The sequence below is a fragment of the Gastrolobium bilobum genome, unplaced genomic scaffold, assembly GCF_033153095.1.
Source record: "Gastrolobium bilobum isolate Gb01-03AN ecotype WA unplaced genomic scaffold, APGP_CSIRO_Gbil_v1 utg62802, whole genome shotgun sequence".
NCBI lineage: Eukaryota > Viridiplantae > Streptophyta > Magnoliopsida > Fabales > Fabaceae > Gastrolobium > Gastrolobium bilobum.
Genome location: NW_026895629.1, coordinates 66,698 through 138,786, shown reverse-complemented (window position 1 = coordinate 138,786; position 72,089 = coordinate 66,698). Strand labels below are relative to the sequence as shown.

Genomic DNA, 72,089 nt, shown 5'->3' with positions numbered 1-72,089 from the left:
ACAAAATTTACAATCAAGCTAATTCTATAAATATGTTACTTAGCCTACAAAAGAAAGGGAGATAAGTTAACCTGTTACATATTTACATTCCAGCAACACTATCAAAGATATTGAGACATAGATAAAAAGAAGAGAAGAAAATGGGGGAAAAAAATAACAATTGCCAATCCAGATAGGTTTAACTTCAGAGATATATCTTTTTTCATTTTTCTTAGACTTTTTTCGGTTGGGGGGTTGGGACTAAGAAGGGTATTACCTAATTATTCTATGTAGACATGCACTTGGGCGGAGAGACATGAAGACTATTGTAATCCTTCCAAGTTAAGCAGGCATGATTTTCACATTGGAATCTTCAAATGCTGAACAAATCATTTGATCCCCAAATTGGGCATTCTGGAAAATATTATTGCAACAGCATGGATGTCGAGGTTCTAGAAAAGGCGTCCCCGGCAGTTCAAAGATCCACAAAGGCAAGGAAATCCTTCTCCAGGCTCAAGCTCATATTGATAATTATATGTCAGTTCTTCACCCAAAGCAATCTGTTAACAAGAAACAAAGTGAAATCTAATCCGTGTAGTACAACAAGCAAGCTAGCCAAAACAACAGTGTCCATTATTTGCAAGCATGCAGGAATTAGTAAACTTGAATGATTGAAATCTGAATATTATTTTTGAATGAATAAAAAACTATATACTACATTACAATATTATTTTTGTTCAACTCCGGTTATTTCTATTGTGTTGACTCTCCCACTAGCCATCCTAGTGTTTATTCCTTCGTGTATACACACCTTCCAAGACTTACTCTAATGTTGATGCTTGTGCCTAACAATAGAGGAGAATACTTACATCTCGACTCGCATAAAGACCAATATGTGCATGCTCACAGTCCATGCTCTCTACAAGAACTTGGTAATTGACAAGATTGGGCGAGCAGCTGCAATAACAATAAATTGTAAGAGCAAACCATCAGGGATTCAAGAAGTAAAAATTAGAATGAAATAAAAAGCTGTCAGTGATAAAATCTTATGTTTCACAGAATATATCAAAATCATCATTGCTTGAAAGAAATAATAGTAAAATCCTTATCATGTTGCCAAGCAAAAAACGAACAAATTGCACCATATTATTTTTGTCTTAACAAACAACACAAGTATTCCTACATTGAATCCACGTTCACCTGTTATTGATGAACCTAGAAACATTTCCATATCTAGTAGCATCAATGACATATCGAGCCTGTCCTTCAATCATTCTACTCATATCATTAACATGAGAATCTATGTCATAGAAATAACTGCAATGTTCTTTGCCATATCTAGTATTGACATAAACCAAGTTAGTAGAAGAAAAAGAATAAACATCAAGTAAATAAAATAAACTACTTCATGAAGAAAGGTAAACCTTCTTGTAAATAATAGTTATTTTCTTATTTATTAATTTATTTGTTGTATTCGACCAAGTCCATTAGGTCAAGTCTTAGGTCTTTTATTCTCTATAAATAGAGAACTCTTTGTACAGATTATTTACAATTCTATAATATATCAGAATACCCTTTTTTAAGTTGGTATCAGAGCTTTCGATTCTAAGGGTTCTGCTTCCGCAAATCACCGTATTTAAAAACCAAACCCTATTTGCCTCTCACCGGCACAAAGCTGCCGCCGGGAAAAAAATTTCCGGGGACCTTTTGGACCGTGAGGACCCCTGTTTCACTCCGTTTTTCTTAGATCTAACATTCTACGGAGGTTTCTTTTTCATCAGACGACCGGAACAGCTCAAAAAAAAAATGCAGTATTGTTCACGCGGTACTGTTCACCAGGTACTGTTCACGCGGTACTGTTCACTGGGTACTGTTCACGCGGTACTGTTAAAAAAAAAGAATTTTGTTTTTGTTTTTGTTTTTGTTTTTGTCTCCTCTACCCGGATCTGTGTTTTTCTCTCTGATCTGACGTCGTTTGGGTGTTCGTTGTGTGTTCTTTGGTTCTGTTTTTCACTCTTTTTTATCAATATGGCCAATTTAGAAGATGGTTCTCCATATGTGAATATTCAGCAAAGGGAGTTGGATCAGCTTAAACCCGCTATTGATAATATGTGTAAGCCATCTGACCGTTCTTTGATCTTGTTTGGTAAGAGCACGCGTTCTACATCTCTTCTTGCTTCTTGCACTGTTTTTAAAACCTCATGGATTTTGGATTCTGGTGCAACTGATCATATGGCTTGTCGTACTGAGTTTTTTCGTTCTTATCATCCTACTGTTGGTAGTCATACTATATCCGTAGCTGATGGATCCCATAAATCAGTTATTGGTTCTGGTAACATTCAAATTCAACCTTCCTTGTTTCTTAAAAATGTTCTTTATGTTCCTCAGCTTTCTACTAATCTTATCTCCACTCAAAAACTTACAACTGATTTGAATTGTTCTATCACATTTTTTCCTTCTCATTGTGTTATTCAGGATCTTACCACGAAGAAGACAATTGGAGTTGCTAATGAGCAGGATGGGTTGTATCATCTCCTTCCAAAACATGCTATAAATGATAGCAAAAATCAGTTATTAATGACACGTCATCCTTCTATTGCAGAGTCTATGATTTGGCTCCATCACAAGCGTCTGGGGCATCCACCATTCAGTCTATTGAAGTCTGTGTTTCCTTCTCTGTTTCTTAATCAGTCGGTTGAGACCTTTCATTGTGATGTTTGTGAATTTGCAAAACACTATCGAGTGTCATTTCCTGCTAGCACTATTAAAAGCAGCAGACCTTTTTCTCTTATCCATTCTGATGTTTGGGGCCCTTCTAAAGTGCATAGTGTTTCAGGTGCAAGGTGATTTATTTCTTTTATTGACGATTGTACTCGGGTAACATGGATATTCTTAATGAAAGACAAGTCTGAAGTACCAGAGATATTTATTCGGTTTCATCACATGGTTGAGACTCAGTTTGGTAAGTGTATTAAAAGACTAAGATCCGATAATGGTACTGAGTACGTCAACCAACGCCTGTCACAATTCATTTCAGACAAAGGTATGATTCATGAGCTCACATGTGTTGATGCCCCTCAACAAAACGGGGTTGCTGAAAGAAAAAATCGTCACCTCCTTGAAGTTGCTAGAGCACTACTTTTCCAGACATCTGTTCCTAGTTCTTATTGGGGAGAAGCCGTGTTAGCTGCAACCTTTTTGATCAACCGTTTACCTTCACGGGTCCTTAACAATACCAGTCTTATTCATTCCATGACTTCCTTCTTTCCTTTTGTTCCCATATTGCAGAGCCTTCCACCAAGAGTGTTTGGATGTGTTGCCTTTGTCCATGTTAATAAAAAACATCGGAGTAAGTTGGATCCTAGAGCTCTTAAGTGTGTCTTCCTTGGTTATACCCCTTATAAAAAAGGATACAAGTGTTATCATCCACCAAGTCGAAATTTTTTTGTTTCTATGGATGTCACCTTTCAAGAATCTGAATCTTATTTCCCGGGTCTTCATCTTCAAGGAGAGAACAGTTCTTCAGAAGACTTATTCCCTTCCTTCTTTGAGTCTGGATCAGTCTTGTCTACTCATACACCTCTTCCTAGTGTGTCTACTCCTGGTGTATCAGAACCTTCAAATACATGAGTCTTGTCTACTCCTACACCTCTTCCTAGTGTGTCTGCTCCTGGTGTGCCAGAACCTTCAAATACACCTGAGATACGAAAGATTTTGACACCTGAATTGGTATATCAGAAAAGGAAACAACCCATACTGTCTCACCAGCAACCTCAATCGTCTGAACCACTGGTAAGTCCTGAATCTCATGTTTCTTCTGAATCTCCTGTTTCTGATTCTAATATTATTGCCTCTCATGATTTGTCTATTTCTTTTGATATCTCTAATGACTTACCCATTGCTTCTGCTTCTGATGACTTACCTATTGCCCTAAGAAAAGGGAAAAGATCTTGTACCAAGAAATCTTGTTCCTCCTGTCCCTCTTGTACTCAATATCCTATCTCCCATTTTGTTTCTTCTACTAATCTTTCTGTGCAGCACAAAAGCTTTGTTTCAGCACTAGATTCTATTTCAATCCCAAAATCAGTACATGAAGCATTGAAAGATGGGAATTGGGCTCAAGCCATGCAAGAGGAGATGAATGCGTTGGAGAAAAATAAAACATGGGAGGTTATTGATAGACCCAATGGAAAGAAAGCAGTACGGTGCAGATGGGTGTATGCCCTGAAGTATAATTCTGATGGCACTCTTGAGAGATATAAAGCTCGATTAGTCTCCAAAGGTTACACTCAGACCTATGGCATTGATTATGAAGAAACCTTTGCTCCAGTTTCAAAGATGAATACGGTGAGAGTCTTGTTATCCCTTGCTGCTCATTACAATTGAGATATAAATCAATTTGATGTGAAGAATGCTTTCCTTAATGGTGAGTTAGAAGAAGAAGTCTACATGGAATCCCTCCTGGTTTTGATTCTGTGAATGGAAAAAATAAAGTTTGTAGATTAAAAAAGGCCTTGTATGGATTGAAGCAGTCACCTCGTGCCTGGTTTGGAAGATTTACTAAGGTTATTGTTGAGAAATATAAAACCATTAATGTAACCCAAAAGCTTAAGTTATTGGGTGAGGATACATTAATGATTTTATATATCTCAACAGTTATGATGACCTTAGGATACAAACAAAGTCAAGGAGATCACATTCTTTTCTTTAAGCACTCCCAAGATGGGAAGCTCACTGTGCTCCTTGTATATGTTGATGATATTATTATCACAGGTGATGATTTAGTGGAGAGACATATTCTGCAAACAAGACTAGCATCTGAGTTTGAAATTAAAGACTTTGGAAAACTGAGATATTTCCTAGGGATAGAAGTAGCTCATTCAAAAAAAGGAATTTTTATCAGCCAGAGGAAATATGGTCTTGATCTTCTCAAAGAAGCAGGAAAGCTCGGGTGTAAACCCTCTAATACTCCTATTGAGCAGAATCACAAGATAGGCTATGAAGAGGAGAGTCCTCCAGTTGATAAAGGACAATATCAACGGCTAGTTGGAAAATTGATATATCTGGCTCATACTAGACCAGACTTAGCTTATGCTGTTAGTGTTGTCAGTCAATTTATGCATGATCCAAAGGAGAAACACATGCAGGCAGTGGAGAAAATTCTTCAGTATCTTAAAGTTACTCCTAGTAAAGGACTGTTATTCCGACGTGATGGAGATCTTTCTTTAAAAGTCTACATTGATGCTGATTATGCTGGATCTGTGACTGACCGTCGTTCTGCCACTGGTTATTGTATGTTTCTTTGTGGTAACTTGGTGACGTGGAGAAGTAAGAAACAAGATGTGGTTGCCAGATCAAGTGCAGAGGCTGAATTTCGAGCTATGGCTCAAGGTATCTGTGAGTTACTGTGGCTAAAAATTGTACTTGATGATCTCAAAATAAAATGTGAGAGACCTATGAAGTTGCTATGTGATAATAAGTCCGCTATTTGTATAGCTCATAATCCAGTTCAACATGATCAGACTAAACATCTCGAGGTCGACCGCCATTTCATTAAAGAGAAACTTGATAGCGGGTTGATTACCACTTCATACATTCCCACTGGACATCAATTAGCTGATGTATTGACAAAGGGACTTCCTTCAGACAGATTTCAAGAGCTTACTAGCAAGCTGGGAATGATAAATATCTATTCCTCAGCTTGAGGGAGAGTATTGTAAATAATAGTTATTTTCTTATTTATTAATTTATTTGTTGTATTGGACCAAGCCCATTAGGTCAAGTATTAGGTCTTTTATTTTCTATAAATAGAGAACCCTTTGTACAGATTATTTACAATTCTATAATATATCATAATACCCTTTTTCAAGTAACCTTTTGCGCCTGTTATGTGCCTCCTGCTCATCTAAAACCTCACCAATGTACTCGCACACAAATGTGCCTCGAACGATAGCCTCTCCAGCCCTTACCGCCCATCCCTGTGAATCAAAATAACAGAAGTCAATGTGAAAAGCATTAAAGAGTCAATTTGAATTTATCAAACGAATAGTAGCCACCTTTTCCTCTGTTTTAAAGACTTCCAGTTTAACCCGTACTCCATTCTGCAATGTTCTGTTTGGACAGGTTTTGTTGCAACTGCACATATGATTACACTCATAGACAAGGTAACCTTCCTGTAGTTTTGTAGAGCAATTATCAGCATGGGACAAAAATATTTATAAATTAGTAATGCAGAAATAGAGAAGAGAAATGTCTGCAATATATCCTATATAATTAACTCGAAAAATTTCAAGAGAAGATCCTAAATGTTGATATTGACAAGAGAGTTAAGTACACACGAACACAGAAATATTTCACAATGGGAAAAAAAAAAGACATAACACCTAGAAATATAGAAATCCAGTAAAAAGTAAGCAGGAAGAGATAATGTATTCAGGAATGCCAAGCAATGCCTAACATATTTAGAACAGCTCAGATTTTGGATATAATGGCAGCACACAATTAATGCAAATATTTTACCTCCAATATTATTCGGCCATTCTCATCATATGGGAACCTACCACGGATTGGTTTCCCAAAAATGTCTTTTGCATCATCATAGTCATTATCAAAAAGGTAGACATGATCACATGTTTCAGGATAGCAGGTAGGAGATGAGCAAGCACATCCCAGTTGCAAACTCTGTGAATCAAAAAATAGGTCAAAGATTATTGAAAACAAATTAAAAGATAGTCTGCTCTACAAAAATTCTTTCTAGATCCGATTTCACAAAGAAAAATGTATCACACAAAAGCGAACACATGTGAGTGCTTATGCATATAACTTTCTAGATGCTTTCACAGGTAATATATTCAACAGATACTTAATAGAACTTGACCCATTTTACCTACAAGCTATAGTATGACAAATAAGTGAAATGACATACATTTAGCATACAAGAAGTTTACGCCTATCAGATTAGGATTTGATTAAAGTAAAATCCAAGTCAAAGTTAACTACCTCATAATCAAGACCAAGTGATTGATCAAGCATTGGCTTCGTAACATAGGTAAATCTCTCCCACGGCCTAGAGAGATTTATATCTTGCTCATTGGACCCATGCCTACGGAGAGAATTTAGAATTTCTTGATCTACTACACAAATCACTGGAATTGATTCCTTCCCAAAGCTTATGTCATCACATAAGACTACGGACCCTAAATTTAAATGGTGTGAACTGATGATGTAGTGAAACTCATCCACCTCCAACTCATCACTTGGAGGATCCAATAAATTTACAAATTTTGGCCTAAGGAAACCATTAGAAAGAGATGCTAGGGGAGAAAGCAGCATTTGGTCCTTTGGTACCTTACAACCTTTGGGACAAATGAACCCCTCCTGGTGCCATTTCACTGGAATGTTGTGCTCACTACAAAGTTTTGCTGCCTTCAAATAAAGCCTTTCAGGCAAAATTCCATATTTCTCCTCCAGTGAGGCTTTAAGACTAACTCTGCAGCAAGCAGATCGAGCAATTGATAAAATATCAAAATTGTTAGGCCGAGGTTTAGTCTTTTGAATCTCAGAAAACAGAATCTTTGCAACTGCTGAGCATTGATATTCTGCCAATTTACCAATATTTGTTATCTCAGTTGCATGAGGTTGTATGGTTGTTTCCCCTATGTCTAGTGACTTTGCTGCCTGAATGCATCTCTTTAAATTAGCATCAGCCTTACTTCTGATCCTATATGATGTTGTTGCCAAACCTTTTGTAAATCTAGGACGGCTAAGTCTGCTAGATTTTAATCTATAAGCATAAGAATGAACTCCCCTCTTTGCAGAGCGACTGCTAACTAGATTGCGTCCCATATGAGCAGCTTGATGATGGCGCCCTAGGTCAGGTAGTAAATCAAATTTCAACCCACAAAACCTGCAAATGAATTTCCGCAAACCAACTGGATTCTCAGAATTATTCTCCAAAGAAGTTGAATTTCCCTGATCAATTTTTTCCAGAGAATCCTCGCAAGTAGACAAAGTTTGCTGCTCAGGAGCTTCTGATGGCTTAAATTCATCAGGATGAACTGATAGAACATGCATCCATAATTGCTCCATATTTCCAAAATGACTACCACAAGGAATACATTGGAGAAGCATGCACTGTTCAACAAACTGCACATGGTGTCTCTCCTGAACATGGTTTTCCAATAGTTTCTTGTTAGTAAAAGAATCCAGACAAATGGCACAAGCATAACCCCTGAACAGCCATTGTGCTTCCTTTTTATGATTGTCCATCCAATGATTACCAAGTGTTTGGTCATCAGGAAATTCTGCACAGCAGATCTTGCACTTAATGGCATTTTCATTATCAATGCAGTCATTAGCAATGGGAGGAAAGAGAGTTTGTCCTTCCATGAGTGAGGATACATCCATGTCATCATTGAATCCCCAAATCAATTTGATTCTCTCCTTTTCACTATGTACCAACTTTGCAAGGAATTCTCCAACACTAATATCTTTTGAGGCTTCAGTCAAAGCCCACTGGAATTGAACTTCCTTAGGAACTGGGTTTCTTAGCGACAAAATGCTTTTGAATAGCCGGTAAAAAAGCTCGCATGCTTGATGCAGATGCACCTTTTGCTCCCATGTGCAACAGTCCCTCAAAAGTTCTGTGAACACTTCTTTTGATATTATTCTACTCTTCCCATTTTTCGGACGTTTAAGCCAGCTTGGAAGATGCTTTTCACAGTACAAGAAATACCGACTTGGAGCTTGCAGACAAGGGTCCTTGTTATCATAGAGAGGAGAGCCTATACAATGAAGTGCCTCCATTGCATTATGATCATTGCCAAAAAGGATGGGCTTCTCATCTAAGTTACTTCTTCCATGGAAGGAATCACCATCAATGGCTGACACTGGATTTACTTGCAATGGATTTTCAACATTTACCAATACCATGTCTTTGCAGATCATTCCCTCTGAACCAGTGTAATTTTCTTCATGTTTCCTCTTTAGTGGATTATGGCTTAAATTTGAGGTCTCATCTGTTTCAGCATGGGGCCGGTGTTTCTTACAGAATGAAGAGCCAGGAAGGGCATGATGCTTACATCTAGTACCAAGAACAGTTGTACCTTTACACATTGGAGTATCAATTGAAACAGGTCTTCTGGCTTTTCCTGAGCTTCCCAAGAAACGAGAGGACAAATGCACACAACAGTATACATCACCATCATTTGCCCATCTCACACACTGTCTTCCCTTGGCTTCAATATAAGCTATACATTGTCTATTCTTAGTATCAGGTTCTACAAATTTTTGACTAGACATTTCATTCATAGGTGTTGATTCCATTCCATTGCTACACAAGATCTCAGAATCTGCAGCCTCAACTACAATTTCATTCCATTTATTGGTCAAGTTACCAGGTAAATCAGTTGCTACAGGTACCTCCCTAACATCTTCCAGTTTAGAAGTCTCAGCTGCTAATGTACTCAATGTGTCCGGATTCTTAAAGAAACCTAGGTCAGTCTCAAGGGTAATAGAGTGATCCGAATCCTTGGTTTCAACCAGTGAAGCATGTGTATCTGCACGACGAACTTCAAGTTTGGGCCTTTTACTACCAACCTGAAGGCTTACTTGGTACAAACTATGAGCGGTTTGCTGCTGTGTGTCCTTGTTGCTAGAATAGGAAGGAAATGTGGAAAACCATTTCATTACATCATGCTTCCAGGTTTTCCACTCAGAATATAATGTTGGTTGCACCAGTGCATCCCGGAGAGTGCTGACATCATTCCACAAAATAGAATCAAATAATTCCTGAACAAGAGGAAAGGAATAAATCAACCAAACATATTGGACAAAATTTTGTGACTATTGTTTAAAACAAGGCATATATATTCATTTCTGCAGGTTTTAGAAATTTGACATATGATTTCAGTCTGAGCATCAGTAAAGAAACACCACATTACCCATTTCCTCTATTATTAAAATGCATTAAAAAAATACGAAAAAAGATGCATTTATAAAAAAAGAAATTGCATAAGCATAGTATTTAAGGAAATTGCTAAGGGAAGACTGTGTGAGATGGGCAAATGAGTGGCTGGTGGGAGAAATGGTTGAAGCCTCTGAAGATGAGTTTGTTTTTTATGATGATACCTTGACTTCGGGAGCTTTGCTAACGTAAATGGGGCTGGGAAGCCAGTCACGTACACTATCTGCTATCCCTTTACAGCAGTTTTGGAGTCTACAACTACGACCCGCTATCTGAGATTGATAACCATGTTATCCTATTTTTCTTATGTTTACCATCCTTTTCGAGTAACGAAATGGCAGTTGCCAGTGATGATCACGAAAACATGAACTCACACAGTCCTCCTTTTTCCTAGATATATGAATTGGCCACATAAATTATACAGTACCTCCTTCAGCAACTCTACTGATTCAGCACTATTTACATTCTGGCATCGTTCAGCCCAAGAGTAAGACGAATGTTTTATCCAGTCAGCATTTATGTAGTCCTGAACTATGCTCTGCAAAGAAAAATGTGTTATACTGCTTAAGTCACGAAAAAAAGAAAGTTATCAAGAAATATTAATTGAAAACATGATAATTGCATTTATCTAATGAAAATTGGAAATACTGGGATTTATGAAATTTTAAAACTACAGTATATCCAAAATGATACATAGCACAGATTATGCAAATCATGTACATTAGGTGTAAGCATTCAACTTCACTGAAGTGCTGAAAATTCAACTCAATCAAATATAATGCTTGATTAAGCGCCAAATACAAGTTGTCGTGAACCAACTTTCCCAAAAGCTTGTGATCTTAGATGAAATAACATAAATAGTTTTACATTATATCTCTGAAATGCCTCATTACACGAGCTTTTTGGACTCAAAACATGGACAACGCATAAGTCCACCTATCTTATGCTGAAATTCTACATTTTATTACACGAATAAGGGTGAAAAAGATCGAATTCCACACCACTTCATAAAAACTCTAATATGTGAGTTCTAACTAGTGAAGCAACTTCCAATGCATTGCAATCCTATCCTTTTAATGCTTGCAGTTCAAGATGAATGTTTTCAATAGAAGGTTCCAAAACTACAATGTTATTAAGTAGCTTTTCAATTTTAAACCACTCCCTATTAAACTCCAACTAGCGAGGGTAGGGGTGAGGGCAATCCATGTATGCAGCCTTACCCTTACATATTTGCAAAGAGACAGTTTCCCGAATTCGAACCCATGAACTGTGAGTCACAAATAAATAGCTTTATCACTACTCCAACTCGCCCTCTTAGCTTTTCAATTTTAGTTGAATTGAAAATATATAGTAAAGGAAAAACATATGGCAAATCAATCACTATGTTAGTAGAAGCTTCACAGAGAATATTGTTTTGGAGATTTCTAGGGTGTATGAACCAATAGAGAAGCATAGCTACAAGTTCAAACATTTTAAAATGCAACAAAGTTGAAGACCAAAAATATATAAGTTTTCTACTCCATAGACTATCATCAGGAATTGGAATTTACATTTTGTAGCTTTAGAAGCATTCTTCCAAAATCAGAATAACCATCACATCGAGAAGCCTCCATAGCAAATTCCTTCCAAACCATCACATCCCGGCTAGTTTCTATCAAAGCCTACATGTATTATAAAAACCTCCAGTAAAAAATAAAATAAAAGATGTAGAGATTACAAGAATAAAGAGTGGAGAAGAGGAAATTGCATCACCATCACATACATTAGAATGAAGCTGATCCACAATGTTAAGCATGCCAACGGCTAGCTTTTGCATTATGAAACGTCGTGCAACAGTCAAGTCTTTTACCATTTTCAATCCTGCCTGATAAGTTTTATATGCAATAGGCTGGGGAAACTCATCAATTGATCGAACAAGCAGCATATCAGCCCAAGAATAATTCCTTGTGTGAGGAAAAAATATGACAAAATATTTTTTCCGGTCATGAGTTGGTTTTGCTTTCAAAGTTGATAATGGCCAGTCTGCCCTTGCACATTTGATGCCGGCTTGCCACTTCCCTCTCCACTAAAAAGGACAAAGTAAAAAGAATACAAAATTAGAACACACTGCATTTTTATTTTCCATTTTTTAACAAAGTAAAACCCCTCTAAGTTGCTCAATGAAATATGTAATAGGAGGTGTCAGCAACAAAGAAAAGATTTTCTAAGAAATTCATCGACAATTCCTTGTAATCAAGCAATATTAGAGAAATGAAATCAGAGTTTTTTAAATAAAAAAATAGAACAACATTAAACAAGCAAGATCAGACTCACGAGCAATCAATACTCTTATTGTAGGGAGAATAACAAAAAATCATTAGAAAAGCTCTTAAGAGAAAGTAAAAAACTAAATTCTGATGTTGCATACATACCTTGCACCACAAAGCCACAGATTCATCCCCCTCCAGCCAAGTGGGTTCAGAAAATGACAACTCCCCTTCCCTACTGTTATTTGCTGATTCACTTTCAATATTATCCACAATTGAGAGAGAGTTCTCACAGGTTAAGAAAGGTTCATTTATTTCATCATCTTCAACATCATGGAAACTACAGGATTCCTTTTGGTCTTCCACTTGACGATCACAACATGAAGCTCCACTGCATTGGCAATCTGAATTAGTCAAGAGTTCACAACCAATCTGTTGCACTCGGTCTTGCCTTTCTATCTGAGGTCCTTCCATCTTAAGTAGTGAGTCATTCAGTCGATCATCTTCCAATTTAACTTGTTCACCATTTTCAAGGCAATTAGGTTCTCCCTGGCATACAAAAGCTGTTCCTGAACTCTGCTGAGGGCAATCAGATTCCCCAGCATACTGAACACCAGAACAAGGAAGTACTTCCATGATACTATTTTAAAATTGGCAGTATGAAATGATATGCTTGCTATGACTGATGATTCCCATCTTACCACTGTTCCATCAAAGACCATTTCCATAAAAAGTAAGATGTAGAGTTAGACATAGAAATTAATAAAAGAAGCTGAAAATGAAACACAAGTAAAATAATTGAAACTAAATGACATGAGTATACCAAATTTAAAAAGAAATAGAAAAAGATAGGGACAAAGAACTAATATTCAGAGGCAATATATAGTCAAACTTACAAAAACACCATATATTTCCCTCAACTAGACGAAAACAAAAACTGAAACTCATTGAGATTAATAAAAAATTGTAAGTAAAAAGAAAGTAGTAGCCATTGCCAACATATGAACTTAAGAAAATTCGTTTTAGGATTTCAGTGATTTCCCAAAAAGTGCATGGAGCATGGACCTGATGAATCCAGAAATAAGAATGGCCATATTCAAATTTCCTTCCTAAATTACTTGCTTTGTGAATTGGCAGCATTGGAGCAAGGAACCTTTTGCCAATATAACCATTTCAAATAAAGGTCAAGTGCCGCCAAGAAAGCAAGTACACATATATTTAAATAAAAATTGAACTGAATATTCAGTTCTCTTTGGGATAAAGATGGTGGTGGTGGTGGTGGTGGTGGTGTTTAATATTCATTTCTCTAATGTTATACTTATATTAGTAGTACCAAAATTCACCTTCAAAACTAAGGAGTTTTATCAAGGTCATTGTGGTCCCTGATTCTAGTAAGAAGTAGCAAAATTGTTTGGATTTGGATAGAAAAAAAAGCAACCAGATTTATGCGTTCCTGAATAACCATCAATAACAGAAATTAACCTCTGCAGGTGATATTAATAATTATGGATCTAATATAATTCTATACTAATCTTAGTGACGGGGACTAAAGTAAAAGGATGTATTTTGAACCATGACATGATATACACTCTGCCATGTATAAAAATGTTAATGGAAATAGTGATCTAGCAGAACGATCCATATTTTCTTGTTTGATACTCCAATGAGAGTAAACCATTTGGTGATAAATGGCAATAATAATTGAGGCATCATTTGAAAAAAATTTAATTCTTATTTTTATAATTTCCGAAAAGAAAATAATCCACGTCTAACTTCATAATGGATTATTATTACCATGGAAAGTTTAATCAATAGATGCATTCCCAAATATACAACATGTTTACAGAGAGAGAGAAAAAAATTTAACGATTACAATGGAGGTCTAAGACCCCCTGCGATTCAACCCCAAGATGAAATAGTTCCCAAAGAGACTTAGTACCACTGGAATTATGGCTCTTGGGCAAGGCTTAAGAAAATTATTAACATTTAAAGTCTAAAATGCAATATCTCTCAACTTTTTCTGTAAAATTTCTGAGTCAACGAGAATCAGTAAAAATGTTGATTTTGAGTTAATTAACAATACACAAGTGCATTAATATCCAATCTGACAATTGTGACACTGTTGGTAATTTCATCCCCCACCCCAAAACCCTTAGTTCCCCCAGAAGATATGTTAATCCGCAACAGCAATAAGTTCTTCAAAAGCAGCATGAAAAAGCTTCAACCTTTAAGCTTTTACAAATACAAAACAGCACAGAACCGTACGGATTCAAATCAAAATCATAGCGTCTATTATTGTGACCCAGAAACCCCAAATGACATAATACCCAATTAAAATTCGAATTAAATCCCCACATTATTGTGCTCAACCACTAACAGGTCATAAACCCTAACCAAATCCACGATATGTAAGATTGAATAAGGATCAAAATTCAGGAACATGCACTGCATGTCTGAAATTTTATTTTTATTTTTTAAAAAAAGGAACTGCAGAATCATATAACTATAAATTCGGGCATCAATTATATATCCTCGACACATGAAAATTCCTAATAAAGGATAAGTTCTTCCTCCTGCCATTATTAGCACATCTTTTTTTCGGTTACCTACTAAAAAAAAAAAAAAGTTTATAATATGCATAAAGTACACAACATATCTTAGGGTGAGATAGGTCATACACCATAGAATTTGAACCATAATTGACTGCAAGAAAATGTGACATAGAATAGAATAGACATTGGCTAAGCCAAATTTCAGAGAATATAAAAGGGGGCAGTGATAAATAATGTACCTTAAAAAAAATGAGGTGGGAAAGTTTATGCAGAGAGATCAATCAGGGGGTCTATAGGGTTGTGATGGTGGGTGGAATTCTTTTTCTTTTTAATTTAATGTGAAAAAATGTTGTGTCTCCCTTCTCTATATAGCTATGAAATTGAAGCGCTGCCTCACTCAGTGTGGCTTATGGCTAGTGATGAAATGATATATAGAAAGTGCGTTCTGTGTTTTGGGCATTTAAAGGAAAAGAAAAGGAAGGTGTTCAGGTCAGGTCCCGTGCCCAAATTGAAGCACAAAACAAATGTTCTTCTTTTTTATTATTATTTATTTTTTCTATCCTAGAGGGTTTTGTTTAAGTAAAAGGGATGATTTGGATTAGATATGAAATTGCAAACTGTAAGGTAAGAGAAAGGGGGAAGGGATAGATAGATATATTGTAAGAAAATAAAAAAGAGGTATTCAAAAAAATAAAAAATAAAAAAGAAAAAGAAAAAGGAGAGACTTGTGGTGGGGTGGGGTATTAACGTGTGTATGCGTATGCAAGGGCATTTGTGAAAATAACCTATTAAAGAAATTGGGGGTAGGTGAGGTATCACCATTAAACACTGCACTTCTATAGCCTTATTTTAGTAACGTCACGTTTGTTCTATTAAAATAAAAAAAAAAATTAGCATTATTTTGTTTTGAAAAGTTTATGTAATTTTTTTTTGGGCTTGGTGTTTGTCATTTTAAATGAAATAAGTTATGTTATTTTAGGTAAGAGATAGACACAGAAAATAAAAATCATAGGAGAGAGAAAGTGAGTGATTTTTTTAATTTAAAATTTAAATAAAAAAATTTATTCTGTGTCTATCTCTCTCTTAAAATAACATAACTTTATATCATTTAAAATGACAGACACTTTTTTTTTTTTTTTATACATCGATCTTATTATTTTTTTTAAGGCAAATCGTTTCTAGGTATTTCAAAAATTTTAATTTTTTAAGGTGATTATAATATTAATCCCAAATTGAAATTTAGTTACAATTAAAAGTCTTCATTCTTCCCAAAAATATATTTGATAAGAATTGAATATAAGTTATCTTTCTAAAGAATCATCTCAATCCAAAACTTTAAGTTTCACGTAAGAAAGTAAGGGCAGTGAGTATCGAACTCGTGACTTTGTGGTCACCAAAGGTCTAATACCATGTAAAAAACCATTTTAACCCAAAACCTTTAGTGTTAGGTGAAAACTTTCTTAATGATTTATATTATACTTTAACAATCTTGCGCGGCTTAGTCTTTATAATTCTTTTAACTAATGTTTTAAATTTTTATTTAATTTAAAAATACACCTACAATATACGGGATAATTATGAATATTTGTATAACTTCAAGAACAGCAATTAATAAAATTGACTAATTTGGAAGTTTATATATAACTGAAAATGATGAAGTAGGTTTGGAATTTTGGATGGATAAGGCTTAGTGATGAATCCATCCATCCAAATGCGGAGAAGAGCCTTCTTCGGTCGTAACGAAACGGTAGCCATAAATCCCGCGGATCTCAGTGACCTTGGCAAACAAAACGGTGTCGTAGCTGCTCCGTGTTATATTTTTTTTTTATTATTATTATCTTTGGTACATCCCGTGTTATATTATTTATGGTATATGGTAAGCTGTTTTTAGCTTTTATAGTGATTTATTTTTAGAATTCAATAAAAATGCTCTATTAATGTAAAATAATCTTTTACATGTTATAAAATATAACTATGTGGATGTCCATAATCTTCAAAGGAATGATGTATACCATGAGTTATAATATGTAATTAGAAGGATTTAACAGTATCATTTATTCTATTGTAACTCATTATATTAAAAGGTCTATCAATAGAGACCATGGATAGATCTAGTAGGAAAGTGATCTTTTTTTCTCCTTGTCCTAATTCTCTATTTTTCTTTTTATGTTTTATTTTACAACATTACATTATTTATTACCTTCATTCTAATTAGTGAGAAAATAATATGATAATAAAAAGTAAAGTCCATTTTGGGTCTCTAACAAAAAATACGATCTCCACTTTAGTTCCTTACAAAAAAAAATTAGTCACGAGGTTCCTAAGAAATTCAAAGTGGACCTATTTTGTTAAAATTGTGGTCCTCATAAATTCAAAAAAGACCCACATTAGTCTTTTAAACTGACTAAAATGGGTCTACTTTGAATTTAATAAGGACGAGCGACTAATTTTTGTGTGTAAGGAACTAAAGTGAAGATCGTATTTTTTTGTTAGTGACCCAAAATGAGCTTTACTCAATAATAAATAATTATGTAATTATGTATCAACTTTAAGGAATGACATATCTAGTAACTAGGTGTAAATGGGCTGGACTTTGACATAAATATGTCAGGCCTATATAAATATATTTTATACTTGACCTAATCTGTTAGTCTTATGTATGCCGGAATTATAAGTCTGGTCTGGCATATACATAAAAAATTAAAAATATCGGCTCAGACCTGTTAGCTTATTTAAATCTATTAGGCATTCAACAATTAAAATAATATTACTTTATTATTTAAAATCATTAAAATAATAATTTTATTTAAAATATATAATATGATATAGGCCGACAAACTTATAGGCCCGACATATAAAAGAAAATTTATGTCTATTTTCTAAATAGGCTTTTTTAAAATTTTGAGTACGTTATATTTTATTATATGTAATATGTTGAGTCTAATCTGATATCAGTTGGGTCGTAGGCTCTTGTTAGATCACCTGACTCATTTATATTCCTACTGATACGAGTTATACCAATGAACGAATTGTTGGGATGGAAGAGAGTTCATCTATCCTTCAGAGATGAGATCAAACCAGCCAAAAACTAGAAAGAACTTAGAAGCAATCACCTGATTATCAGGTTGCAAAACCACAAGTCATAAAAACAAAAAGTTAAGAAATTCATTATCAAATTGCATGTTCGTGAAACAAAATAAAATCCAAACTTGAGAAACTAGGAAGATTACATATAGATATCCCTTTGTGGAAATGTCATAGGTGTAATCTGAAAACTAAAAGTGATTATAATCATTTTGGTTATAATTAGAATTTGAGATATTTACCTTAACTTTATAATTTTTAATACATAAATACAATTCTTTTACATCATCCAAGTAAAACATCCTATCTTAAAATCACTTTTCAGTTAGATATATCTAAACATAAAATCAATCTTTTATGTAATTGATTATAAAGAAAATTTACCATACATTAATCAATTAATGAAAATAATTTCAACAGTCAATAAAAAAGTACACAAACACACCCAAAATTTGTTTTGCTTTTTTCTTCTTTAAATTGGTTTTATTTTTTGTTTGGTCATTATTTAACATTGGGAATAAGCGCACGCAACCCAGTTGTCAAGGAAACCCGTGGTCCAATATGAAGTTATTGGGCCAAATTAATATATGGTCCATGGTCCTTTCTGTATATCAGTCTATGGGCCTACGGCCTACTCAGCTCAAAATCCAAAGTTCTTTTAATAGGATTTGTTTCGAAAATTTTCTGTCAAAAGATTTCTTTAGGGAGTAAAAAATTGATGGGAGTTGCTTGCTTGTTGTTTTCATATCATAGTCAAGTCAATAGCACAATGCTCATACTATTATACAAGGAATTTGGAATGAAGCGATACCTCATAATTAAGGGTGTAAATGGGTCAGGCTGACATATAATCTGGCCTATAATAAGCCTGATCTGGACTAGTCTATTAAGAAATTAGAACAGGTTTAGGCTTATAGAGAAGTCTATTTAAAAATAAGGCCATAGGCCAACTATGAAAAGTTTGGCTAAAAAATCTGTAGGCCAGCCTATTTATTTTTAAAATAAAATAATATATTTATCATATATATTATTTATTTATCCTAATTTAGTTATGACATATTGCACTTTTGAGATTTGTTTGAATGAGAATCTGGATATGGATTTATTGGTTTCATATGTTGGTCTTAATAGTAGAAGGGATTTGATTTCCTTTAAATTCATGTTATTAAGTCTTGATTCTTGTTACTGGTTTCATATGTTTGATTCTTGTTATTGATTTCGTATGTGTTTATTGGTTTTATATTGTTTTAATAAATATGTCAAGGCTTACAAGGCCTAATAGGTTATGTTAGATTTTTTATTTTTTAACAATACGTCAGACATAACTTATAAAATGAGCCTTTAATAGGCTAATAGGCCATATAGACTCAATATTTATTTTTACATAGGTTTAGGCCATGAAGTCCAAAGTCTGGCTTAACCTGATCCATTTACAACCCTACTCATAATGAATTTAATTCGGTCAAACAAGTGCCTCCAAAGCCAAGGGACATTGACATCATTGCCTAGCCCCCCATGTCCATAAGAAAAGATCAAAGCTAAAAGCACAACCTACCAAAAAAAAAAGAGTAAATACCTTTTTTGGTCCCTAACAAAAAAACATAGTCCCCACTTTAGTCCCTTACAAAAAAAAATTAGTCGGTTGGTCCCTATGAAATTTAAAGTGGACCCATTTCAGTCCTTTTGAAGGACTAATGTGGGTTTTTTTTTTGAATTTGTGAGGGACCATAATTTCAACTAAATGAGTCCATTTTCAATTTGCTAGAGACCTCGAGACTAATTTTTTTTGTAAGGGACTAAAGTGGAGACTGTGTTTTTTGTTAGGGACCAAAAATGGTATTCACTCATAAAAAAAGCTAAAAGCACAAATGTAAAGAATTAAGATCAAAACTTTATTGTTACTGCTTTGACGAATCAAGATTCATTGCACCACAATCAATAATTGAATAAAATACTTTAGGTTTAAGGAAATAATATAGAAAATAAGTACAGTTATAATTATATAGAGTCTTAAGCTCTTGTTGCGCCAAAGTTGTAGCCTTGTAGGGTAGGACACCGACACGCGTCCGACACGTAGTCAACTTTTTTCGACACGTTGACTATCCCGACACGCGATTTTGACTGTGTCCGACACGGTCAAAGGGTACAAATGTAAAATTTTTGACATTTTTATAAAATTAAAATAATTTTAAAATAAAAACAAAAAAAATTTGGTCGAATGTTTTAAGCCCTAAATCATACCACTCAGAATCACTTCCTCACTTCCATCGTTCTCCGTCCCTTACCTAGCCGTCTGTCAGTGCCAGTTTCCAGGTGTGCTCTTCGTTCTCAACCAACCCCTCAAATTTATTGTTCTCAACTGTGTAATTATCGTCTGCACTCTTCTCTCCCTGGTACTGAGGCATGTAAACTATCTCCTGGACATAGTTGTTGTCTCTCTTGCAACTAGTTTCTGCAGTATTCTGTCTCATGCTCTTCCTTTTGTTCTTTCTTATGATATATGGACAATATTATGATTATCATACTTTTTCTTTTTTTTTGCTGAGAGATTATGAAACGTATCAATTTCATAGCGTTCTCAACCAATGCTAAAAGGGTACAGCTCGGTGGGCAGTTTCCAGCCGTCCGTCCCTACCTCCGTCAGTGCCAGTTTTCAGCCGTCCGTCCCTCACCTATACTTGTTGCTATACACATAGGTATGATTTTATTGTTTGAAAAATTTGATGCATACAACCTGTTTGTATTAATGGCCGAGAGTCCTACAAACATCATATTAGGTGTGTGAGTCTAATCCTTTTTGTTCTTTGCATTGTGTATGCCAGCTTACCATGGTTTGGTCATCTGTATACACCACAATTTCATAGAATTAAGCTAGATGATCTAAAAAAGCATTAACTCCAGGTCTTTTAAAAGTCTGTCACCCTATATCTCGCTTTACACATCATATAAAAACAAAAGTCAATATTATAGTCAGACATCTACAATATGTAAGGTGCACTAGCAAGTAGCAAGGTAATAAGAGGCCCGGCACTTCTATTTTGTGTGACACGCAGTGTATAAAGGAAATTGTTGCTAAAAAAACCATAGCACTACCAATCGCATTGTGTTCATTTAAAAGATCTTTCATATTTTTTTCTACCAACAAAAAATACAGTATTAACAATTCAAGCCTTACTATCCAAATATAGTGGATCAAATAAGGTTGTTTATCACACTTTCATATCTTTCATATTTGTTTCCATAATTTTCACTTTCAATGTCTCTGTTCTTCAACTCACAAAAGCAACTTGTTTATCACACTTTCATATGGCTTATTGTTTAGATGGAAGGCATGTAAAAATAATAGCCAAAACTTGTATAAAATAAGGTATAAAAGTTTTAAAATTCATAAATCAAATAAAGTCCATGTTTATTTTTAATTTTTTTTCACTTTACTACTTGATATTAATAATGATTTCTTTTAGTATTATATATGAATGAAAATGTTTATTCTTTGTGGATTTAGCTCAAGTACTCCTGCATATAGATTACAAAATAGTACAAATTAGCTGAAGTACTCTTGTAAAAAAATGATGAATAAATATCATAACTTTTTATTTGTTTAACACATTTATAGGATTACAATATGGATCGTTCAAGTTCTGCCTCTGCCAGTGGCAGTGATAGCGCCACTACTGCTAGTGTCTCTGCTGCCAATGAATTACTGGATAAACCCCTTTGGAAATATGTTACCTAATTGGATGCTAGAGTGGAAGCAGGAGGGAATTTGTCTTGGAAGTGCAACTTTTGTAAAAAAGATTATAAAATTTCGTATACTAAAGTGAGAGCTCATTTGTTAAAAATACCAGGCAAAGGAATTGGGAAATGCTTAATGGTGCAAAATAGAGACATGATAGAGATGGAGAAATTGGAATAGGAAGCTGAACAGAGAAAGCAATCTAATGCACCTAGAAATGTACCTTTACCCCCTTCTAGCTCTTTAACTGGCCCAAAAAAAAGAAAACTATGGGTTCTCTTGAACTGGCATTCAATGTTGGGGAACGAGAAGAATTAAATTATCTGATTGCTAGAATGTTTTATTCAGCAGGATTGCCATTGGCAAAGAGCCCTCACTTCCAAGCTTCATATACTTATGCAGCAAATCATAATATTGGAGGTTATTTGCCACCAGGAAATAACGTGTTGCGAACCACTTTGTTGCAAAAGGAGAAAAAAAATATCGATAGATTGTGTGAACCTATTCGAGAAGCGTGGACTCATAAGGGGGTAAGTATTGTAAGTGATGGGTGGAGCGATTCACAAAGGAGGCCACTCATTAATTTCATGGCAGTATCTTATGGTAAAGCAATATTTTTAAAATCAGTGGATTGCTCGGGAGAGATTAAGGATAAAAATTTCATTTTCAAGTTGTTTGTTTGGACTTTTGTAATATGTTTGAGTGTGTTTGTTTGTTTGCTCGAGAATGACTAATGATGAAAATTTCATTTTCAGGTTGCTGAAGGAAGTTATTCAAGAAGTAGGAGAGGCGAATGTGGTTCAAGTAATCACAGATAATGCTGCAAATTGTAAGGGAGCAGGGAAACTGATTGAGCAGGAATTCCCATCAATTACCTGGACACCGTGTGTTGTTCACACATTGAATTTGGCTGTGAAAATATTTGTGCTGCAAAGAATGTGAAGAACAATCTAATAGCATAAGAGGAATACAATTGGATTTCTGATATTATAGATGATGTTGCTGCAATAAAGCATTTCATTATGAATCATTCTATGAGATTGGCCATCTTTAATGAGTTTGTGAGTTTGAAGTTGCTTTCTATTGCTGATACTCGTTTTTCTTCAATGATTGTGATGCTGAAGAGGTTCAAGTTAACAAAGAGCGGTCTCCAAAATATGGTGATAAGTGAAAAATGGAATATTTATAGAGATGATAAACTTGGGAGGGCCAGACTTGTGAAGGAAAAATTATTGGATGATTGTTTTTGGAATTCAGTTGATTACATACTTTCTTTCACTGCACCTATTTATGATATGATCAGAGCTTGTGACACTGATAGAGCTTGCCTTCACTTGATATATGATATGTGGGATTCAATGATTGTGAAAGTGAAGAAAGCTATATACCATAAAGAGGGGAAGAGGATGAAAGATAGCTCCTCTTTTTATGATGTGGTGCATCGCATTCTTGTGGATCGTTGGACAAAAAATTCAACTCCACTACACTGTTTGGCACATGCTTTGAATCCCAAGTAAGTTTTTAAATATGATTCAGTTTAAAATTAATACTCCTCTTGATATAATTTGACAATTTGTTGATTTTTTTTTTTTGCTTCTCTTTTAGATACTATAGTCAACAATGGCTTCAAGAAGATTCTAGTCAAGTTCCTCCACACATGGATTTAAAGCTTACTCAAGAGCGACAAAAATGTTTAAGGAGATTCTTTCCTGGCATGGAGGACCGAAGCCAGATTAGTTTGGAGTATGCATATTTTATTAGCAACAGTGGAACCTTTGGCGATTTTGATGCCATCAATACTCAATACACTATGGATCCAAAATCTTGGAGGCTACTTTATGGTACTTTTACACTGATGCTTCAAAAAATAGCATTGAGACTTGTGCAACAACCCTCATCTTCATCATGTGCTGAACGCAATTGGAGTACTTATTCTTTTCTGCATTCCATCAAGAGGAATAAAATCACTCCAAAACGTGCTGAAGACTTGGTTTATATGCATAGCAATCTTCGACTCTTATCAAGAAAGACTCCTAGTTATGCACAAGGAGAAAATCAAATGCGAGATGTTGCTGGAGATACATTCAATTCACTTGATGATGTTGGAGATCTTCAATTGCTAGTCTTTCCCTTGATGAGCCAGAGATAGAGGCCATGATTATTCAAGATGGAGATGAAAATAATTAAACTTATGAGTGGTCTACACTCTACACTCTTGGGATGTTCTATTATTTTTGCTTAATGTTTATGTTATAGAATTTGAATATTTGATTAGCTATATGACTTATTATGAGTTGCTATATGTATTAAATGTAAACTATATTATATATATTAAGAATCTTATTTAATATCAAAATGTGTCCCAACTGTCAAAATTTAGCATTTTTTAGAATTAACGTGTCGTAGTGTCGTGTCGTGTCCCGTGTCGGTTGTTGCGAAATCGACAAGTATACCGTTCGTTTCAAGTAATAAAATGATAAGTAAGATATCGTTCCCTTGAGGATTAATGCACCAATGACTAATTTTAACTATTCCCTTTTTAATTGGAAAGAAAAATTGGTTTGTTTGTGAAAGTGATTGGTTGTTGTAATTTAAAAACAGAATTTTAAAAACAATAAAATTCAAAAGCATGCAAGAATATCAAGAATAATATGAGTTATGAAAAATTGTAAAAGAATTGTAGCCAGGATGCACTTCACCTCCGATCCTCCTTTATATTCCTAAATTTTATTTTATAACTAACTAATTTATTAGCTCAGACAATTCATTATTTCCTTATTAAATAGTTGAACCCTAATGTCTTAGTGATTTCAACCTTTTAACCCAATTAGAATCATGTGTCCTAGTAATTCCTCTTGATTTAAGCATTAAGCAAATGAATTAAAAGTCTGCAATCTATGTAAGCCTATGTCTAGGTCATGCACAAATTATTATTCTACCCTTCTGCAGATTAAAACCTCAATATATCTATTGCGAGCTCTAACCCTCAAAACTCTATAATAGAGTGATCAGTTCTATCAAAGATATGGAAAAATTAACACGAGAAGAATAAAGCTACATAAACTACATTAATTATAAAAACAATTTAAGACATATAAAAGATTCACATTGGGTCCGCGATCCCAACTACAAAAAGAAATTAGCCAGACATATTCATGTATGACTTAAACAAATTAAAATAATAAAGATTGTTCATAAAAGTAGTAAAGAAGAAGAAGAAGATGGAAGATCAATGGTCTTCAGTCTTCAACTCAGTCGAAATTCTGATCTCCAGCGCGAGTCTCCAAGAATTCTCTAAATTCTCTGTGCTCACGATTCTCTCTAGCCAAAGATGGTTTCCTCTGGGGGTCTGAGTCTTTATTTATAGACTTTGTGCCCTTGTCTAGAAATCTTGATCAAATCTTTATCGTATATCTTGGGTCTAATCTCCTCTGATACAGTCTGAGATTAGTTTAAAAATTATCACGTGCCTCCTGCGCTACTAGCGCCAAGTTGGCGCTGATAGCATGGGAGTGTTGTTCTGGATGCAGTAGCTTCGCGCTACTAGCGTGAGTCCCGCGCTGATAGCGCGATTGGCAAAAGTTGTTGGCGCTGAGAGTGCCAGTGCCACGCTAGTAGCGTGGTGGCTCTGGATTGATAAGTGATGATGGCGCTGATAGCGCCAGTAGCGCGGTGGCTGCAGACTTGTGCTTTCAATTGGGCTTCTTTCTTGACTGTTTTCCTACAAAAATATAAGAAAATCATGACAAGATATCTGATTGGGATTTATAAATTTAATAGCAATTATATCCCTTTTTATGCATGATTGATCAAGATTCTTTCTAAATTTGGCTTAAAATCATATCTATACTGGAAGCATATCATCGGTGTCGATGCATCATAAAGGGTAGATATGAAACATCCTTCCAAGTTTATTGAATCATTATAGTTATCAACTCAATTTTTTTTTTTGTGAACTTGTTGTCTTTTAATTATGGAAAAAATGTTTGTGATTTTAAATGATACAACTTTGTGTTATTTTAGAGGAAACGACGTCGTTTTGATGCATTTTTACCTTCTTTCTCCTCTATTTTCTCTCTTTTTCTAATTTTAAAAAGAAGAGAGAACATAAAAAATCACCAAATATACATTAAAACAACATCGTTTTATCTAAAACGATACAAAGTTATGTCATTTAAAATTATAAACATTTTTTCCTTTAATTATTAGTATAAATTTTCCTATAACAAGTAACAAATGTTAGCCAAAATCATAACAAATTTGGCATTGAAATCCATAGTATAACGCAGGTTGGGATATAAGAATGCTGAGAAGGGTGTAAGACAAACCTTGGGAATTGTGTAAATGAGTCAAATTCTATGATTGGAATCCCAAATTTGGGATGTAAGGACCCTAGGAAGAGTGTAACTGTGTAAGTGGAACCCTAGGAAGGATGTAAATAAGCCGAATCTAGGATGTAAAAATCCTTAAAAGGATGTAAATGGGCTGAATCTGTGATGGAAATTTTGAGAAATGGGATGTAAAGACCCCATGAAAGGTGTAAGTGGGATTCTGGAAAGGGTGTAAATGGATCATATCAGGAATGAAAATTCAAAATCCGAAATGTAAGGATAGTATAAAAGATGAAAATTTAACCCTCAAAGCATGTAAATGAGCTAGATCCAAGATGAAAATCCCAATTACATAATAACATTAGGATCTGACCCATTTAAGCTAATCATTAAATTGATACATCACAATTAAGGGTGTAAATAGATTGGGTCGGGCTAGGCTTTGGCTTAAATAGGACAGACATGTATAAAATAGTTTAAGCCTGGCCTGATCTATTAACCTTGTATAGGCTCAAATTATAAGTCTGGTTTGGCCTATATTAAAAAAAAAAGTCTTAGCCTAAGCCTATTAGCCTGTTTAAGCCTATTAGGCATTCAATAATTAAAATCATATTACTTTATTATTAAAATAATTAAAATAATTTTATTTATTTTATTTAAAATAAATAATATAATATAAGTCGACCTGTAGCCTTGTAGGCCCGACATCTAAAAGAAAGCCTATGAACTGCTTTCTAAATAAGTTTTTTCTGAAGCCTTAACTTATTCTATTTGACTATATATAATAGGCCGAGTCTAGCCTGATGTAGGCCGAGTCCTAAGCCCTTGTTAGGTCGGCTGACCCATTTATACCAATGTAGAAGAGTTGCATATTTGCCATCAAAGATTTTAGAATTGAACTAATCATTAAACTAATAAAGAGAGAGGTTTAAAGTTTTAATGTTCAACTAGGACTTTATACATACATGTGTTTATTATTATTATTATTGTTATTATATAATACAAATAAATTACAAAATATAATCAAATATAATATCCATACGCTAAGTATATAAATAAAACAATATATATATATAATATAATTAAATTGATATATCACATAAATAAGTATTAAACTAAAATATTAATTAATACTAGTATATTTTTTAACATATACTAATTACACATAAAATATGTAAAAAGATTAGATAAAATTTCTTATTCTATATTAATCCCACGATAAATAAGTAAAAAAGAGAGGAAGAAATCTTCAACAGTAGCTCAACTGGCAACTGAGTGCCCAACGGTTCAAACCTTAGCCAAAACAAATTTTTAGAATTCTTTGGGGGTCAGAGGGAGATCGTCTCCCCCTCAAAGGAGGATTAGTCTCACCCTTCCTCCGGTGACAGTGGTCCAATGCACCCTTTGTTCCAATAAGAAGCTAACCTTAGGGGACTTACTTCGAGAATAAGGTGGCTGGAGGAGGTTGTGTGGAGATACCTCTAGGTTATCTACCAAAAAAGAGAGAGGAAGAAATGAAGTTTCTCATTATAAATAGTAATCAAACTCTAATTACATTACAAACTCTTATTTGTCTCACATTTGAAAAATTAAGAAAACAAGTTTTCAGTTTAATTTAGTATATGATAAACCCATAGTATATCATGTCTTAAGGACTAAAATCACATTATTATCTAATCAAAAGTATGAGAACTAAATGTTATTTGGCTAAAAAACAAGAAAATTTGAGTTATTGACTAATGTGAACGATCCTTACTTGTTTTGTAGGTAAAATGAGATAAATTGAGGCAAGAATGAACTTAAAGGATTTGGAGAATGAAAAGGATGATCAAAAGAGTCACTAAGCGCGTAAAGAAACATCTCAATTCTTGTATGAAGGCGCTTTAGCATGTTCTAGTGCGCTAACACGCGATATCATGCATATTCTGCCTGTGCTAGAGCGTGCTAAAGCGAGCTCCAGGGTACTTTAACGCTCTCATCAGGGTTCAACATTATAATTTTAGTGCGTTAAAGCGCGCTCAAGGGCGCTTTAGCTCTCGTTTGCGACCCAACTAAGGCCCATTACATGGATTTGACCTAGGGCAAGGATTCTTACACCTTTTTAAACGAAATTTTAGAGAAAACCCAAAACACTTGGCAATTGAGACCTAGTTTTGATCATAGAAGCGTGTTTTTCATGGTTTTGACGGTTGGAGACGAGTCAGAATCGAGATTACACTGGAAACCTTGAAGATCCACTGCCATCACACCAATGGAGTTTGGGGAAGCTATCTTTTTTTCTTGTTTCTTGACTCCATAATGTTAGGCTATATTTTCTTTGTAGTTAGGGATAGATGGAACCCAATCAAACCTTTATATTTTTACTAAAAAAACATGAATTAAGGATGGATTTTAGAGACGGAAAATATCCTGTCTCTAAATGGGATGTTGGTACATGAATCATGCATGATAGATTCATCGTAATTCTTATGATTCTAGGGATAGACATAGGGATCATGCGATCTTTATTATTCTTAAACTTAATGCTTGTTTTCTTGAGAAATAACTGGGAAACTAGGGTTCTTTCAAGATAATAAAGAATTAGGATGTCAAGAGATTGAATTCTAATTAATTTAGGAGAATCGATCGGCGATATGAAAAAAATATTTAATTAAGGATTTTAATTCATAACATAAAAGGGAGATTGAAAGAAATCGAAATCGTAACTGCGTTTTTTGATTGTCAAGTAACTCAAATTTTATCTTTGGTTTTGTTATTTAGTTTAGTTTTCATAAAATCTGTTTGATCAATTGTCCAACTTAAGCATTAATAATGAATTGATGGTTAAAATTTAATCTTCGTGGGAATGATCTTTTACTCATATATTTTATTACGTGTACTATCGGTGCATATGCCGAAATCGCAACAATATAAATTAGGAATTGAATAATTAATGTAGTCAATAAAAAAGTTTTGATTTTTTTTTATATGGACCCTTCACTCTTTTGAATTGTGATGCTTCATATGAGTCAATCGATTTATATTTTTTTACCAATTTTTTAAAATTCAATTTCTAAGATCGTTGACTATATCAAGTGAGAAGACCGGCTCAAGATTTTCCCAGTCCAACCGATTATTCCATTCCAGTTATAACTGCTACCCTTTTTAGCACCCAGTGGCCCAACAACTTCATCTGCTTGGATTCAGTTTATGCTTTGTTTAGTTAGGTTCGCCACTACGGAAAGTAGTGTAATAGGTAGCTCTAACTAGTAACTAATATGTAACAGTTATGTCATATAGTTGTTTGGTTTGGTTGTCCCATGATCACTACTTCACTAGCTGCTCAAAAGAAAGTTTCTTTGATGGATTTTGTGTTTGACTTAGTTGTGTCCATACTCCATAGTATTGTTCTATTCTTAATGAGTCACTAGACTTAGTTGATCTAACTCGAGTGGAATGGGATGCTAATTGCTGTTAATAGTTATATTAATGAACAATATCTCCTATTTCTCTTTAAGAGAGTTACAATTAGTAAAAGGGAAAAAACACCATATGCTTAAAAGGACTTGAAAGTTAAGGAGATTATGTTCTACTTTGTATCTGAATCCCTTAACTCAGTCTTTGTACTTTTGTCCCTTTCTTTTTAACCATCCTAATTAACGTTCATTTACCTTTACAATGCTGATTGTAACAGTTTGTGTGTGGTTCAACAACAGTTCTGTTGTTGTCCCTTTCTTCTTCAGATTATATGTTGAGAACAGCTTGCACAATGATTGGGGTAGGATTGTAGGAAACATTAAGCATCATGTTATTTCCTTGTTTTAGTTCGTTCATAGTTTTGATGATGTAGTCAAAGATTGTGAAAGTAAAAAGTTAAAAACATTATTGCACCCATTGTTATTAATTTATGGGGAAGGTGCAAGGATGCATGATTTCAATGTAAGAACTAGAGTTTTATGGATAACCAACCTGAGAATTTGGAGAAAAGATGTTTCATGAAAAGAAAAGTAAAGAGAAAAAAAAGAAAAAGCGTTTAGAGGAGAACAAGGTATATTGTTCGGCGCCATCTCCTTTCACTAGGCTGTGACTAAAGTTAATGCCTGCTTTTGTCAAAATCTCCGTAGGCAAAAGACCTACCTACAATTTTTTTTTCCTTGTGATTTCATGAACATAATTTCATTTCCGTGCCAACTTTAATTTAGAGTAGTTGGTAGCTAAAAGAATGTACAACTAGAGTTGATTCTAAAATGAAGCTTTATCCAAGAGTTATTGACGTAGTATCGATTTAGTTAGATTTCAAGATTTAACTTGCAGTTGCAATTTTTGGAAAGTGTGGAAATATTTAAATCCGAAATTTAATCGGGTTCATTAGTGCTTCGGAATTCCGATACCAATTAATATCAAAAAATTAATAAATAAAATGATGCTTTAACTTGACAAGTATATTAATTGGACTGTGAGGGAATCATTGTTGGAGAGCAATGCTTTGCTAGAGCTTTAAGGTGCTGCCCGATATTAAATTTTCTTAGGATTCAATTTTCAACCACTAGTTTGATTAGCCCTGCACTCCTAGGGAGGTATATGCACCCATTGGTCTGGGAATGGATAATTTTATGTAATATTAGGTCATGTGGTACAATGGTTATAGAAATTTTCTAGTGGGGGTGTTTGATAGAGGATGAATTTTTTTTATTCGAGAATCTCAATTTTCAGAAATATAATTTTTACATTCAGTATACGATAATATTTGAAAATTAAAAATTTAAAAAAATTTAATTTTTTGAAAAATCTCCAAGAATCCCGCGTACCAAACGGGCCCTAGTGTATGAAGAGCTGATATTATTTTTTTTATACCGATCATAATTATTTTTTTGAGATAAGAAATTTTTTCGGATTTCGTCATAAATTTTGGCTTTTTAAAATTTTATGTTCCTCCTCAAAATGGCATTGATGAAAATCAAACCAAAATCTTTTGCGTCCACTCAATTCCTTACGTCAATTGAACTGGTGTTATGTTGATATCATTTTACATTATCTCATGTTGGATCCATTTACCGTTGTTGAGAAACAAAGAGAGTCAAAAAAGAAAGAGAGAAAGGTGGGGACACTACATTAGCGAAGAGAGAGACACCTTTTGCTTGTTATATATGATTGGCATTGACTGGTTTGTCCATACGTCTTTAGAAAGTTCGCTTTTTCTGTCTCATAATTGGATTTCTTTTTTCTTTTTTTTGAAAAAGCATAATTGGATTTCTACTAAGCCTTCTCAAAACCAAAACAAGAAATTAGAATAATGCGCCCGTGTCATTTTTCTCAGAATATTTTTGCAACAATGAACATCATATAATAATTTGTGTGTGAACAGAATATATTATATGGTGAAAGGAAATATTAGTCTATTAGAACATTTTCGCTCACAACATATTACGTTCTATTCACTAATGTTATTCACCATGTAAAAATAGTGCCTAAAAAATGGACTGATAGTGTGTCGGTCGGTGTTCAAACCAGTACGAGCCCACCATATTAAAATTTTCACACCATTACATACACTAAAAAACAGATGTATGATGCTGCACCAGCCAATTTCTGATTCACATTTTGGAAACAATTTTGATTTGGGCACTTCATGCTCTAATGATTTGAGCAACAGATGTACCACTTTAGTTTGAAAAGTCACTTCCTATTCGTTGTAATCATAAAGTGCCATGAAATCATATATTAGAAGTGTTCTGCCTGAGCAACATAGATTTCTAACCATAAATTAGTTGATTAATTTCAGATCTGGTGCTCTATTTAGATACCTAGGATAAAGAGAGATTCGTCATACATGTGCTTTAGTCCCTATTTATAAAACTTACCTTGGACTTTAAGTTGTTTGGACCTTTTGAGAATATGGGCCTTACTCAGATCCATAACAAGAAATACCATTATTCAGACGGACATGGAAGCCCTCCAAGCTTCATTTGAGTTTACATTTGTATGAAATAACTTCTAAATTTCTAATTTGTCCTCTTTTATCAATACATACAACATTGTTCATTATATGTTAAATTAACTATTTCATTTTTGGGAGTGCTTGCCCTTAAGCTTTTACTCTGGACCCATCCAATGGGTCCCACAATATCTAGAAGTAATAGACTAAGATAAATGATCCGTTTAAATGTTAAGGGATATTTTTTGTTATATATCCCTAATTATTTGGCTCTCATTCATACTCTTTTACTTTCGGATAACCCCTTTGTAAATAATGAATTAATTCTCTCATATACACATTTTTTAAACCTCACTCTCTTAGCTTTTATTGAACACAGTTGAATATCCACGATCATTTTTCATCGAAAGTGTTTATGTAAAACAACTACTTAACCAATTAAGCACGTTCACCTAACCTAATCTTGTGGTTATTAACTGATTTTATAAAAAATAAATAAATAAAAAATAAGAAGAATCTCAGTTTTATAGAACCGTGTGAATTTAGTTCCTTATTATACGGATGCTATAATTTGTAATCCTCAATATAAAGAGTGTTATTAGACATTTTCGATGGTTGCATGGATCTAGGAAGCATGTCTGTCAGATTGATTCGAATATCGATCCCCTCATTTGGTCTGAAACCATATATTACAACATATTTTTCTTCCTGCGTTGGTATTTTCTGGCATCGAAAATCGTCCTTCTGACTTATATGAAATTTTCGACGATAAGATAAAATAGAAGTTTCATTTGTTTATTTATTGGGAAACAGAAATTTCGACTCTGCAGTGAAGCATAAAATATCACATCTGTCCAAAGAAGAACCCTGCATTTTTATTTTGTTGTTACTCGGTCCATATTAAGGCTCTATTCAAATTTGTTGCTTTGTCTATTCTTTTTCAAGAAAAATAAAGTTCAGATATTAGAATCCTTTGTCATTTTCCCTATGACACAAATAAATACCATTTGTTATACAGAATCTCCTTTATCAGGAAAATAGATAATGTTGTTTGAGCAAATAACCTTTCAACACAGCTAAAGTTTATCAAAGAAGTGTCTGTAGCCTCTCCTGGCATTGTTTTGGATTACCCCCTTTATGCTATGGTTTCAATGAATAACCAATAATACCAAATGATGATAGCTCAATTAGCATTAGGAAACTGAGTAGGTGGGGGGTAAGAGCATGTGTTCGATTCTCCCTAATATCGTCTTTGGAAAGGGTTTAAAGTCTTAATCTCGGGACCCGCTCCGAATCAGACTAGTCGCGAAACGATGAATCTATTAAAATATTTCAAAAAAAATATGAATAACCAATAAAAAAGAATAAAAGATCCTTGCTTGTTATGATAATTCTCTGTACTGTACATTATTGTGTCCTTTTTTTTCCTTTGCAATCTTCAATAAGTTAAGATATGCATTACATAATATTGTATGTGAACATGTTTTACTAACAAAATTCCTCCTTTTTTTTTATATTTTCTCCTCCTTAGCTTCACCTTTTCCTGAGCTCTTCCCCTTCTTTTTCATATCTATTTGTCTTTGTCTCAGCAAGTGCACAGCGAAAAAAGGAACTTTTTTCCTTAGTAGGTTTGTATTACGACAAAAAGGGAGAACTGGCCACCTTAATGCACTCCCATCCTTTTTCTTTTTTGTATTGGTTTTGGCGAAGGTCAAGCCCCATTAACATATTATTATATTTGTTGATTCTGTGACAAACGTTAGTCTCTTTAATACTGAAGGACAATATGGGCATCTTCTAATTCCCCCAAAAGACATTTAGACAAAGAGAAACCCCACAAAACCTCTATTCCTTTCAAGCACAACGTCCTTTATCCCTTAGCTTTCATCCCTTTTGAGGTAAATCCTTTCTCTTCTTTCTTGCAACCCGTTATTTTGTTACCTAGTCACTTGTTTCCTTATTATTGGTTATAATCAGTGAAAACTTGAGTGGTCTAGCAGGACTCGAAACAAACAAAATGCCTTTTTCATGATATACACATTGAATGGACATGACAAGAACCACTCCATATATTAACGAATTCTATTCAGGCTTCTCTTACACTGTATACAGACTAATCCATTGTACCTAAAAAAAATAAATGGCACCCTTCTTAGCACAGTAAAAATGTATCCATTCAACCAAAAATGAACTACTATCTAATCTTTATTTCCATTTTCTTTCCTCTTGATTTTGTTACATCAAATCAATTGGCCTAATAAGTAAAGAAGTGATGCAAAATGAGACAAAAAGGTGGAGAGAAAGTCACCAACTCCCACTTGCTTCCCAACGAGAGCAGAGAACTTTGAAAATGAAATAGCCTGCTACATATATATGTAGTCAATGAGAGTTGCCTCTATATCTACTCCAATAATCTAATATGTTCACAAAATTGTCTTGAGTTTTAGAGGTAGTGTTTAATGTTAAGTCATCTCTATAAATAATGCTAAAAAAATTTATTTAAATGAAAATAAAACCTTCTAAATCCAAAGGAGAAAAAGTAAAATAAAATTGAAAGATTGAGACTAGCCCAAGGTGCAAAATGCAACCGAAGGAGATGAAATTCAAATCATGATTGAATGAGTAGAACAATAAGGAAAGCTGAACATTGGGCATTTTATTAGGTTTACTCATAGGTAAACTTTGGGTTAATATATTATAAATTGGTTTGGCTATGCTCTTTGTTTAAGCCTAAGTAAACTGATTTTTGCAATTTATATATTTACACACCGTTTGCATACACGTACTTTTTTATTTGAAAAAGATAGAATTAGAGAGGAAATGTATTAAGAAGTGTATTTTTCTTGTCATATTATTTATAAATAATATTGTTATAAGATATTATGATAATTTTCTTACTTTTAAATATAATGGTGTGCAAAATTATTACTAAAATATGGTGGCTTTTTTACCTTTATTAATTAAAAAATAACAATTTTGCCTTGTTTTAATACTATTTACGAATTTGACTTTTTATTAAAACTTATAATCAATCTGCTATTGTTTGACTATTGACTGAATGATGTAATCGACTACATCATCAAAAAATTAGGATAAAACTTTGAACGGTCAACTTTTAGCTCGGGAGTCCGAATCTGGTAATTTTTTTTATTCTATATAACTTTTTGAGTTCTACGTGTTGAAAAATTCCCAAAGGATTATTTGTTAGTATTGGAAAGTAAAAATGTAAATAACATCATTCACAAAGATAAAATATGTCAAACGGGACACAAAGAAGCATTTTTTGAGAATTTGTTAGGCTAAATCCCCTACATGTGTAAGTCTCTAAAAGTTACGTGAAATAACAAAAAAAGAGCACCTGATTCAGACATTCGAGTCAAAAGTTATGGCGTTCCAAAGTTTTACGATAAAATATCCAAAATTTTGTACCACATTCAACCCAGTGTTATCCCCACCGAGTTGGGGTTTTGGGTAGTCGATTACACCTTGTTATAACCCCTTCTTTGACCAAAATGGATGTTTTTACGAAAGTTAATCAATTATATAACTATTGTAATTGATTAACTTAAGGGTCAACGATCAAATATGGTGTAAAGTAATCGATTACACAACTGTTGTAATCAATTACCTTAATATCTCGTGGTTTAATAAATTACATTGACAATGTAATCGATTACTTTCTCTAGTCAACGGTCAAACAATGACAGATTTGTGTAAAGTTTTGGAATGAGGACAAATTGATTATTTTTTAATTAATAAAGGGCAAAGGCCAAAATATGATAGGTGCGACTTGTCTTAAATTCATCTTTATCATTCTTATTCACTTATTGAACATAAATATTAATTAATATTATAAAGAAAAATATTTATCATTTTAAAAAAATACAAGTTTATATCATTTTAAGTGAAAGTATTATATTTTGGTGCATATTCAATGATTTTTTTATATTATCTCTCTTCCACAAAATTACGAGGAGAGAGAAAGTGAAAGTACTATGTATGAAAGAGAAGCTAAAAAATTCATCAAAACACAGTAGTTTTACTTGAAATTTCACAAACTTATGACATTTAAAATTAATAATAAAATTGGCTATAAAAAAATTGAATAATAAAATTAAGATTATAAATACTAATTAAGATTATGATTAATGAAATTATTATTATTTTGAAAATTGATATCAGAGCTAAATAATAAATAACCTCATAAATTGCTATCATTAGAGATTATTCAAGTTGATGGCTTTATGGATTGGCCTACCATATTGGCAAGTGCTCTCTTCCTTTGTTGTAGAATTATGAAGAGTTCTCAAAGGTCTTGAAGATGTCTGGATCGGTGGTTGGAGGCTTTCTATTCTAAAAGTAATTCAAGGTCAGTTATCATTTTGCTCACCAAAAAATGGAGGAGCAGTTCGAGAGTCTCATTTGATAACTCATATTCGAACATGGTTACAAAAGAATTGAGAGATTCAACTAGTTCATGTGGTCAGAGAATGTAATGGTTGTGCAAATTGGTTATCAAAGTACCTTATGTATACTTTTCCTTGGTTTGTAATTTTGGTAGAGTTACTTTGACTTAATCTCTTGAGAGTTATTTTACCCCTCTAGATCACCCAAAAAAAAACCTCATAAATAGTTCTTACTTGCTTGAAGTATTTTTTTTCAAAACTTGTACAAATTTAAAAATATTAGATTTATTATCAATAATGATACTTTAATGATTAGTTTTTTTTAAAACATAAAAAATTTAAATATTTGATAAAGTCTTGAGTTAAATAAAAATAATCCTATAAATAAGGTGCATTTTTTTTATAAAAAAATTGTTAATTAAAAAATATTAAATTTGCAGTTAATAATTACAGTTTGATTATCAGGATTTTTTCTTATCATTAAAAGAATTCGAATATTTGATAAACTCTAAGAATTTTAAACAACCAAAATTTCCGTTTTTTGAATTTTTCTGATTTGTTGACACTTGAGATCTTTTGTATTGATTAATTAACCCAAAACGAATTCAAATCATAACACAGTGGCAGAGTATATTAAACTGTCATTATTAACAATAAATTTGATATTTTAAAAATTTAAAGGAGAATTATTTACACACCATCATAATTGTGCCATGTAACCACACGTTATATAATAAGTTTCCAACTTATTATATTGGGTTTGATTTTTCTACTTTCAATTTAAATAATTTATTTACATTGAACACGTCATTTTAATACGAAAATCAAGGTATTTTTATAATTATAATTTATTTCGAATTATAATAATTTTTTTCATTATAATTTTTTAATCCAAAATGACATCATTTTAAGATTGAATTAGATAATTTCTCTACATTCTATAATATTGAAGCCTATTATATTTACGTAAATATTTATGTTTTTGTTATTGAAGGTCAAAAAAGCCATGAGTATCATATCAACCTTAATTAAAGCTTGAGATCTTCGTCGGACATTAGAATGATAGAATCTCTAATGCTCTATGGCCCTTACAACTTTTATGAATATAATATTCAGCCACAATTTTTATTTTCTTCTTCTCTTTGGTGACCTTTTTGATCTCTAGAGGCTCTATAGGGTGATTTGTCCACTTTTGGACGCTTTGACATTTGCACTGGTCTACCATTGCTGCTCCAACTTAAGCCACAAACTTTCTTTTACTCCTTTCAGTGCAATGGCAAAAAGGCCATTCTTTTTTACATAAAAAAAGGCTAGTAGCATAGCAAAACAAAATTAGCACTAGTATGTGCAGAGGAAGGTCGTTAAAAGAGAAGACTCATTGGTCAAAAGACTAATCTTTTCTCCACATTCGTGGGTTTGGTTTTATACACAGCCTCATTGCACTTTTCTATTTATGTCCAAACTGTAATAGCAGCAAAGCAAAGCAAATGATCCCTTTGTTGGGTGCTTCCTGGAAGGAAGCTTTTCTCTTCTGAAATGCAACAAGTCATGTCAAAATCAAGTCTTGGAATCTAGTTTGTAGGTTCTCGTGGCTAATTTGGTATCTTGATTCTGGACTATAGTTTTTTTCTGGTTCATTTCTCAAGTGTTCTCTTTCTGAGTTCTTGCTTTTTAAGCTCCTGGGTAGGATGATGACTCTGTGTTGATTTGTTTTTCACTTTTTCTTTTCTTCTTCTTCTTTTTATCTTATATCCTGTTAAATGTTAATGTATTTGGTTCACTGGAAATAACTCTGATTTTGGATGGCTTTCAGACATGGGGTTTGAAGGTTTGATTCTAAGGCACAAGCGTTCAAAGAGGTGTGCCCCTCTATTCCATATGATTGTTTAGCTTCTCCTGTTGCTTAAAGTGGGTTCCTTTATGTTCGTACTATCTTAATTGTGGAATTCATGCATGAGGGGTTGCTTGCTTTCCTGGAAAATGGAAAATAAAGCTTTCACATTTATGTCAATGTCTTCTGAATCTGTTCTTTCTTTCTTTCTTTTTGGGTCTAGTTTTACATAGTTTGTATACCCATTGGAGCACATCCTTTGGGGAGAAGGGGTTTCCTCGTTGAAACTGAAACTGAAGGTTGATACCTCTTAGAAAGGGTGAGAATTAGGGATTTCATGAATGTAGCTTGGTCACCTTAAAAGGGCACCTCAAAACAAAATACAGAACCAGATATCAACTTATCATATAATACATAAAATAACTGTATTTTGCTGTTTATATATGGCAGCTTTCCTGATAAGAAAAAGGTCGTGGTGGATAATCTAGATAATCTTATCGAGGCTTCAGATCGATCAAAGCTGGTATACTCAATCACTCCATTATTTCAATTTTCAACAAGAAATAGTCATCAATTTTTCCTAGATTTTTTTTTTAACTTAGGAATTTGAAGGGGTACTGTTCTCATTAATGTAATGTAAAGCATGTACGATACTGAAAAAATGTCAGCAATTCCTTTTTTTGTGTGTGTGTGTTTGTGTGGGGGGGGTCTAGTTGGTATCATAAACTCCAAGGATAGCCAGAGATATGAATTAAAAAATATTTTTTTAAAGTTTAGCATGGGACTGATGAACAGAGAATTGATCTTGTGAAAAGCATATATGTTTGGCATAATTAATCTCATCTCATACAGTTGTGATATTGATGTTCTAGTTTAATATAATTTTCTCTAGTCCACAGGCATACAATTACTTAGAAGCAAGATTCTCATGCCTAAAGTATGGGTTTGATCTGGTTCCAGGATACAGGATACCTCACTGAATGCGGTAAAGCTAGGATAAAACGATCCCCAACAAATGATGTTCAACATACTCTGAAACAAGAGGTACAGCACCAGAACTGTTCATCACAATTCTTTTATTTTATATTCTACTGCAGCAATATTTTATGCAGTATGATTCAATCAGTCATTTTCTTTCAATCATCCTTCAGCTTTGTTTAGAGGCTCGGCGTACTTCTACCTGATAGCTATGTCTATTTTGTGTTTAAATTAACTTGCGGCAGATTCTACAATTAGAGAAAAGGCTACAAGACCAGTTTCAAGTCAGATGCACATTAGAGAAGGCACTTGGATACAGACCTACATCTCTTGTTAATTCAAATAACATGATAATGCCCAAGGTTGGAACTTCTTCAATAAATTTTGGGACAAAAATTGTGCATTTGCTTCTGATGTCATAATTATCAACAGGCGTGACATATCCAGGAATAATGGACTGATTTATTTGTGCTTTCGTAAACATTAAAAGAACATTGATCTTGCAAGCATACATGTAGTTTTGTCTTATGCATGCTAGCCTGATGGTGAATATGTTTGTGACTCAATCTTGCAATGCATGTGTCTCCAATCATAAGATTGTTGTGCAGCCTGGAAATGGTTATACATTGTTTAGGAGTCTATTGTTAATTTAAATGTCCGGTATGACTTTCTTGTTCGCATTTTGCTGTTTGTTTGTCAAGTTTTTATTTTATTTTATTTTATTTTTTGACTCCAGCCAACCACAGAATTAATTAAAGAAATTGCAGTGTTAGAGTTGGAAGTTGTGTATTTGGAACAACATCTTCTCTCCTTGTACCGTAAAGCATTCGATGAACAATTATCCTCCGTAGCTCCATCAACCGAGGAGGAAAGAGTAAAGTCTCCTCCAACAACACCTAGAGCAAGATTCATTGAAGCTTCTGAGCCTAAGGTCTTAACCAGAAGAGGATGTTCTGCAGTACAATCTATTGATTATGAGCTTGATACTCTGCAAAGGGAATATAATGGATATGAACTCGAGACTCTGGGGAAAGAATATAATGTACTTCGGTCAGAAGGAAAGAATTTAGATTCTGATGTATATCGATGCAACTCCTCATTATCCCAGTTTTCAGCATTTACAAGAGTATCTCCTCCAGCAGAAGCGTTGACAGGATCTCTGCATGCCTGTCATTCCCAGCCATCGTCCATGGTGGAGGTAAATCACGTTTCATGGAAAACTCTTATACCTGTTTTTGTATAAAAATCTGGCTTCTGACACATTGAGTTGCTGCAATCATAACCATTCTTGTTAAAGGAGACGACTGTCTTGGTTACTCAAACTCTTCTTTATCTTTTTTGAAGAATACAATACAACATATATTCACTTTATTTGTGAACTTCTGTTATATCCATTTCTCTTTGCAACTATATCAGTGCTAGATGCAGAGATTGGTCTTTTTAGAGTCCTTCTTTGGATTTTGATTCAGTTCATTCCATACAGTATGCCCAAAATGTCGATGCTTCGTCAAAAATAATCAGTCTGGCAGAACATCTCGGCACCCGTATATCTGATCATATTCCAGATACACCTAATAAGCTTTCTGAGGATATGGTCAAATGTATATCAGCTATATATTGCAAACTTGCAGACCCACCTATGACAAATAGTGGTCTTTCATCTCCCAGTTCATCCTTGTCTTCAATGGGTGCCTTTTCTATTGGAGATCAAGGAGACATGTGGAGTCCAGGGTTCAGGAATAATTCCTATTTTGATGTACGGTTAGACAATCCATTCCATGTGGAAGGACTCAAGGAGTTTAGTGGTCCATACAGCACTATGGTTGAAGTATCATGCATTTATAGAGAGAATCAGAAATTGGGTGATACAGAGCAGTTGCTCCAGAACTTAAGGTGAGTCTATTAATATCTGTCCAAGATCGTGAAGTTTTCATATGAAAGTACATAGTTAAGTGGAATTCTTTGGTTTCAGGTCCCTTATTTGTCAATTAGGGCATGTAGATCCTGGGAGGTTGAAACATGAGGAGAAGTTAGCTTTCTGGATCAACATACACAATGCTTTGGTGATGCATGTAATTATTATTCTCAAAGGGCCTGTTTGATTGTGTTATGGTTTTTTTTGTTCTTCAAACTGTTTTGTATATTAGTTATGGAAACAATTGTTTTCTGTGTTTTTTTTGTTTTGAAAATTAAAAACCAAAACAGAAAACAAAAACATCCCAGATATGTTCTCTAAATTTGATTCTAAAAACAAAAAAAGAGTTACAGTTTTTAAAATATTTTTTACAAAACAGGCCTTATCAAACAGGTTTTTTTGTTCTGAAAACTAAAAAATTGTTTTTAAAAAACAGTAATCAAACAGAGTCTATAAAATTGTTTTTAAAAACAGTAATCAAACAGAGTCTATGTTTCCCTTTAGTGTTTTTCCATTTCTCTCACTTGATTAATTGGGTTATAATCTGTTCTTTGGTTTCTAATAGGCATTTTTGGCTTATGGGATTCCACAAAACAATGTGAAAAGAGTCTTTCTTCTAATGAAGGTAAAAACTTAAGCGTAGTGCCTTTAATAGTCAATTAAAGGATGAAACTCTTAAGCCTATCTGCTTTTGCTGACATGATCAATGTCATGCTCTTTGCAGGCTGCATATAATGTTGGGGGTCATACAGTTAGTGCAGACACAATAGAGAATACTATACTTGGGTGCCGGATGTCTCGCCCTGGACAGGTGGATCATACAATCCTAACTGTTCCTCTATAAAAAATTTAAAAAGAAAAGAAATTATGAACGTGCCATTTAGAATATCTTTGAAATATCTCCTCAATATGCAAAGTGTTTATTTTTTGAGTCCTACAGAGTGACTTGCATGGGAGCTTCTTCTAACTAGCTTCCTCTTGTAGTCGTTCCGCTTGTTCTTTTCTTCAAGGACGAAGTTCAGAGCTGGAGATGGACGACAAGCATATGCAATCGAGCATCCTGTGCCTCTTCTACACTTTGCACTGTGTTCAGGAAACCATTCTGATCCAGCGGTACTTATATCCCAATTCTTAATTTCATGATTTCATTAGAATTGCAACATCTCCATTTTTCCACACTTGAATCTATCTGCTCAAGAGTACATGATATTTTTTTGGGCAAATACTTTCTGCATTGGCAAATCAAGTGGACAAAACATGGTACAGATCATTTTGACATGGAATAATTTCATCGACACTTACCTAGTTTGTGTACAACACTGTTTGAACTTGCTTGCATTAAATCACTTGTAAAGGATGTTCTCATGCTTGCATTTGACAGTGGTTGCCTTGGTGGAGTTATTACATCTAGAAGAATTAAATTACTGTGTTTAAAATGGATTTTACTTTTCAAGAGTGGACTACTATATATAATAGGGAAGGTTCTTTTAACTCAAGAGTAAGACTTCTAACTGTTACTCCCCATCTTAGCCGTTGATGGTCGAAAATCAAAGGTTGTCATTTGTAGTGTAATTAATAATTAATTAATTAGTATGACTTCCTAAACTATAACTGTTAGATGGGCGGAAATCAATGTTTGAGATGAAGAGTAAGACTTAAAAGTCTTACTCTGGAGTCAAAATATCTCTCCCCATATATAATATAATACATACTATATACGTAGACAGACCTCCTCACCTTGGTTTCTGAAAGAAAATATAAGGGGACCATTGCTTGTGATAGCCTGTTCTCGAAATGTGTTAAACAATAAACAAGTTCAAGGTGTTAAGATATCCCACATTTGCTAAATATATAGGCTGAGTACCCTTTGTAATATGTGCAATCCTCCCCTGACAAGCTAGCTTTTGGAGTTGAGTTGAGTCATTCTAATATGCTTAACTTTAGTGAGTTATCTTGGAATGAACTATGACAGGTACGTGTATATACACCCAAGAGAGTGTTTCAAGAACTAGAAGTTGCAAAGGAAGAGTACATTCGAGCTACCTTTGGGGTACGCAAGGACCAGAAAATACTTTTACCCAAGCTTGTAGAGACATTCACCAAGGATTCGGGTTTGTGCCCTGCTGGTGTTATGGAGATGATCCAACAGTCTCTACCTGAATCCCTTAGAAAGAGTGTTAAGAGACGTCACCTTGCAAAATCCCGGAAAAGCATAGAATGGATACCACATAACTTTACTTTTAGATATCTCATACCTAAGGAGCTGGTCAAATGATTATTTGGTAGCGTTACTTATTGCTATGGTACACCCTCTGCATTGTTTGCTCTATTATGTATTCTTTTTGTACAAAGTTGACAAGGGCAGAAGCAACGGAAAAAAAAGCTAATAATGCAATGTGTAGTAGTATTTTGCAGCTAATGTCTTGCCATGTCATTTTAGTATCTGTAATTGCTGTAGTCTTGAGATTCTGCTATAAACGATGTAAATGATTTGTTGCTATAATCAATTGTCATTTGGATTTCTTTGTGATTTATGACTTGCCCTTTATTAAAGCTTTATTCTAATGGCATTCCTTAAGGATAAAACAAAAAGTAGAACACATGAAAATGAAAGCTGGTGCATTGAGTAGAGCTGGCAAAATGGGCTGAGCCCGCCCGCCAAACGGGGCGGGGCGGGCTGAGTTTTCTAAACTCGCTGCCCGCCCCGCCAAGCCCGCCAGCCCGTCCGGGCTGATTTTTTTTTTTTTTTAAATTTTAGTGTAAATGTGGCGGGCTTGGCGGGCCGCCCGCCCAAACGGGGCGGGGCGGGCAGAGATATCTAGCCCACCTTCAAGGCGGGGCGGGGCGGGCCAGCCCGCTTTTTGGCGGGCAGGGGCGGGGCAGGGCCGGCAGCCCGCTTTGCCACCTCTAGCATTGAGATAACTACAATTAATATTATAATCACGTGACGCGACAGGGGTCCAGTCATAATATTAATAGTATAAGGACACTTGGGATTCACATTTGCGTTTTAAATTGTGATTCGGAAAGTTCCCCATAACAGCAATTTAAAATCGTAGTACGAGTTTTCAATGTTACTTTCAACAGTCTTGACACTTGAGCTTTGAGTCATCGATCTCCAAATATAAGTCAGTAATGCTTTTACGTATTTTAATGGTCAACGTTGAAAAATTAAGAAACTTCACCGTGAAAAGCTCAGAAGAGGTATAAAAACTGCTGAACAGAATTACAAATGAAAATGGCATGAAGTGCAATATTTTTTGGACTCACACACATACAAATATATAATATGTACGGTGATAAGATTTTTTGTTATCACTTTAGACAAGAAGTTCCCTTGGACAGAATCACTAGTGAGAATGGCATCAGTAAGTACAATTTTTTTTTTTTTATTCTACACACAATGACCCAACTAAATTTTCTACTCACACAAAAGATGGGTGAGTCCTATTTACAATATTGTTTCTACAATATAAGATAACTATTTTTCTACGGTATAAAGAAAATTATTTATCACACACACACACATATATATATATATATATATAGGAAAATATTTTTCTCATTTCGTTGGAGAAAACTCTCTCAAATTATACGCTCCGAATTTCATGCAAGTTTTTTCTATTTTTTTCTTTTGTTTTAAAGTGTAGATATCACGTATTTATCTCATACATATAAGAAAATTATCTCAAGTAAAACGAGATTAGTAACTCGGATGTATAAAAGGCGATGGGATCTTTTGTATTCAGTTGGGACAAGTTGTTCCGTGTACGATGGGGCGATCCGCAGTTCATATATATATATATATATATATATGGGTTTTATAATTCTCATTTAACATGAGAATTATAATTTTTCTACAGACCCTTCGATTTCCGTGCTGACATGGGTCTTACATATAATTTTTTTTTACACATGGGTCCCACATGTTTTTTATCTCTACAACATGAGATTTCAATTCTTCTTCAACATGAGAATTATAAAACCCTATATATATATATATATATATATATATATATATATATATATATATATATAAAAGGCGATGAGATCTTTTGTATTCAGTTGGGAAAAGTTGTTCCGTGTACGATGGGGCGATCCACAGTTCGTGCCCGACATGTGCACGTGAACTCCCGGTATAATTCATCGTGCCATAATGTTACTACTGACTTGCAGTTTGAGAAAACCCCCGACAAAACACTAAAACAATGGCCAAGTCTGCTTAAAAATCCTCACTAACCTAACACAAGCCATTTATTATAGCACTTTAACCTTTGTAGTTGGGGAAAACAACCATCTACCACAAAAATTTAGGACCGCTGATAATTCATTGACTGTACCCTACCTAATCTGTTCCTCTTACAAGATTAAAATGTTAAAAAGATCAAGATCTGTGTTATTGTGTGTGTGAGAGATAACAGGATCTGCAAACTAAAATTAATTTATTAGAACCACCAACCAAGGAGATCAACTATTAAGGAGTAATTCTAACTTAATCAGTGATCTTGAGTTCGGTTTCTTATAATCCAGTTGTGTTAAAAATTTGATTGGGAGAATTCTACGATCCCGTGTGGTCTTACCCGTTTCCAATCATACTAGACGAATAATAAATCAACCTATGGATGATATAAAAATAATAATAATTTATTAGAAATTTGGAAAGTTGCACTAAAGATCCAAAGTTAACATGCAATGTCTCGTGCCATGCCAGGTGATTCTACTTATTTGATCCAATTCATAATCCCCAAACATCATAATGTGTCTCACTCACATTACACTAAATTAGCATTTAATTCACAAGACAAGAATCACAAACTCAAAACTTAAAATGTGAAATTTCAGTATGGGCTTTCCCCTACGTAGTTTCCAGGTGGATTATAGAAACAAATGGTCAAGCTAGCTTGGTCCTTCACGCACGTGACTTGAGCACACCCCAACTCAACGGACTTTCTCCACACAACCTGCGTGTAAACGCCGCACCTGTGGTTCGGCACGCACGAGTTGTCAGTGTGGTTATAGAACTGTTTCTGCTTGACCCATTCCTCAACCACCATGCGCGGTGTCACCGCCGTCGTGCTGCGGGCCCATAGCTGGTTGGCGCCGTACTTTTCGGCCGTTAAGTTGGCGAACTGGCACGCCATTTTGTCCCTTTGGTAGCGGACGAGCCTGCTTGTGGCGTTGGCTAACTGCTGGCTCCACCTCAGGGGTTGAACCCCCACTTCCGCTCTTGCCATGTCGTGTGCTTCCAAGAACTCCCTTGCCGCGGCTGGTAGCGGCGGAGGCGGCGCCACCGTCGCTGGCTCCGCTGTGACATGGAGGATGGCTAGTGCCGCCAGCAAAAACAATGGACCATGAACCATCTGACCTTTTGTGGTGGACTTGTGTCATGTGAAAGATATCATTTTATTTATAGATCAATGATAACAATTTTAATGAAGAATTTAATAAAATAAGAAAGTGAAAATTATGATTTTAATTACTAATCATTAATCTATAAATAAATAGTTAAGATTTTTTATATAATTATATTAAGCGATGACATAGTGATAAATGGACTATAGTCTACAGCCAACGAATGGACGGGTAAGGCCTGGAAAAAATAAATAAATGGGCCTAACCATTCCCTTCACATGTCTCATACATATATAAAAAATAGTAGTGGATTTCATTTATTTTTTTATATATTATTTGAAATAAAATTGTCTTATGTAAATATGAGCAAAATATTATTAGGGTAAATTCTTGGTTATGTTATCAATGCAATGAATGACTCTCTTGTGTTGTTGGAGCTGGTGAGAGGCCTAACACATTTAAATTTTGGGAAAACTTCAAAAACTCCTTTATGAGTTTTCTTAATTATCACTTATCCCCTTACAAATTTTTTGAATCATTTACACCCTTATTTAGATTTTTTTATCACTTACTCCCCTGACTTAAAGTTCCTTTATCACTTATCCCCTTCACTTAGGGTAAATGATAAAAAATCTTTAAATCAGGGAGTAAATGATTCAAAATTTTGAGGAGGGCGTAAATAATTATAAAGAAAGTTATAGGGTTTTTTGAAATTTTCCCTTAATTTCTTTTTTTTGAAATGGCAACACATTTAATTTGAACCCTAGAAATGGAAGAATAGTGGTCCTGGTGCTATGCTACTATCCAGTATTCATTGAATATTAAATTATATTTAAAGGTGCAAATTTTATTAAAAACAACTAGCAATTAATAAAATATTTAATAAATACCATATGCAGAAAGAAAAAGAAAAAAAGAGATGGATAGCAGGTAAAAAGGAAAAACGAAGTGCATGCAGTAATGTAATGCAGACTGCAGTGTGTGTGGGTTTGTGGGCTTAACCATATGAGGTGTCTGGGAGGGTAATAAGGACCTTCTGAATCTGTCTTTTCAGAAAAAATTTGGAGTGATCCCGGATCACCTAGCTTTTAGTGGTCTAGCCATTCAAAAGGTTACACATAGACTCATTAATCCACATCATTATAATAGCTGGTATTTTTTATTTTTTATTCATTAATATTTTTTTATTTCATTTTTCTCCTTCTCTTTCGTTTTTCTTTACTCCCATCTCACTCTGCAAATGGAGTTTTCAATTTCCTTCTCCATTCCTTCTCTTTCCTCTCATTATGTTCTATTTCCTTCCATAGCTTGCAAGGAGTTCGTCAGAATCTGATCATTATTAGCCGTAATTTGATTGTCGTTTGCCAAAGCCTTTCCCATTATTGATTTACCACAATATTTTGAACCAGAGTTCCATCACCAATTTACCATAATATTTTGTAGAGGAGTGGAAGGTGCATGTTATAAAGAGGTGTGTGACTTTTATATATAATGTGGGGGACTATCATTTTTCATCTGCTTCGTTCAATTTTGTAAAAATAGAATGTTCATATTCTTCTTCTTCTTTCTACTATAAATCTGATTGTAATATGCTTGTGTTTTTTTTTTTTTTTAAAAAAATCACCCTAAACTTGAGTTTTATGGTCATCTTTATGATGTGAAATGAGCATCTTTTGTAGGGTTTTTGCAGATAGAGGAAATGAGCACTTCTAAAAAGAAATGGATGATTTTATATATTCAGATTTATCTTCATTTAGTTCCGACAGTGAATATGACAATGAACCAAGAAAGATGTTGGTGGTTGTGAGTAAGGATCAAGATGGATATGAGCCAAAAATTGGAATGTTGTTTTCAAATGAAGATGAAGCTTATAAGTTTTATAATGGATATGCTAAATTGGTTGGTTTTACTGTGAGAAAATCAAAATATCAAAGATTGGCAGATGAAACCATAAGTCAGAGAACATATGTTTGTGGAAAAGAAGGATATAGAAAATTGAAAGACCCTTCACATGTGACAAGAAAAATAGAAGAGAAACAAGAACTGGTTGTCAAGCTATGATACGTTTTAACATGGATAAGGATACTTGGATTGTTTCTAAGTTCATCGCGGATCATAATCATGATCTTGTGAAATCATTTGCACGTGCTATGTTAAGATCACAAAGGCGTGTGGATGAAGCATATGCTAATATGATTGAAGATATGGACAATGCTGGATTAAAACCATGTAGTGTGTATTCATATTTTGTTGAAGCTACTGGAGGTGCTGAAAATGTTGGATTTTTAAAATCTGATTGTAATAATTTTTTACAAAGTAAAAGAAACAAGACTCTTGAAGCAGGAGATAGTGTTATTAATCATTTTAAAAGTCTTCAAGCAAATGACTCATCCTTCTTCTATACAATGCAAGTAGATAGTGAAAATTGCATGACTAATTTTTTTTGGAGTGATGGCATATCAAGGACAGATTATAATCACTTTGGAGATGTAGTCATTTTTTACACAACCTATAGAACAAACAATTATAATATGGCATGTGCACCTTTCATTGGGGTAAATCATCATAAACAAAGTGTTTTGTTTGGTTGTGCTTTCTTACTGAATGAGACAACAAAGTCCTTTTCTTGGTTATTTGAATCATTTTTGGAAGCAATGGATAGGTTGCAACCTAAAATAATTTTCACTGATCAATGTCAAGCAATGGCCAATGCTATTAAAAGAGTTCTTCCTAAATCTCAACTTCGACTTTGCTTGTGGCATATTGGCCAAAATGCTGCTAAGCATCTTTCTTATTACTTGAGAAAACCTGCTTTTAAGGTTTTATTTAATAGGAGTCTCTACAATTGTGGATCAGAGCAGGAGTTTGAAGAGGTATGGGCTCGTTTAGTCACAAAAGTTGATATTTCAAAATGCTCATGGTTGAAAGAAATTTATGAGTTACGAGCAAATTGGTGCCCAACATTTAGTAAGAATTATTTATCAGCTGGCATCTTATCAACACAAAGAAGTGAGAGTATGAATAATGTTTTTCGTACTGTCACTTGCAAGACAATGTCTCTTACTCAATTTGTACTTCGTTATGAAAAGTTTTGGAGCGTAGACGATGGTCAAAATTGCAAAAAGACTTTGAGTGCAATCAATCCGCACCTCGTAGAGTAAAAGAACTTGTAGGTATTAGAATTGTTTGAATCTTTATCTGTGACAATTAAAAAAATGAATAAAAATGGTATGGCTGAAAAAATTTATTTTCTTTTATTACAGGTATGACTGAATAAGTTGCACGGGTATATACTCATGTTATTTTTGAAGAATTCTATGAAGAATTGTTTGGATCTTTATCTGTGGTAATTGAAAAAATCAATGAAAATGATACTTTGTTTTGTTACAAGTTAGTTAAATCTGGTGATGACAAATAATATTTTTTGACATTTGAAACTGCAAATTGCTCTGTTGAATGTACTTGCAGAAAGTTTGAATCAGTTGGCCTTTTATGTCTTCATGCATTGAAAGTACTTAACTTTCACAATATTTTTGAAATACCTTCTCAATATATCTTGAAAAGGTGGACAAAAAATACTAAAGATGGTATTAGTATAAGCAACAACAGTAATCAGGTTTTTGACAATGGTAAACAAGGAATTAATTTTCGTATGAGTCAAATAATGAATAAAGCCATTTATTTTGCAACCAAAGGTGCATTGACAGATGAAGCAACCAAAATGGCTGAAGATCACCTAGAGCATGGCATAAAAAGATTGGAAATGATGTTAAAAAATACTAGTGGCATGATTGATAAGACTACAATTGAATGTAAGACTAGTGGTGAAGAGATAGATGAGCATAATACTTTAAATTCAAAAAAAGTCTTAGTTCCGCATCGAGTTCGAGCAAGGGGAGTTACAAATGCTAGACTCAAAAGTCAGCTAGAAAAGAAAAGGTGCAAGAGACATCAATCACAAGCTCTTGGTAAATCTCACGGTGCTAATACATTAAAACCTCTAAGACATAATCATATTGATACAAGTACAATGAATAAATTAATTAGGATTATACTATTTATTTATTTATATGTGATTTTATGATTATTATTGTTCTTTTCTTTTGTGATTTAGGAAAAGCTTCAAGTATGACAGCTAAAGATTCTAGCACCTTTTATACACCTCTACCAGCTTATAATTTTCCGTATACCTCTCTTGTGACAAATGCTAATACAACTCCACCACCTTATTGTTTTCCATATGTCTCTCAAGTGGCAAGTGTTAATATAGCTCCACCAGTTTTTTGTGTTCCATATATCTCTCAAGTACCATATATGCAAGTATTATTATAGAATAACATCTCATGATACTATTCTAGCTCCAGCAAATGACTATTTATGTGCTCCATACTAATTGTGATACTATATCACAGAAGAATAACTTATTTTTTCAGGATCAACAGAACTGAAGAGCTCATAGTAAGGATGACTACTTTTCCACTCAACAAAATGACTGAGAATGATGCAATATGATATAAGTTGTCATGCAAGTTTTTTTGAATGAGAAGAAGTCCTACAAGCTGCTAGGTCAAGTCGGACTCTCAAGTCAATTACGGAAGCGAAACAGTAAAATAGAAGAGGAGAGAGATGGAGAAGAACACGGTCAATTTGTTTAACGTGGGAAAACCTTCTCCAATGTGAAGAAGTAAAAAACCACGAGACACTAGTCCAGAATCAAACTTCCACTATAAGAATAATGAGTTACAACTTACAACAATCAAACTTCCCTAGTTTTTCACTAAAGGTACAATTAAACTTCACCTACAATAGTGGTAATATCAAACTTCCCTAAAGAGGTCTCACTCAAACTTCTCTCTAGAGGTATTCAAATTCTTTTTTTATATCTCTAAACCTCACACACTATAAGCTTATATAGGAGAGGGAGATGATTCTAGACATTGAACCACTCAAAGGATGTGTCCCTTGAGCCTTGCACCTTCATTTATGGAGAGACATTGAACCACTCAAAGGATATGACTCTTGATCCTTGCACCAAACATGGAGAGTTCCAACCTTTTGAGACTTGAGCCAAGCATTGAAGAAGGAACAACTCCCAACACAGGCTATATAATCTAATAATATGACTTTTAAATTAGAGGGTTATAATGAGGACCATATGGTCATAAATAGAATGGGGATGAAATTCTAAGAATTTTGATACCCATATTGAGGGTATTATGCACAGATGAATTTTTATCTGTTAAATTTGACTACTGACGTAATAACAATCGGTAGAATAGCTCCAAGTTAGCAAATTATAGTTAGAGAGCTAATCTAATGATATAAACATCATGAATGAGATTAGGATATGATTTGATGAAGATTGATACTCATATTGGGGTATTTTTGAAAAGTCACTTCTGCCGGGTATTTTGTAATGCTGTAGCAGCAGCTGGTAGATTCCCGGAACGGGAAAAAGATGAGAAAATGGAAATAAAGACCAATATATGCCTAAAAATTCATAATTAGACCAAAAATGTTAAAGTTAAGAAGATTATGAAATTCGGGTACAGTTAAGAACACCGGTAAAGACTACAGTGCAATTAAACAACGGTTAGTGAATCTGTGATCTATTAATTAAATTTTTTAATTATGAACATGATAATTAGACAAAATTAATGTTAAGTACTTAAAGTTAGAGTCTTGGGAGTTTCTGGGTAAAAATTTGACGACGGTTCAGTTAAAAATTACACCGGGTCCCACTAAAGGACAAAGGCCACTTAAGTGACATGGCACCCCTCATTAGGACACCCTCCTCTCCTTCCCTTCCATTTCTGATCAGCAGCCCCTTCACTCCTACTCTCTCTAAATTTCAAATTTTGAAAACTCTTTCACTTCCCTCTAAAATTCCATCACCTAAACCTCTCCAAAACACAAAACCTCCTTTATCAAAGTTGTTCCTCTCACTCTCCTCTTCACAACCATACCATTTTCATGGTGTGAATCCAAAATTTCGTGTCCCTTATCATTCCAAACAACTACGGTTTTGTGAATAGTAAAGGCCTTGGTGTTGTGTTTTTAAACTCTCTTGAAAAACCACACTTGATTATGAAGAGAAGAAATATGTGGTTGATCTGATTGTGCTTGAGGGTATGAATTTGCACATTATTCTGGGCATAGATTGATTAGTCAAACATGGAGTTATGATTGACTATTGTAGTAGGAAGATTTATTTCTCTGCTAAGAATGAGAAGAAGGACTCCTCATATTTATTAGTGTTGGAGATGATTAAGGCTCTAAATGCGGGAGATGCAGGATATATCATGTTAGGAGGATTGGTTGGTGTCTCTTAGGAGCCAACTTCTAGTATTTCGATTATATGTGACTTTGAGGATGTATTTACAGAAGAGATCCCACATTTTCCACCTGAGATAGAGATTGAATTCTCAATTGACTTAGTACCTGGTGTGGGGCCTATCTCATTGGCTCCATACAGAATGTCACCAGTGGAGCTAGCAGAGCTGAAGAAGCAGTTAGAAGAATTATCCCATAAGAACTTTATTAGACCGAGTGTATCTCTTTGGGGTGCACTAGTTATCTTTGTGAAGAAGAAGGATGGGACTATGAGATTGTGCACTGATTATAGGTAGTTAAACAAGGTGACAATAAAGAACAAGTATCCTCTACTATGCATAGATGATTTGTTGGATCAGCTTAAAGGTGCTTCAGTATTTTTGAAGATTGATCTTCGTTCCGGATATCATCAGATCCGGATAAAAGCAGAATATATTCCAAAGACGGCTTTTCCATCTAGATATAGGCACTATGAGTATCTAGTGACTCCATTTGGGCTTACATATGTCCCAGCGGTGTTCATGAGTATGAACCGGATCTTCAAACCTTACTTAAATCAATTTGTTGTGGTCTTCATTGATGATATTATGATCTACTCCAAGAACCAAGAGGAGCATGCAGAGCATTTGAGGATAGTTTTACAGATTTTGAGAGAGCATCAGTTGTATGTGAAACCGTCCAAGTATGATTTCTGGTGGTCTGAGATTCAGTTTTTGGGTCACGTCATTTCCTCTGACGAAGTAGCTGTTGATCCAAGCAAGATAGAAACAGTTTTAGATTGGGAAAGACACAAGAGTATTACATAGTCCAGATTTTTCTAGGTTTAGCAGGATATTACAGGCGATTTATCAATGGATTCTCAAGGATTGCTTTACCATTGACTAGATTAACCCGAAAAGGGGTGCCATTTGCATGGACCCTTGGGTGTGATATGAGTTTTCAAGAACTGATGGATAAGTTAACTACCGCTCCAATTTTGATTCTTCCTAACCCGGAAGTGAGATTTGAGATCTATTGTGATGCATCCAAGTATGGATTAGGGTGCGTGTTGATGCAGGAGCGAATGGTAGTGGTCTATGCTTCTAGACAGTTGAGACCCCATGAAGAGAGCTACCCTACTCATGGTCTTGAGTTAGCGGCTGTGGTTTTTGCCTTGAAGATATGGCGTCATTTCTCGTATGGTGCTACTTTCGCAGTTTATAGTGACCACAAAAGTTTGAAGTACTCGTTTGATCAAAAAGAGCTTAATGTGAGGTAAAGGATATGGATGAAATTTATGAAGGATTATGAGTTTGACCTTCAATATCACTCTGGAAAGGCCAATGTGGTGGCTGATGCTTTGAGCAGGAAGACTACGAGTGTGGCTAGCATGATGATTGTAGAGTATGAATTGATTGAGAAGTTCAGGAATTTGAGAATTTTCGTGACACCACTTGAGACTTCATATTTTATGACTACTGTTGAAGTCATAAATTCACTTGTGGAAAGAGTTAAAGCAGCCCAGTTGCTTGATAAAGAAATTCAAGGGATGAAAGAGCAAGAGTTTGTAATCATAGATACTTCTAATGTGAACAAAAAATCGATTAAATGTTCTGAAGGGGCCAACGGTGGAAGAAGTGTTAACAGAGGATCATATAGGTAAGTACACCATCCATCCAGGTGCAACCAAGATGTAACAAGATTTGAAGCGGAATTTTTGGTGATCTGGGATGAAGAAAGACATAGCCTAGTCTATGACTAAGTGCATTATTTGTCAGAAGGTAAAAATTGAGCATCATAAGCCTTCGGGCTTGTTACAGCCATTAGAGATTCCGGAGGGGAAGTGGACTAGTATATCCATGGATTTTGCTGTTGGATTACCGAGAAGTCAGGCTGGATTTGATTCTATATGGGTTGTGGTTGATAGATTGACTAAATCCGCCCACTTTATTCCAATGAAGACTACTTTCTCCATGGAGCAGCTAGCCAGACTATATGTCAAAGAGATTGTGAAGCTTCATGGCATTCTCGAAAGCATAGTCAGTGATCGGGATCCAAAGTTTACTTCACGCTTCTTGGAAGCGTTACATGAGGCCTTTGGTACTCAATTGAGATTGAGTACTGCATATCACCCGCAGACAGATGGTCAGACAGAGAGGACTATTCAGACACTGGAGGACATGCTGAGAGCATGTGTGCTTGAGCAGGGTAATGCTTGGGACAAGTACCTGCCACGAGTTGAGTTCTCCTACAACAACAGTTATCATACCAGTTTAGGCATGGCTTCTTATGAGGCCTTGTATGGCCATAGGGGTAGGACACCTACATGTTGGATGAAGATTGGAGAAAGACAATTACTGGGACTAGAATTGGTCCAAGAGACTACAGAACAGATTGAGATGATTAGAGATCGGGAGAAGAAAGCACAAAGCCGTCAGAAAAGTTATTATGATGCAAAGCACAGATCGCTTGAGTTCTCTGAAAAGGATCATGTATTCATCCGATTATCACCCACTACAGGTGTTGGGCGTGCTTTGGGAGTGAGAAAGTTGAGTCCACGATTCATTGGGCCCTACCAGATAATAAATAGGGTCGGACCGGTGGCGTTTCAACTTGCTCTACCTCCCATCTTGGCGAATTTACATTACATCTTTAATTTGATTTAGCTCCGTAGATATATATCTGATGATTCACACAGTGTACAGCCTGATGATATAGAGGTTAAGAAGGACTTGAAGTTCGTTGTTCGACCTTCTAAGGTTCTTGCTCGAGATGAGAAACGGCATCGAAATAGAGTCATTCCTATGATCAAGATTCAATGGGAATGATTGACACCTGAGGACGCCACATGGGAGCGGGAGGATGATATTCTCCGGCGATATCCGAGTTTGATATCAGGTATGATCCGATTTTGAGGACAAAATCTTTTTAAAAGGTGTGGTGAATATAATAACCCTAATAATATGACTTTTAAATTAGAGGGTTATAATGAGGATCATATGGTCATAAATTGAATGAGGATGAAATTCTAAGAATTTTGATACCCATATTGAGGGTATCATGCACAAATGAATTTTTATCTATTAAATTTAACTGCTGACGTAATAACAGTCCGTAGAATAACTCCAAGTTAGCAAATTATAGTTAGAGAGCTAATCTAATGATATAAACATCATGAATGAGGTTAGGATATGATTTGATGAAGATTGATACTCATATTGGGGTATTTTTGAAAAGTCACTTCTGTCGGGTATTTTGTACTGCTGTAGCAGCAGCCGGTAGAATCCCGGAACGGGAAAAAGATGAGAAAATTGAAATAAATACCAATATATACCTAACAAGTCATAATTAGACCAAAAATGTTAAAGTTAAGAAGATTATGAAATTCGGGTACAGTTAAGAATACCGGTAAAGACTACAGTGCAATTAAACAACGGTTAGTGGATCTGTGATCTACTAATTAAATTTTTAAGTTATGAACATGATAATTAGACAAAATTAATGTTAAGTACTTAAATTTAGAGTCTTGGGAGATTCCAGGTAAAAATTTGACGACGGTTCAGTTAAAAATTACAGGTCCCACTAAAGGACAAAGGTCACTTAAGTGACATGGCACCCCTCATTAGGGCACCCTCCTCTCCTTTCCTTCCATTTCTGATCAGCAGCCCCTTCACTCCTACTCTCTCTAAATTTCAAATTTTGAAAACTCTATCACTTCTCTCTAAGATTCCATCACCTAAACCTCTCTAAAACACAAAACCTCCTTCATCAAAGTTGTTCCTCTCACTCTCCTCTTCACAACCATACTATTTTCATGGTGTGAATAAAAAATTTTGTGTCCCTTATCATCCCAAACAACTATGGTTTTGTGAAGAGTAAAGGCATTGGTGTTGTGTTTTTAAACTCTCTTGAAGAACCACACTTGGTTGCTTGGTTCTTGTGATTTGTGGGTAAGAGCCCGTTTGGATCCTCTTATTTTTAAGCTAGAAGCTACTTATAAGATAAAGTTAAAATAAAGAGCTTAAAAAAAAAAGCTAAAAGCTGTTTGGAAATTACAAAAAAAATTTAGCTTAAAAATTACTTAAAAGCACATATTTCAAGAAAATTATCTCTTTTTCTATCTTTATCACTCTTCATTTAAAAAAAAAGCACACAATTCAAGAAAAACAAATAAGAGCTTAAAAAAAAGCTCCTCCTAGGAGCTTTTAATTTTCAGCTTTTTCTTCATTATAAAAAAAAGAGCTTTTCGTTATAAGAGCTTTTTCCAAAACCTGTTTGGCCTAGCTTATGCTTATAAGTAGCTTCTAGCTTAAAAATAAGAGGATCCAAACAGGCACTAAGTCTCTTGATTTTTTTTTCATGAAAAACCTCATCTTTCTTCTTGTGTTCTTGAGCCTAACTCATGAGCATGTTCATGAAGGTTTGTTCTTGCTTAAATGAGGGTTCTTGGTGGAAAAAGGTGGAGCCTTGAGCTAAAGGAAGAAGCTTGAAGATGTAAGCCTCTTGTTGAAAATAGTGCAATAGGACGAAAATGAACTTCTGCAGAACCAATAGCAAAGTGCAAATCTTGTGGCTTTTCTTTTTGATTGGTAAAGTATGTTACCTTTCACACCTTTTACTATTATATATGATTTTCACACACAAGTCCAATAATGTCAAACAGTGGGGCATCTCTGGTAATCTTATTTTTCAATTTGGTGAAATCATTAAATGAGTTTTATTATTATTTATATTTAATTTCACCAACCAAGGTTACTTTTTAATTTAAAACTTACTTTTGTTTATCATATTATTATTTTGTTTTCCAAAAGCTAAAGCCCATGTAACATGTTTGATAGCTATTTGCAGATTGCTTTACAATTCAATAACTATTTTTTTTTTATTGTATTGCTTTTAAAAAAAATTAAACCACATGATAATTTGTGAGACTAAGTAACAAGGCTGATTATTTTTTAAACAACTAATCCATGGAATACAAAAGCTTATATTTTATTTAATTGATTTTAATTTTTGGTCCATATTTTTTTATTTAATTTTTAATTTGAAATGCATCCAACTAAATGCATGTAATGCAATGATATGCATTGGAGCTTAGGTAGATAATATATGATATAATTATATAGTGTGTTACAAAAATTCTAAAAATACCTAACCACTTGTGTCTTCAAACTCCATCTTCAATTTGAGACTTTGTAAACCCTTTGTCATCATCAAAATATATATTCCATTATGCTTAGGAGGTCTTCAATCTCCCCATTTTTGTTGATGGCAATTTAAACTCAAATTAAGACAAGTAAGAGTTAGTAGCATAAGATATTAAAATCATGTAATCACATACTCCCCCTAAACATATGCATACTCAAAATTATTATGCTAATTAAAAGTAAGGCATACATATGTTCTCAAAACTTCTCAAAAAAATCCACTTTAAAATATGCATAAGCTCATAAGTTCAATTTGATGATATTCATATTTTCTCCCCCTTTGACATCATCAAAATCAATTATAACATATAACAAGGATCAATGTTAGATAAGGCATATAACAAGCATATCGTATATCCAAAGATTACCCATGTCTTGTACCAAGTTTTGATTCTTTGCAATTCTGGGGCTTATCTAATAGGTTCTTCAATTTGCTAACATCTTCAATGTGATCTTCATCTTTTCATTCATTTTCACTTTCTCTCAAACACCTACAATATTATGTTCCACACTTGCCTTTCTAGGCACATTAGCAAGATCAATCATTTATCATATAAAACATGTAACTTCATTTCTTCAATAATTTTATATTTCATCAAATATTGCTAATTGGCATTTTATAAAGGAAGATGTTGCAAAATAACTTGTTGTCCTATTTGGACAGAATTGAATAGAAAAGTAAAACAGAGAATTTTTCAACTATATAGGCATGTAGTGCATGAAGTAAGCTTTCTATCAACATATAGATCATTTATATTGAACATGTACAACATAAGATATGTCAAAAACAATCTATGCATGTCATGTTAACCACCAAACAACAACTAGACATCATGTGCAAAATGATTTATAAAATAAAATAGTCCATGGCACATGATGTATACATGCTCACTAAGTTTTCTCAGGAACATATATCATGTTCTTACCCTTGGGGCTAAAGATCATGCTAGATGTGTTAGGTTGAGGTCTATAAGATGTTGAAACAATGTTGCCTACATTTATAGTCCTCTTAGGAACCCACTTAATATTAATTCCTTTTAAGTCGTGTTTCTTAATATTGCATTGATATACAAGATGACCACTTATGCAACAATATGTACATTTCTTAAATGGTAGTTTAGACATGAACCTAGGGGGATAATGGTTTGCCTTTCTTGGTTGAGCAAAGGGAGGTTTTTGAAAACCAAGTCCATTTTAGTAGTCTCATCTCAACCCTTTGTTTACCAAGGAGAACATTTAAGTTGTCTCTCCCACTAGTCATTATATCAACCATTATTTTCAACCTATTCACTTCATTAGATAATTCAACACATTTAGTACATGAAATAATGGAAGGGGGATTCACATCATCATACGATCCAACAAGACAATTCATGAAAAGATTTTCATTTTTAAGATTCTCATTGTCTTTCATTAGATCATTTAGAATGGTGGTCAAACTATCAACTTTGTCTTGCAAGCAATTTTTCTCATTTTTAATTTTCTTAACCTTAAAGGTTAATTTTTCATTTTCAACTTGCAAACACTTATAAGCATACAACAAATCATCATATGATGGATCAACCATAGAAGAGGTAGCACAAGAGGAGCTAGAACTACATATTGAATTAGAATCACATACCTAATCAGAATCCCACATAGAAGTTAGAACTAGAAGAGTGTCTAGAATGTACCTCAATTTGATCTTTTTCAATTTGTGTTATGAAGCAAAGGTTAACTTGTTCACTTGATGAGCAGCTTGTGGTACTTCAAGTGTCATCCGAAAATGCCATGTAAGCTCTCTTCTTTTAGCTCTTACTTTTCTTGAACTTGCCATTGTCATATTTATTCTTTTCGTTTAGGCAATCATTTCGGAAGTGACCTTCCTTTCCACACTCAAAACAAGAATTGTTTGAGTTGCTTCCTTTTCTACTTGGGTTGTTGGCCCTTCTTCTCCTTCTGCTAAATTTCTTGTTGAAGAACTTGGTAAACGACTTATTAAACTTTTTCATGAACATTTTCATTTCATCATCTTCATAGATGCTTGATTCACTTGAAGAAGTATCAGTATTTTTCTTACTTTACTTGCTTTCTGTAACAGCCCGTGTATACCCGGAATATTAACATTACATCGTATTAAGCGGTGCTTAATTAAAAATACGGAATATTCTTTTTCTTTTCAATTATGACGTCATTATCAATTACCAACTTGATTACTTAATCAATTTCATAAAATATCGCCTGTATGTAAATTGCAATAAGACATCTACTGAAATACCTCAATATATAGATAAAGTGTGTATCTAAATCACGGCATTACATCAAGTAATCCGGACAATATCCTGGTACATTATTACAACTCCAAAAGACTCAAGACATAAACAAGACATGACAATACAATGTGTCATGGACAATCCCCATGCTCACCAAATAAACATAGTAACCAACGAGTCTCAACATAAAACTCCAATACATAAACTGAAGCTATAAGCATAAAAGCAGCATACAAATCCAGCATCCAATCATGGCAGCATAATATAACAGCAATCTAACTCAGCTCCGGCCTCCTGCCGCTTGAGGTCTCAACATTACCTGACCCTGAAATAAGCATTCCCCAAACGTGGGGTGAGATCTCTAAACTAGAAATCTCAGTAAGACAAGGGGTCCTCAAGGATCTTCCACCCCAAGCTCACTTACATGTGCAATATAAGTTCAAAAGCATTTATATCATTATCAGTTCCAAAACTATGTAGTGCAACAGATATCTATGGCATGTGTGTAATCACTATCTACTGGCCAGAGAAATGTAGGAATACGTCTATTCCCTACATGTAGTACAAGGAACACCGCTTGCACCTCACCCACAGCCTCACCCTATTGTATGTTCTACATACTCAGGCTTGCCGTATAGGTGGAACACCTCCATGCATATCAACAAGGCACTAACATACAATAGCTCAACAGCATTTCCAAAACATCAAAAGCATGTAACACAGCATGCATATACCACATCCCCATGGGACATGGTGGAACCACAACATGGCTAAACCGAGGACACGAAAGCTTACCTCTAAGCTAGCTATCCAATGCCACAAGCTCAAAGTCCAATCACAGCAGATCACAATTTGATATGGACCAAATATAAATCAGTAAACATGTACCACATGCATACGATTTAAAGACAACTCCTTTTCATTACGTTTTCAAGTCTTAAAGCTTCTAACAAAGCCACAAGCCCTTAATCCCATGATTCTGGCTTAGTTCATTAAATACAAAAGTTCAACTTCATCAATCTAGGGTCTACAAACCCCCAATAGCCTACTGTATGCACAACACAACTACTGTTCTGTGAAATCCCAGAATATCCGGATATTCCTCGGGACCATATCCGGATATGCAATATCCGGATATCCAGAATCCCATATCCGAATATACAATATCCAGATATCCCAAAACCCCATATCCGAATACACATATCCGGATATCATATCCGGATATCCAATATCCGGATATCCCACGGGCAGATATCCGGATATTTCACGACAGAATGCAGTTTCTGCATTTTCGTGAAGATATCCCAAAAAGGTTCCCTTTTACCGATTTTAAACACCTAATCATGCATTTCTAGGCGTGTTCAACATTACCCAACCACAAGTTATCATCTTTTAACCTTAACATGCATCAAGCTTCCATTTTTAAGCCTTAAAACTCAAGTTAAAGGTTGGTACAACATACCAAGGCTCAAAACTCAGAATGGAGGTGCTCTTGGAGCTCAACACAGCCCCTCATGTCTGACTCAAGGAAGATGCACGAAAATGAACAAGAAGGTAGGTCTTTCACTCAACAAGAAAGCATCTTGGAGCATCAAAATGCCAACAAAAGGTCACACCCCTCAAGAACAGCAAACACAGCTCTTCAAACTCCCCCACACAGGTTCTCTAACTCAGAAACAGCACCCCAATGCAGTCCCAAGACCAACCTTCACCCTCACCAAGTGTTTGAATTGAAGAACAAGCCTCAAAGGTGAAAGCTTGCTCATGAAATGGAAGGGAAGGCAATGGAACAGTGTATAAGGTGCAAGTCAGCCACCAAGTCACGTAGACAATTCTGAGTGCCTAGGGTTATGTGCTAAAATGCATATATATAGCCAAAACTCACTTAAGCGCACAATATTAACTTTAATTGCTACGGTTAGCATCTTAATCCCAAACTTTGGATTATGAAACTACATAATTTTCTAAGATTTATCATATTTTTTTTATATTTTTCTGAGCACCTTTCCGGTAGGCGCTTTTCAAAGCCAGTACCAGTTTCTAGCACCAGTTCTCATTATTTGGACTTGAAACTCGTTTTACAAGTCCTACATATTATTCTAGTAATTATCATGCACTTACTTTAATTTTCCGGGATACTTTTTCGACACACATTTATACCGACTAGCAGAACTGGTATCTGCACTTTTCTTCCGAAAAGCGACTTTCAGCATTCTCAATCACTTATTATGATTATTAAGCCTCATAAATAATTATTAGGTTCAATTATGGAATCATTTCCTATTTTCACATAATTAATTAATTAAATACCTTAATTAACGGTGCGGGTTCTTACACTTTCCTTTGAATGAGATGATGATACCTTGAGAGTTAATCCCTTTTGTTTCTTCTTGTTAAGCTCACGGTTAGCCCTTCTATTTAACTCCAACTTGTATTCCTGAAGCTTTCCAAATAAGGTAGCAATGGACATTGTGGAGAGATCTTTAGCTTCATAGATTGCCGAAACTTTTGCATCCCATTTCTTAGTAAGACATCTCAGAATTTTGTTAACTAACAGTTCATCATCATGAAAAATATTTAAAGCATTCATTAATGTAACTATATGCATAAAACAATTTTGCATGTCAATATAGAATCACCCTCATACATCTCAAAGAGCTCAAACTCTCTAGATAATGCATTTTGTTTAGAACACTTTACTTCACTAGTAAACTCATGGGTTGTTTCTAAAATGAGCCACATCTCACGTTCGGTCTTACATTAAGATACTCGGTGTAATTCGTCCTTACCAAGTGCATTAACTATTAAGTTATTTGCTTTTGAGTTGTATTAGGCTCTCTCTAATTCTTATCTAGTGAACTCTGTGTGTTTTTTAAGCACACATTTACCATTGTCATCTAGTCTAGTTGGAGGCTGATATCCTTCCTTTACATTATACCAAATTTTAAGATCTACCGACTCAAGGAAAATTTGCATCCTTGTTTTCCAATAGGGATAATCAATCTCATTGAAAAACGAAGGGCGATAGGTGAAACCACCCTCAAGAGGAATATCCTGATGGAAAGAAGCCATATGATCTTTAACTCTTTGGCTAATGTCCAATTACTCAAAGCACGAAGCCTTGATACCACTTGTTGGGCAAGTGGCTTCTTACACAGGACGCTTACAGAAACCCTAGAGGGGGGGGGGTGAATAGGTGTTCTAAACTTTTTCAAAAACTTTTTCTTAGTAGATCCTTAAATTTGTAAAGTATAGATAAAGTTGAACTATTCAGCTCAATCACCACACCAACTCAACAAGATTGACAGTTATCAATTTATTTTGTAAGTTAAGTTAAGATAACAGTCACACAGCTATAACAATTTTACTAATTTTACCTTAGGTCCCTATATGCCCAAAATGATTTCTATATGATGTATAATAACCCTAATTTCATAATTTCAAAATTAGTGGACTATTAGGAAGACCTTAGGGTCATAAATGGAATAAGGATGAAATTCTAAAAAAAATTATATCCATATTGAGGGTAGTCTACACAGGTGAATTTTCATCTGTTATTTTTGACTGCTGACGCAGTAACAGTTAGTGGAATAGCTCCAAGTTATAAAATTATAGTTAGAGAGTTATTTTGATGATATGATTATCATAGATGAGGTTAGTATATGATTTGATGAAGTTTGATACCCATATTGTGGTATTTTGGAAAAGTAGCTTTTGTCGAGTATTTTGTACTGATGTAGAAGCAGCCGATAGAATCCTGAAATGATAAAAAGATGAGAAAATGAAAAAAAGACCAATATATACCTAATAAGTCATAATTAGCCCAATAATGTTAAAGTTAAGAAGATTATAAAATTCGGGTACAGTTAAGAACACCGGTAAAGACTATAGTGCAATTAAACAACTGTCAGTGGATCTGTGATATACTAATCAAAATTTTAAGCTATGAACATGATAATTAGAAAAAATTAATATTAATTACTTAATGTTAGAATCTTGGGTGTTTTCGGGTAAAATTTTGATAACGAATCAGATAAAAATTACACCAGGTTTCACTAAAGGACAAAGTGCCACTAAAGTGACATGGCAACCCTAGTTAGGGCACCTTCCCCTCCCTTAGACTTCAAATTTCTGCCGCCCCACCTCCATTCTCTCTCTAAAATTCAAAGTTTGAACTTTTCTCTCATTTCTTTCTAGAATCTCTCCTCCAAAACCTCACTAAATCATCAAACTTCCTTCACAAAACTTGTTCCCCTCACTCTCCTCTTCACAACCATACAATTTTTATAGTGTGAAGCAAATTTTCGTGTTCATCCTTCTCATGTACAGCCGCGGTCTTGAAGGTCCATGGAGCCATGAAGTTGTGTTCTTGAGTTCTTTTGAAGAACACCACTTGTGTGCTTGGCTCTCTTGAGTTTTAGTGTAAGTTTCTTAAATTTTTCTTGAAAAACTTCATCTTTCTTTCTTGTGTTCTTGAGCTCTAAGTCTTGAGCATATTTTTGAAGGTGTGTTCTTGTTTAAAGGAGCATTCTTGTTGGAGAAAGTGAAGCTTGGAGCTAAAGGTGTGAGCTTAAAGAAGTAAGCATCACTTTGGGAAAAGATGACCCAAAAATCCTTCTCTCCTCACTCTTATTCTCGGTTTTGCTTTGTTGATGGGGAAAAATTGTTGAAAATTTTAAAGAAATGGTTCTTGATGGTTGTTCTTGAGGGTTTTTGAGTTATGAACCAAGAAAGGGTTGGTTTGATGTGTAAAGGTGCAACCTTGGGATCCTTGTGAGGATTTCATATAAAAGGATAAACTTGAACCCTAAAATGACACATGAAGATTCAGCCTTTCCTTGGAAGACTAGGGTTTGATGACTAAAAAAATGTTAAGAAGTGGTTAAGTGTGGAAAAATCCCAAGAAGAACTAAGAAAGACTAACTAAGTGGGTTATTTCTAAGTGAAACCTACTAATTTTGATTAAGGATGGCTAAAAACTCTAATAACTCTAACTAATCTAATCCGCCCTCTTGAGTATAAGATGGATTAGTTGTGTTAAAAATAATAAAATTATGGATTAGTGGATTAATTAAGTGTAGGGACTAATTAATTAAAGAAATGACAAAGAAACAAGCTTAAAAACCCTAAACTACACCCCCAAACATTTCATTCTATGTATATTTAAATTAGGGTCACCATGTTAAAATTAACACTAAGACCTAATTAGGACATTAATATAGTAGTTAAGTGAGGTGAACTCTGCATAATACACTAATTAAATATTAAATCCTAAAATTTGACCTAATTAGGGTTTAGGAGCACTAATAATGCAATTAGTGAACTTGAGGTACCAAGACATAATATGACTATGACGGACTTCATAATGAACCTAATTAAGGATAAACCCTAAAATTAAAGTAACATAGGGTTTCTAACTAAACCTAATTAGGGTTTGTTAATTAAACCTAATTAAGGAACTAAATGGTAACTTAAGCTTAGGATGGACTTATGGACACATGACCATGTGAATTAATGAAAGCAAATCCTAGGTTAGGGTATGTATATGGTTCGGCCATATAGGGTATAATTAGGGTTTAAGGTTGGAAAATTTAAAGAATGATGGATTAAGGTTTGATTATGTGTCTAAGGCTTTAATCAACTTGTAACTTGGAATAACAAGCAATAAGTCTTAGAATATCAATGTGTTAATATGCCTTAGTTAATAAGTAAATTAACGAGAGAAGGTATACTTAGCATAGTTATAGAATATGTAAAAAGGGAGCTTAACTTAGAAAGAATTAAGGATGAACTAAGCATCCAAGGAACCAATAGTGCGTTAGCCTTTAAATTTAACACCATGGGACCATGTTAATGCCTCGATTTTAGTACTCTTAATAGGGCAAATAAGTGATGAAAATTGTGTTAACCCATAGATTAAGTTCAAGAGTAATTAGTGAAGTGATTAGTTGAGGAACTAGTGTTGAATTAAGCTTAAAAATGGAAATCCAACCTAGGCTATATATATGCATGCATTTCGGCCTTGTCACATATTTAGGGCTTGGATGTGTAAAAATAATCTAAGTTACCTAAGTGAGCCTAGAATGTGATTCTAAGTTATGTAAGTAATTGACGATTGAGGTTGCTAGTCATGCAAGTTAACTCTTCATAATGCACTAAAATACATAATTATGTAATAATTGGTCTAGACTTATAATGGGCATATTATTAGCACTTAAGAATGAAATGTGGAATCATTAAGTGATTGAGTATTAATGATGTAAAGGATTCCTGCTCTAGGTTTTCCTAGAGAACTTAGCACTTGAGGATTTTTGGAGCATACGTGTTTTACTGTTGGAGTTGGGCTTGTGATAAGCTCAGCGAGGTAAGCTCCTAGTTCTGGTTTCTCCTCTCTCGTGTGGTCCTACGATGATGGTGGGCATTATGGTTGTATTGTATGAAAGTATGTGGTATAATGTATATGTGAATTCATTCACATTCATATAGATGTTATATGATTCTTGATGTTATGATAATGCATTGATGATATATGTTATGAGAATCTTGGCAAGTGATCATGGTATGTGGGTTGCCTATGACTTGACTCTGGGAGCTATTTCATACTGAGGTTGTGTTGAATGTCTATGGCTTGACCCTGAAGTCACACATATGTAACTGTCTATAACCTTGACCCCGGGGTTACACAAGGATTATATAATGATGTTATGTTTATGTTGTATGCATGTATTATATGCTTTATATCTGACTTTTCATGTAGGAAGTGGGCTCAGGGGATTAAAGGATACTCTATGAGCCTTGAGCTTACTGAGATGTTGTTGTCTCACCCCTTTTTGGGGATATCATTTCAGGTACCCATGGTAGTTGTGAGTATTCTAAGGGCAAGGACCCAGCTACATATTAGTGGACTGATGTTGCTGTCATTTTACGCTTTTATTAATTGTGGCATGTGTAGTGTGTTGACATGCCTAGTTAGTTTATTTTGAGACTCTATTGAAGTATGTAATAATGCTCAGGAATATTAATATTGAGCTTTTGGATTATGGATGTATGTATTATGAGATATGTTAGATGCATGTGATAAGTGCATAAAGAAATGATGTATAGATTTGTTAATTTGGGCACAGAGCTATTATGTATGTACTGACCCATTGAGGGGATTGCAGTCTGTGTGGGACTTGCAAGTTGTCTGTTATTTAACTGTGTTTATCAGGTGTGATTGTGTGTGAGATTCTTATCTTCCAGTTATCCGTTAAACAAACGTTATGTTGTCAATGAGACTCTGGCATGAATGACACTTGTGATCATATCCGGTTAGTCAATGGCCACTAATACTGGCTAATGGGATTAATTAGTAGATGTACGTTTTAGTTTTACGCTTTCGCAATATCTCATGTGAACATTTTTAGAAATGCTTTCAGAAAATATTTTGCAAAAAGTTTATTCGTATTTTTACAAGATGTCTCTTTAATTATTAAATAAAATCTTTCGTTGTGTACGCTATAATATTGTGATGATAACTACTGGAGTACTACAGAGTGTTACATGATGTATATCAATAGAAAACGTACCTGACCTTTTATTTTACAGAGCAAAAGCAACAACAACCTTTCTTACTTAAAACAAAAAATGATTAATTTCCAAATATCAGAAAACAGTTTAAGTGCTACAACAATTATATCGGAACCAATAAGATGCTACAACACTTTCAAAATATATCAGAAAATTGCTACAACAGAAACAATAACAAACCAGAAGCGGCGTTACTTTTTGTCTCAAAAATAGAATATTCAAAAATTAAATTAAAGAGATAAAGAGACACGATATATCCTGGTTCACACCCACTAAACCTAAGTAGGGTGCTACGTCCAGACTGAAGTAGCTGCTGATATTTTATTTATCACAAGTATACCTGTTTTACAAACACGCGTCACACAAGCAATCAAACAAGATATCAAAAACCTTCCTAGTGCCTACATTACTCCAAGCTCTGAGAATCCTCTCAAGTCGAACCTACGGAGTTCACCAACTCCTCTCACACAAGACCTCCACTCTCCCTAGTGGATTCTTGAGGCTCCAGGCCTTGAGACACACTCTCAAGCCAAGCACAAGGTCGTCATCCCACACGGTTGCACCCACACACCCAGGACAGATTTACAACAGGCAATTACTCTACTTATTTAACAACCATTATAGAATTTTTCAGAACTGTAACAAGTGAAATAATCCCAAAATACAGTGTCCTATCACACCAAATATATCACAGTAATATCAAACTAAGCTCCACAAATTTATGCCATATGCAGAAAATTAAACCAGTGACATATGTATCAAAATCTCTAAAATTAATGCACCAAGGAGTTTGGATATTACACAGTTAATTTTCTAATCAATGGACACCAAGAAATCTGATTTAAACAGAAAATTTCACAATGTAAATATTAAAATCAGATTCCAAATTTCAATAGTAAATCTTTGTACCAATGAACAACTCAAGAAATTTAATATTGAGATTAAACAACTCAAAATTCCTAAAGCATGTAATATAATATCCCTAACCCAAGTATTTAGGAAATTTCATGCGATTAAATAATTAATCATGCATTATTGGGTTGAATTAAGTAAGAGACTTAAATAAAAAGGATCAAGGCCCATTTTGGGTCAAAAATTGCAATTAGAGAGAATTAAGGGGTAAAAATGGGTGTAAGAAAAAGTACCCAAAATATTAAAGTAAAAATAAAAATATTCCTAGAAAAATATTTTAGAACTTTGGGTAAAGTTTGAAAGAGAACAGAGTTAAATAGATAGATAAGCTTTTACCTGATTGAACTTTACTTAAGTAAGTTAAGTGAACAAACCACATAACCTCCCTCATTTCCTTCTTCTTCCTCGACAGCAACTAGAGTGAAAGGGAGAGGAGAAAAGTTTTTCAAGCCCTAGATCACAACTTTCTCATTTCTCATCAAAATCAACTCATTCCAAAGCCAAAACCACTTCAAATCTCCTTCTCTTTCTTATTCCTAACTTAGTTTTGAGTGGGAACCATTGTGGAGTGAGATATTTCTTGTGGAAGGGGGCGAAAAATTTGACATTGGAGGAGCTTGAGGTGGAGTCCTCCATTCTTGTGGTTTGGAACCCTCAGCTTGGACCATTATGGTTGGATTGTGGTAAGTTTTCCATCTATTTTGGTTCATTTGAATAAGGTGCATGTTAAGGGTTTTGGTTTATAAAGATGCATGAATATTGGGGTATGTTGGAGAGGGATTGAGACTAAATTCCTTTGTAAAAGTTGTTATGAATGGTAAATAAACGGTAGAAGTGAAGTTAATTTGTGATTTGAGTTAGTTTCAATAATCTTGGAAAATTATGCTTGAAAGTGTGGATTTTCTTGCATTGTTGAGCCTTGATTGATGGTGTCCATGTTATTGCTAGGATTGAGGCAAGTGGACCACATTGAGTGATCAAAGCATTGGTGGAATCCAAGGAGCTTGATTAGGCTAGTTGTTTGGTAAGTTCATGAGCTTATTGATAGAGCATGGATTTTCAATGTTGTTGATGAATATAGAGGTATTCATGGATGTATGTTGATTGATTTCACACTCTTGAATAGGGCGTATTAGTGATTGGAAGAAATTGCCAAGTGGACATACCAAGAAAGGTTGGTGTGGATAAGTGAACTACAAGAAAGCTTGCAAAAGGAGGGGAAGCATCAAGAGGTAAACCTTTGGATCTTGGAGGTTAATCCCTCTTGTTGTTCCACCATTGCTTTTATGGAAGTAATGGTTAATGAATGGATTATTGAGTGGTAATCTTAGTATTATGGTATGTTTGCATTCATATAGTATTGTTGTGTCATTGGAGAAAGGGCCAGTGGACAAGCACTAAGGGCAAGGTTGTATGCTTAGTGGAAAGGACTAAGATGCAATTGAAGCTTGTGTGATGATTTGATTTTTTAATTCTTTGGCCATTTGAATGCATGAGTATGCTGCAGTTCCATCATTACTGTTATTGCCGCTGGATATATGATGTAGTTCATGCCATGTGTATACTAACCCTTCATGCAGGAAGTGAACTCTGAGGTTGGAGCAATTCTCCAAGAACCCTAGGTTTATTGAGTTTTATCTCACCCCGTTTGGGGACTGTTATTTCAGGTGTTAGCAGAGATGATACTGGGCGAGGCAAAGGGTCTGAGTAGCTTGCATATGATAGATGATATTTGAGATATTTTGATGCATTAGTGATAGATGAATGCAAATAGGACTTAGAAGTTGATCATTGATGTTGTATAGCCCTGGTGGGACTTTGATCACTTGTTATTTCTAAGTCTTTGGTATGTAATCATTTTGAAGCACATTAATGTAATTGAGCCTCTTTGGATGTCATGTGAGCCTTGACATGGCAAGAATCATGTATTGAAATTGTTGTATAATGTCTATTAGGTGAAAGAAAACCTTTGGGGTTGAAAATTAATGTAAATATAAGGATATTATGGCTTATTGTCCATTTTTCATATATTATATGATAGGTTTAGACCCTTGTATCTCAATGGAAGTTATAGATCTTTTTCTTAGCTTTCCAACGAGACCAAGATTGTGTCAAACAGATAAGTATAACTCATGTTATGGGTAAAATACCAAAGGATAGTAAAATCTCCAGAACCGTGGTGCTTTTGGCGCCACCAAATAGTGGGTTGGCGCTATCAGCACCAAGTTGGCACTGTAAGATGTGAAAAATTCAGTGTATTGGTGCTATCAGCGCGGGTTTGGAGCTGTCAACGCGGGGACCCCTGTGAAATTCAACACTTTTTTCTTCAAAAATTCCTAACTTAAGCTACGGTGCTCCGATTTGAGCGCGGTTTGAACCCACGCATAGCTAACGAAGAAATATATAACATACTGGAAAATGAGGACCATAAAAATGGTTTAAAATTTCTTGAATAAATGAAAAGATGAGATGTTTAGTGTTAAATAATAATAAAAATGAGTTTTTAAGCCTTGTTGGTCTAAGGGGACTACTTGGCACACTATGGTAGCAACGTATGGTCTAAATAAAACTTAAATTAGGTGTTCCAGATATAGTTTAAGTTATGATTACAGTGATTTTCAATATAAATGTTTATAAATAAAAAAAGAAAAAGTTTATCTGTGCTTTAATTCAATTACTGTGATTGTAACTGCGCCTAATGTCATACGTAATGTTAACAAACCGGTTCTAGAATGGAGTGTTACATATAAAATAATAGATCTAAAAATTTCAGATTAAATGTTTTAAATCAAAGATTCACAAAGAATTTGAGTTCGTCAGAAAATACCACAATGAAGCCCTAAATTTCTTTGTCAAAGAATCTCAAATTTTTCTCCAAGAAAATATGCAGCCACCACAAAGAAATAAGGAACCAAATCTTTCTCCAAGAAGAAATGAAAACCGAGAGGTGAGAAAGAGAGTAGAATCAACACTCCTTTTTTATTTTTATCAGAAGATGGAAACTCAAGAAAACGTGAAACATAGAAAATTGAAATGTTGAAAATCAGCAGAATATGACGGAAATGAACTTCTGCAAAACGAATAGCAAAGCTCAAATCTCGTGGCTTTTCTTTTTGATTGGTAAAGTATGTTACCTTTCACACCTTTTACTATTATATATTATTTTCACACACAAGTCCAACGACGTCAAGTAGTGGTGCATCTGTGATAATCTTATTTTTCAATTTGGTGAAATCATTAAATGAGTTTATTATTATATTATATTTAATTTCACAACCCAACGTTACTTTTTAATTCAAAATTTACTTTTTTTTATCATGTTATTATTTTGTTTTTCAAAAGCTGAAACCCACGTAACATGTTTGAAAGCTATATGCAGATTGCTTTACAATTCAATAATTATTTTTTTGATTGTATTGCTTTTAAAAAAAAGTAAACTACGTGACAATTTGTGAGACTAAGTAACAAGGCTGATTATTTTTGAAACAGCTAATCCACAGAATACAGAAACTTATATTTTATTTAATTTTTAATATGAAATGCATCCAACTA

The 72,089-nt window shown here is 34.4% G+C and overlaps 6 protein-coding genes across 6 annotated transcripts; 4 read left to right on the top strand and 2 right to left on the bottom strand.

Moving 5' to 3' along the window:
* Nucleotides 1-431: 431 nt before the first annotated feature.
* Nucleotides 432-12,825, bottom strand: LOC133285426 (histone-lysine N-methyltransferase SUVR5-like). Its single transcript, XM_061482644.1, has 11 exons — nt 12,355-12,825; nt 11,706-12,008; nt 11,494-11,604; nt 10,371-10,481; nt 6,979-9,768; nt 6,499-6,660; nt 6,036-6,152; nt 5,854-5,957; nt 1,180-1,317; nt 849-936; nt 432-539 (listed from the first exon to the last, which is right to left on the bottom strand). Exons 1-11 carry the CDS (start codon nt 12,823-12,825, stop codon nt 432-434), a joined length of 4,503 nt encoding a protein of 1,500 aa, XP_061338628.1.
* A 9,462-nt stretch (nt 12,826-22,287) lies between these two features.
* Nucleotides 22,288-23,710, top strand: LOC133285385 (uncharacterized). Its single transcript, XM_061482596.1, has 3 exons — nt 22,288-22,390; nt 22,555-23,074; nt 23,167-23,710. The coding sequence occupies exons 1-3, from the start codon at nt 22,288-22,290 to the stop codon at nt 23,708-23,710; spliced, it is 1,167 nt and encodes a 388-aa protein (XP_061338580.1).
* Nucleotides 23,711-38,027: 14,317 nt separating this feature from the next.
* On the top strand, nt 38,028-43,357 carry LOC133285375 (uncharacterized). The gene is made up of 11 exons (XM_061482586.1): nt 38,028-38,071; nt 38,494-38,566; nt 39,004-39,087; nt 39,267-39,383; nt 39,758-40,219; nt 40,505-40,914; nt 40,994-41,093; nt 41,502-41,561; nt 41,661-41,747; nt 41,921-42,049; nt 42,909-43,357. The coding sequence occupies exons 1-11, from the start codon at nt 38,028-38,030 to the stop codon at nt 43,209-43,211; spliced, it is 1,869 nt and encodes a 622-aa protein (XP_061338570.1). The 3' UTR covers nt 43,212-43,357.
* Nucleotides 43,358-45,774: 2,417 nt separating this feature from the next.
* Nucleotides 45,775-46,296, bottom strand: LOC133285352 (STS14 protein-like). Its single transcript, XM_061482564.1, has one exon. The coding sequence runs from the start codon at nt 46,294-46,296 to the stop codon at nt 45,775-45,777; it is 522 nt and encodes a 173-aa protein (XP_061338548.1).
* A 1,711-nt stretch (nt 46,297-48,007) lies between these two features.
* On the top strand, nt 48,008-48,349 carry LOC133285367 (protein FAR1-RELATED SEQUENCE 12-like). The gene has a single exon (XM_061482578.1). The coding sequence runs from the start codon at nt 48,008-48,010 to the stop codon at nt 48,347-48,349; it is 342 nt and encodes a 113-aa protein (XP_061338562.1).
* Nucleotides 48,350-48,360: 11 nt separating this feature from the next.
* On the top strand, nt 48,361-49,449 carry LOC133285362 (protein FAR1-RELATED SEQUENCE 5-like). Its single transcript, XM_061482573.1, has one exon. The coding sequence runs from the start codon at nt 48,361-48,363 to the stop codon at nt 49,447-49,449; it is 1,089 nt and encodes a 362-aa protein (XP_061338557.1).
* Nucleotides 49,450-72,089: the final 22,640 nt, after the last annotated feature.

What these genes read in the sequence shown, in the direction of transcription:
- LOC133285367 (XM_061482578.1), top strand. Translation starts at nt 48,008, where the DNA reads ATGGATGATTTTATATATTCAGATTTATCTTCATTTAGTTCCGACAGT.
- LOC133285375 (XM_061482586.1), top strand. Translation starts at nt 38,028, where the DNA reads ATGGGGTTTGAAGGTTTGATTCTAAGGCACAAGCGTTCAAAGAG. An exon ending in AGGCACAAGCGTTCAAAGAG is followed by an intron (nt 38,072 to 38,493) that starts GTGTGCCCCTCT and finishes TATATATGGCAG; the next exon opens with CTTTCCTGATAAGAAAAAGG. An exon ending in GAAACCATTCTGATCCAGCG is followed by an intron (nt 42,050 to 42,908) that starts GTACTTATATCC and finishes GAACTATGACAG; the next exon opens with GTACGTGTATATACACCCAA.
- LOC133285385 (XM_061482596.1), top strand. Translation starts at nt 22,288, where the DNA reads ATGACTAATGATGAAAATTTCATTTTCAGGTTGCTGAAGGAAGTTATT. An exon ending in CACAGATAATGCTGCAAATT is followed by an intron (nt 22,391 to 22,554) that starts GTAAGGGAGCAG and finishes CTGATATTATAG; the next exon opens with ATGATGTTGCTGCAATAAAG. An exon ending in GCACATGCTTTGAATCCCAA is followed by an intron (nt 23,075 to 23,166) that starts GTAAGTTTTTAA and finishes CTTCTCTTTTAG; the next exon opens with ATACTATAGTCAACAATGGC.
- LOC133285362 (XM_061482573.1), top strand. Translation starts at nt 48,361, where the DNA reads ATGGATAAGGATACTTGGATTGTTTCTAAGTTCATCGCGGATCATAAT.
- LOC133285426 (XM_061482644.1), bottom strand. Translation starts at nt 12,825, where the DNA reads ATGGAAGTACTTCCTTGTTCTGGTGTTCAGTATGCTGGGGAATCTGAT. An exon ending in TCTAGGTTCATCAATAACAG is followed by an intron (nt 937 to 1,179) that starts GTGAACGTGGAT and finishes TTGTTATTGCAG; the next exon opens with CTGCTCGCCCAATCTTGTCA. An exon ending in GTCTTTATGCGAGTCGAGAT is followed by an intron (nt 540 to 848) that starts GTAAGTATTCTC and finishes TCTTGTTAACAG; the next exon opens with ATTGCTTTGGGTGAAGAACT.
- LOC133285352 (XM_061482564.1), bottom strand. Translation starts at nt 46,296, where the DNA reads ATGGTTCATGGTCCATTGTTTTTGCTGGCGGCACTAGCCATCCTCCAT.